The sequence below is a fragment of the Mustela lutreola genome, chromosome 1 (genome assembly GCF_030435805.1).
Source record: "Mustela lutreola isolate mMusLut2 chromosome 1, mMusLut2.pri, whole genome shotgun sequence".
NCBI lineage: Eukaryota > Metazoa > Chordata > Mammalia > Carnivora > Mustelidae > Mustela > Mustela lutreola.
In genome coordinates, this window is record NC_081290.1 from 102,008,170 (window position 1) to 102,080,258 (window position 72,089).

Here is a 72,089-nt window from a genome sequence, read left to right on the forward strand (position 1 = left end):
TGTAGGCTCTCTCTTTGCTTAGAGGACCCCTTTCAATATTTCCTGTAGAGCTGGTTTGGTGTTTGCAAATTCTTTCAGTTGTTGTTTGTCCTGAAAGCTTTTAATCTCTCCTTCTATTTTCAATGATAGCCTAGCTGGATATAGTATTCTTGGCTGCATGTTTTTCTCATTTAGTGCTCTGAAAATATCATGCCAGCTCTTTCTGGCCTGCCAGGTCTCTGTGGATAAGTCAGCTGCCAATCTAATATTTTTACCATTGTATGTTACAGACTTCTTATCCCGGGCTGCTTTCAGGATTTTCTCTTTGTCACTGAGACTTGTAAATTTTACTATTAGGTGACGGGGTGTGGGCCTATATAGCTTTTATGATATTGAGGTATTTTTCCTCTATCCCTATACTATGAAGAGTTTTAATCAAGAAAAGATGCTATGCTTTGTCAAATGCTTATTCTGCATTTATTGGGAGGATCATATGGTTCTCGTCCTTTCTTTTATTTATGTAGTGTATCATATTGATTGATTTGTGGCTATTGTACCATGCTTGCGGGCCCAGGAATAAATCTCACTTGGTTGTGGTGAATAATCTTTTTAATGTACTCTTGGATCATATTAGCTAGTATTTTGGTGAACATTTTTACATCCATGTTCATCAGGGATATTGATCTGTTATTCTCCTTTTTGGTGGTTCTTTTTCTGGTTTTAGGATCAAGGTAATGCTAGTCTTGCAGAAAGAGTTTGGAAGTTTTCCTTCCATTTCTATTTTTTTTTTAAATAACTTCAGAAGAATAGGTATTAATTCTTCTTTAAATGTTTGGTAGAATTGCTGTAATCATCAAGACAGTATGGTACTGGCACAAAAACAAACATAGATCAATGAAACAGAATAGAGAACCCAGAAATGAACCCTCAACCCTATGGTCAACTAATCTTCAACAAAGCAGGAAAGAGTGTCCAATGGTAAAAAAGACAGTCTCTTCAACAAATGGTGTAGGGAAAATTAAACAGCCACATGCAGAAGAATGAAATTGGACCATTTTCTTACATCATACACAAAAATAGACTCAAAATGGATGAAAGACCTGAATGTGAGACAGGAATCCATCAAAATCCTAGAGAAGAACACAATCAGCAGCTTCTGTGACCTCAGTCGCAGCAACCTCTTCCTAGAAACATTGCCAAAGGCAAGGGAAGCAATGGCAAAAAGGAACTATTGGGACTGCATCAATATAAAAAGCTTTTGCACAGCAAAGGAAACAGTTGACAAAATCAAAAGACAACCAACAGAATGGGAGAAGATATTTGCAAATGTCTTATCAAGTAAATGGCTTGTATCCAAAATTTATAAAGAACTTATCAAACTCAAGACACAAAGAACAAATACTAGAAATGGGCATGGGACACCTGGGTGGCTCAGTTGGTTAAATATATGCCTTTTGCTTGGGTCATGATCCCACATCAGGCTTCATTCTCTGCTGCCACCCTTCCTGCTTGTGCTCTCTTCTCTCTCCTCTGAAAAATAAATAAAATATTTTAAAAAAAGAAGAAATGAACAGACATTTCTCCAAAGAAGACATACAAATAAATGGCCAGCAGACACATTAAAAAATTCTCAGCATCACTCAGCATTAGGGAAATGCAAAATCAAAACTACAGTGAGATACCACCTCACATCAGTCAGAATGACTAAAATTAACAAGTCAGGAAATGACAGCTGTTGGAGAGAATGCAGAGAAAGGGGAACCCTGCTACACCATTGGTGGGAATGCAAACTGGTACAGCCACTCTGGAAAACAGTGTGGAGGTTCCTCAAAAAGTTGAAAATAGAGTTACCCTTTGACCCAGCAACTGCATTATTAGGCATTTATTCCAAAGATACAAATGTAGTGATCTGAAGGGACACCTGCATCCCAATGTTTATAGCATCAATGTCCACAATAGCTAAACTATGGGAAGAACCAGATGTCCATCAACAAATGAATGGATCAAGATGTGGAAATACAGATAATGAATATGTATGTATACAATGAATACTACTCAGCCATGAAAAAATGAAATCCTGCCATTTGCAATGACATGGATGGAACTGGAGGGTATTATGCTAAGTGAAATAAATCAGTCAGAGAAAGATAATTATATGATTTTACTCATTTGTGGAATTTGAGAGACAAGACAGAGGATCATAGGGGAAGAGAGGAATAAATAAAACAAGATGAAACCTGAGAGGGAGAGAAACAATAAGAGACTCTTAATCATAGGAAACAAATTGAAGGTTGCTGGAGGGGTAGGGGGTGGAGGGATGGGATAACTAGATGCTGGGCATTAAGGAGGGCATGAGATGTAATGAGCACTAGGTATTATTATAAGAATGATAAATCGCTAATCTCTATCTCTAAAACTAATAATATACTAGATGTTAATTAATTGAATTTAAATTAAAAAATCATAAAAAAGTAATTTTCAGGATCAGTTACTCCATATTTGCTGTTGATTAAGCCATGCAAAGTATGGTTTGTGATCAAGGCAGCATCATATCTTGATCTAATAATCATGTTCTTTGGCATGTTAATGTCCATGTATATCTGTCCTTACAAACCAAACCCCGTATCTAGTTTACTAACCAGAAAGGATGAATGGATTTTGAAACTGTTAACAGTGGTTAAGCATACAAGATTAAGATCAGTAAGGTCCAGGTTCAAATCCCAACTTGTCATAACACTCACTAGGCTACTTAAATTCTCTCAGCCACCATTTCTTCATTTGTGCAATGGTAATTATAAAAGTAAGTATTTCACAGGATTATTAGAATACTGCCTCTTATAATACATGTTAATTATTATTATATTTTATTTCCCTTCACATTATGTGATAAGCATTTTAAAATGGTATTATCTTTAGGTATTTTCCATGAGAAAGTCTAAGAGACATTCATTTTGATTCAACAGCATTTCTGAAATGCCTTTCACACAAACTATTGAAATATTTCTTTAAGAAAAAGTTTCAAAAGAAAAGAATGCAAAAAAAAAAAAATCTTTCAGGTGTGTAGTACTTGTAACAGACTAGAAAACTTTATTCTATCCCTGCATTTGCCCCCAATCCATTGGTGCAGAGTCTGTGCTTCTTTAGCCTTAAAACTAATTTAACCTTAAAACACACTGAACTTAGTTCTCTCTATGACTCATGCTAAGGAAGGCAAGAGAGTATTTGCATGTCAGTATGGATTGTAAACCTGAAATGAACTGGACCAATCTCAAATCTTTTCTTCAGGCTCTAACATATGGGTAAAGCCTAGAGACAGAAAGAGAGAGAACTCTGGGAGCAAACAGAGAGTCAAGTGTATAGAGCCAGATACTGATAGGGTTCAGGCACTCTTCCAGAGAACAAATCAAAGTTAGCAACTTAGCAATTCACAACTGCAGAGATGTTTGAATGCATTTGTGAGTTTTCTAAGGCTCTCTACTTTTTTGTTTTGTTTTGTTTTTGGCTTTATTACTTTTTCCACCAAAGGATTAGTTTCTCATTCCACGTCACAAACAGTTTTATGTTTGACCTCCTATATCATCTGTTTATAGTACTTTAGTGATAAAACATACTATATCTTATATTAAGTTCATTTTGGTTTTACTAAGCTGTAACTTTTTCTTGAGGATAGTATTATTCCTGATGCGTTTTTATATCTATTACAGAGTTGGCATCAGGCCTTCTAATGTTAAAGCTATTTAACATATTGATAAATATGTTACACAGACCTGAGTGAGAAAAAAATATTGAGGAGTCCCTTGAAGTCAGCAAATACCTAGAGCTCATGACGCAGTGTCTGGCATAGAGGATACATGTGTTCTCGGAGTAGCTTCTGTGATGGGCTTTGCTATATGAGCAAGGTGAATCCAGAAATCCACACATAAGTCTTTATATTGGAATGAGAGTTTGGACCATAAATCCATATTTAATTAGAATGCAAGAATCTTCTCTAACTCTAAGATGATTTATATTATTTAAGAAGATCCTGTGAATCTCATTCCTCTAACATATTTGAGTCGGCAGAGTACTATTAAAAAATTCATGATGACTTAAATCTAAATTATTTCAAATGGTGATAATTTGAAAATAGTAGACATTTCCAAGAAATATTTTAAAAATTGTACCAATAATTCCAAAATCCTGAGAAAGAAGGCATAAAATTGTTAGTGGAGTAGGGACTAGAAAATATCTGTGCACTTATATTTTGGCATTAGCACCAATCATGGTAGAAGAATCAGTATCTTAGATTAAGTGAGAAAAGTAACTGACAGTTGTCTGTGTCATTCTCATTTTAGGGTTCTTCTCATCTAATTGCCTTGCTTTTCACTTTCCTTTGTCATTCCTAAGAGTTGTGGTTTCCCAGAGGGCTCTCTGTTACAGTCTTTGGCCTGACACATAGGCTGAAGCCATGCACAGCACACACTGGAGCTTTTCAGCTCCATTTACCCTGGAGGAATCGCTCAAAACTCCTTTGCCTTGGCTCTGTCACAGAACAATAGTCCTTTGAAAGAGAAGTGCTGGCTGGATCCCTGTTATCACCTAATTTCCTTTCATTTGATGAAATCCTAGATCCTTCTTTCAAGAAGCACTCAACAGACTGATGTTGAAACAGTAAAATGTATTTGTGACTAAAATATATGTGAAATCATACTTACTCTGTGGCATCCTGGAAAGCACTGGTAGTTTTGGTCACCATGTGTCTGAAAATAGTCATCAGAAAGAGCTGCTTGATGAAGAAAATAAAAGCCCTTTGCAGTACAGTATAAACAGATTTCTTTAGTCTTCTATCAATGAGACAAGGTTTTGGGAGTGAAAAGAGGTGGGTTTGAGTCAGGTGGGTTTGCAGAATGCTGGGGGTCCAATCATCATTTTAAGCTTTGAAGAAATAATTTTAAGATTTATGAAACCTGTTGATGCCCTGCCTCACTCTCCTGGGCCCTCTTGAGTTCACCTGGAGGTATGATGGATGGTTTCCAGTAATGTAACTACTTCTCACCTCCTGTTTTCTGCAGCTCTCTTGAGTGTTTTCACTGGAGCCCTGGGAGTTTTCTCTGCTGCTTAGAAGTGCAGAGGAATTAAGGCTCCCAATGACAACCCTCAATCTGTGGGAATGGGAAGTGGTGGAAATATGCGCTATTTCCCATCCTATGGTGGGAATGTTCAGAAGCATGTTCTATGTAGTTTCTCAGATAGTCCCCAACAATCTGAGCCTGGGTTGCCCACAGGGCTAACCCATTCACTAATATGCCTATACTGGGTTTTTCCCTTCCCTGTCACATTTTCCCTGTTCTTGAACTCCTACTTCTGAAGACCACTTTCCAAAGAAACTACCCACACCCAAGTCTTTGTCTTGAAATCTGCTTTGAAAAGAACCCACACTAAGATGTGGTCCTAACTTTGTATTCAACTGGCACTGAGACTCTGAAGAAGTTATTTTATTTTTCTGGGTCTAATTTTTTTGACCTATTCAGTGAGACAGTTGGGCTGAATTGAGAATTTTCCTACTTATTTAGCTGAGAACTCTTTAATTTTTTTTATTTTAACTTTTTTTGTATTTTTTTTAATATTTTGTATTTTTGTATTTTTTAAATATTTTATTTATTTGACAGACAGAGATCACAAGTAGGCAGAGAGGCAGGCGGGGGGGGCAGGTTCCCTGCTGAGCAGAGATCACAATGCGGGACTCAATCCCAGGACTCTGGGATAATGACCTGAGCTGAAGGCAGAGGTTTTTTGTTTTTTTTTTTTTAATTTTTAATTTTTTATAAACATATCTTTTTATCTCCAGGGGTACAGGTCTGTGAATCACCAGGTTTACACACTTCACAGCACTCACCAAGGCAGAGGTTTTAACTCACTAAACCACCCAGGTACCCCTCTTTTTAAATTAAAAAAAATTTTTTTTCATTTTATTTCTTTTCAGTGTTCCAAAATTCATTGTTTATGAACCACATCCAATGATCCATGCAATAGGTGTCCTCCATAATACCCATCATGAGGCTCACCCAATCCCCCAGGCCCTCCCCTCCAAAACCCTCAGTTTGTTTCTCAGAGTCCACAGTCTCCCATGGTCATCTCCCCCTCTGATTTCCCCCAACTTCCTTCTCCTCTCCATTTCCCCATGTCCTCTGTGTTATTCTTTACATTCCACAAGTAAGTGAAACCATACAATAATTGACTTTCTCTGCTTGACTTATTTCACTCAGCATAATCTCTTCCAGTCCCGTCCATGTTGATACAAAAGTTGGGTATTCATCCTTTTTGATGGTGACATAATACTCCATTGTATATATGGACCCTATCTTCTTTATCCATTCATTTGTTGAAGGGCATCTTGGCTCTTTCCACAGTTTGGTGACTGTGGCCATTGCTGCTATGAACATTGGGGTACAGTTAGCCCTTCTTTTCACTACATCTATATCTTTGGGGTAAATACCCAGTAGTGCAATTGCAGGGTCATAGGGTTGATCTATTTTTAATTTTTCGAGCAATCTCCACACTTTTTTCAAAGTGACTGCACCAAATTGCATTCCCACCAACAGTGTAAGAGGGTTCCCCTTTCTCCAAATCCTTCCTAACACATGTTGTTACTGTCTTGTTAATTTTGGCCATTCTAACTGGTGTAAAGTGGAATCTCAATGTGGTTTTGATTTGAATCTCCCTGATGGCTAATGATGATGAACATTTTTCATGTGTCTGTTAGCCATTTGTATGTCTTCTTTGGAGAAGTGTCTGTTCTTGTCTTCTGCCTATTTTTTGACGTGATTATCTGTTTTTGTGCGTGCTGATTTTGAGGAGTTCTTTATACATCTTGGATATCAACCCTTTGTCTGAAGTGTCATTTGTGAATATCTTCTCCCATCCGTGGGTTGCCTCTGTGTTTTATTGACTGCACAGAAGCTTTTGATCTTGATGAAATCCCAAAAGTTCATTTTTGCTTTTCTTTCTTTTGCCTTTGGAGACATATCTTGAAGAAATTGCTGTGGCTGCTATTGAAGAGGTTGCTGCCTATGTTCTCCTCTAGGATTTTGATAGAAGACCACGTTGAGGTCTTCTATCCATTTCAAGTTTATCTTTGCTTATAGTATAAGAGAATGGTCGAGTTTCATTCTTCTACACATAGCTGTCCCATTTTCCCAGCACCATTTATTGAAGAGACTGTCTTTTTTCCACTCTATATTTTTTCCTGCTTTGTCAAAGGTTATTTGGGCATATGTTGAGGCTCACCCAATCCCCCAATCCATATCTGGGCTCTCTACTCTGTTTCAATGGTCTATGTGTCTGTTTTTGTGCCGGTACTATGCTGTCTTGGTGATCACAGCTTTGTAGTAAAGCTTGAAATCAGGCAATGTGATGCCCCCAGTTTTGTTTTTCTTTTTCAACATTTTCTTAGCAATTTAGGGTCTCTTCTGGTTCCACACAAATTTTAGGATTGTGTGTTCAAGCTCTTTGAAAAATGACGGTGGAATTTTGATTGTGATGGCATTGAAAGTATAGATTGCTCTAGGCAATATAGACATTTTAATAATGTTTATTCTTCTGATCTGTGAGCATGGAATGCTCTTCCATCTTTTTGTGTCTTCTTCAATTTCTTTCATGAGTGTTCTGTAGTACAGAACTTTTTTTTTTAAAATCAAATTAAATCATAAATAGAACTTGAAAAATGTAACAATAGTTAGAACAAATGAACATGTTTCTTAGGTAATTTAGAGATTTTTTTCTGTATGTCAGACATTTATTTATAGATCACTGAGGCATAATCTTGGACTCCTATGATTCTTTGCAGCACAATTTTAGAGTGAGTGGACTAGATAATCTTTAAGGTTCATGGAAAACTTCAAATTCTGGGATTCTAACTGTGGTTAGAAGTTCCTGAGGAGCTCTTTAACTCTATCTTAACCTCTGGATTATTTCCCAAATTCCAAATCCACAGAGATCTAGTTTGGAATCTTTTTTCCCCATACCATTTATCTTTCCATCACCTAATGGTTATGTGAACACACATGTGTATGTGTATATTTACATATAAAAAAACAAAATCAGAAATATAATTGTGTCATGCCATAGTTTCACCAGAATTTTAGTACAAAGTCTATAAATTTTGATTATATGCTGACTGCATCTGAAAGCCAAAGGTAATCCTCATCAAAAAACTTTTTTAGTTCATCATAGGACTTTCAAGATTTTTCCCTGCTATTTCATTTATAAGAACACATTCAGTAACATTTTCATCTTTAACACAGATATGACATATCTGTGAAACTTATAAATATTTCAGTGAGCTTATGTGCTATAAATATAATGCATATATATACATATAATACATGCATACATATATATTACATATATACATATTATATATGTATATATGCATTATATTATATGTATGTCATATATATAGATAATATATATTATCTATATATATATATTATATAGATCTCCCAAATCTTAACTCCTGGTCATTTATTTAACTCTTAAAGGTTGTTTCCCTTTCCACACAAAGGTATTTTGACTAGAGTTTTAAGATAAGATGATTTTTTTCCCTAGAAGTATCCACATGCCTCTTTATTTCCTCCTTTCCCACACTTTCTGCCTAAGCTGAGATTTGGACTTTCATCAGCCTGTCTTCCCCTATTATTTTCCTTATAATACTTTAGTACACCCTATTGTCCTTCCAGGTAAACCGCTAAAACTGCAACCACTTGTTTTTCCTGGGCCTGCTTCCAGCACTTCTTTCACCTAGCCAATCTTTCTAGGGATGCTTTCTACTCATCTCTCAAGCCCTGCCCTTGTGCTTAATTTGTAGTGATACACAGAGAAAAAAGTCCTTTCTTGCATTTTTATTTTCTGGAGGAAAAGCTGTTCTTTTATTTCCATTCAAATTTTTGCCTTTGTAATATACAGTCTCCTTCCTTCCTACCTTCCTACCTTCCTTCCTTCCTTCTTCTTCTTGAAGGTGAATTGGACAGAGGGTCCAATTTGAAGGACTAAATTTAGAGAAGAGACAGAATAACATCTGCTCAGTTTTCTGGCAAATATGCATATCCATTAACATGTATATGAGTTCTGATAGGAAGGATTATTTTCCTCAAATATGGTTAGTAGTTATGTTAGTTTAGCATTTCTTGGTGAAGCTGAAAGACAGTAAGAAAGAGAGTAACTTATATATTCATCTTAATCCAGCCAGGGTATCCCATATTTCTGGGAGGCTTGATGGTTGTAAGTTCCTTTTACAAGTTCTTTATTTACTCAACAATTTTCTATAGTGTTCAAAGCTTTGAAACGCAGTACAATGATATGTCAGACTTAACATTTTAGAGATCACATCTCTCCCTTTCCTTAGCAAGGCTTTTCCTGAGCCTTGCGGCTATGTGTGTTGCCCTTAAATTTTGTTTGCTGGTTTCTTTCTTGAGTTCTATCTTTTCCTTCATAAGAGGTGTACACTACTGTATGACTTCATCCAGATGCATTCCTTATCAAAACCACCCAGGCTGTGGAATGTGGGCTCCTTGTCTCCCACACCTGACCCATAAGTTCCTGCAAGGCTGGAGCTCATCTTCCAGAATTAGGCAATATATTGGGTGCATAATAGTCCTTAATATATGCTGGCTGAATAAATCATCCAACTTATGGAACATATGTTTTAGGAATTGCTTTTGGATGAGGCTTTATTAAGAACTTTTCTGAATGGCTCAAGATTTCATGATTTGGCTGTCTTTCAGAAGCTCTGATCAGCTTTTTTTTGTTATTTCCAGTTCCATGTATGAATTATGTATCTGAAATTTCTTTCCTACTGTGCTTGGCTTTGATGGCATCCCAAGGTTTGAGTTTGCCATCTTTCTTTGTCAGACTATACTTGATCTCATTCTTGGTCTGGCTTCTTCACCTCAGGCACTGATGTGAAAAACAAAATTCCTTTCATTTACATTTATTCTGTCATGTACATCCCCATGTTTAGCTGTGCTCATATCAAGTGTCAGCCCACACCCTGTTGAGGTGACCAGAGGCTCTGTGATAGATGCCAGGGTGGTGGTATACTTACCGCAGACTCATTTGGGGACATTCCAATGAGGGAAATAACTATTTTCTTTCCTGTTTTAGTTCCAAGATCCTTCAGCAAATTAAGCCAGTTTGTCTCTACATTGTGTTTCATATTATTTCTGGGCAGGAGTCACCACTGATGTGTTATTCCCTTTTGTACCAATGCTCCTAACAGTTGGCCAACTTGTAGCCATAGGTATAGCACGTTGACAAGTTTCATGTGTTTCCTCATTTTGCTTCTTTATATTTTTCTGTTTTGTGCAACTTCTCTTGGAACATTTTAATCTAAATTATCTAGTTTCTTCTTGTTCTTTTTTTTTTCATGAAACCTACCAAAATATTTTGCCATATCAGGATCTCAGTCTAGTGGGCAGTCCCCAGGGCCATCAGAGAGTTGAATATTGTCATCATCCCTTTGGGGCACTGGGAATAGAGAGGGAGTCCTGGATATTTTTACATTTGTTCTCTTCCTGTTTCGCTCATCAGCTCAGTTTGCCTGTGTAGATGACCACAAGGTTTGACAGGACCTTTCCCTTCTTATTAGTTCTATTTTTAGATAGGGACAGGCGACAACAATAAAAACTATTTGCCTCATGCAGACTTGATACCAGGCAATGTTCTATGGGCTTTACATCTGTTGTTTCTTTAATCCCACAGCAAACATATGCAATAAGTATTATTCACCCAACCTCTCCAGAAGTTTCTGGGTGTTCTTCTTGTCAGCTTGCTGCAAACATGCCCTAGGATTTCCTGCCCATTCCTGCCATATGTTAGTATAACATGTGATGTCATGTAGTATGTCATACACATGACATGTTGTTATGTAACTTTCTATGCCTTAATGCTGAGCCTCACTTCTAAAACATCATATGTATTACATGCCCTATTGATTGACAATGATCAAGAGGGGGAATCAGAACTATTCATATAATTTCATTTTCCTATTCAGTGGTTTTGATGCTGCCTATAAATCTAAAATGGCAAAGGGAAGAAGAGGGGAAATGGCCCATAGAACTGTTTCTCTCCATTCTAAGGATCCCATCCTCCTCCTTTGTACTCCTCTCAGCCTAGCCGCAACCCCCAAATTAGCGACCCTGTCACCCCCTTCCACCTATGCCATGCTTGGGAGGCAGGCTTTTCTCAACATGCATTTTAAACACACAACTTACTATGAATTCTCTAGGCTAGTCAGTGAGGAATCTGAGGAACAGAGTGGTGATACGACTTGCCAGTTCACTGAAATATGCTAGAGAAACACGTGAGCTGTGGGGCATATCCTCCTTGAGGTCTCGCTCAAATATTACTCCCTGTCTGGAATCTTCTGTGAGGCTCCCTCTGCTTTCTCGGAAGGCAGAGTTATTTCCTCTGCCTGTTATCTCATGTCACTTTATATATCCCTCAGCACGGCATTTATCTCAGGATATTGTGACATGGGGTTTATTTCTCTTCCCTGTTATATTGTGAGATCCTTTATGGGAAACACTATGCCATTTATTGATGCATCCCCTGGGCCCAGAACAGCACTTGGCATATTGTAGGTGCCGGACAAGCGTTTGTTCTGGGAATGACTGCAAACATGCCGTGCAGTTGGCTGCTATTTTTATTCTTGTTCCCTGATTACTGCTTCCTCTGGATCCTGTTGTTTAGTGGGTATTGATATAGGAGGGCTGTCTTATTGAGGACCTGTGGATTCTGGCTACAGAAATTTAATCACCAGGATTTCATTTTCAAGTTAAGAACCTTGAGTTAAAAACAGCCTTAATGCACTCATGTTATGGAATCTGCTTTGTAAAAACTATGAAGTAATTTTAAACATGAAGGTCAAATTTCAAATTAAAAGTCCAACTTTCTGGTCAGTATTTTCTCAAGGCAACAAGAATTCTGTGTATTTGCACATAAAAACACATAGATTCATGCTCACATCTACTGTTTGAGGTTGTTTTATGTGGTTATATCAGCTTTCAAGTTACATATGAAACATGGCCAAATTGTTTACATCGATGGATTTCTGACATGATTTCAGCTTGACCTGTGCCACATTTCCCCATGTAGGCACAGAAAAAGACACACCTCCATCCCAGATTTCAATGCACAAGCAGAAGTAAGTTATTAGAGTCTGAAGAGAAGCAAAAGAGAAATAGCTATGCTTCTAATAGAAGAAAGAGGGCAAACGTTGATTTAATCAATTGACTTACTTTTAAGTCAGAGAACAGATGTTTTCTGTTAGGTCCCTGGTGAAAATTCAGTAGGCGCCAGTGATACTTTAGGACCAGTGGCTTCTGATAAAATCTGAAACGAAGGTCTGGGCTGTTCTTGCTAAATGGGCTTTTGCACAGCAGGCCTGTCACTGTGGTGAGATTTTTCTCTTGAGCAGAAGTTTGTTTGCTCTCTCTTCTTTATGCTTTTGTTCCTTGTCTTTTCACTGCCCACTCACTTTTCTTCTTTATCTCTTAGCGTAGGAAAATCACATTCCATTTTTTTTTTTTTTTTTACTGTTACATTGTTTGAAAATAATAAGTATGAAGAATTTTGTTCTCTACCTTGAAAGAGGTCTTTGAATCCTGTATTTTCTGGTCCGGTAGAATCACCTGTGCTGTGTTTTAATCTCACCTTGTTCACAGCCTCCTCTTTGAGCCATGGAGTTCAAAGAGTGCTTGAGGTACTAGTTACCCTGATGTTGTCTTCAGAACCTGTCCCCCAGCCTCATCATGGAAACGGTAAGCAGAACTCCCCTCACTAAAACTTCAAAGGGGTCCTCTAAATGTTTCTAAGATTCTGCATTCCCAAAATGCCAGCTTTTCTTTTTCAGCTACTTGGAAATTGCTTGTAGTGAAATGAGCTTATTCCTTCTCGTAAACACTCCAGTGATATTAATATTCTTGGAAGTTCTTTACCATATACAATTTGTTACTATGTTTTCAAGCAGTAGGGCATGTTCTTTGCCATTCTTTTTGCCCACATAGCCCCCATCTCACCCACCATTTGATGAACAGCGCTGCAGGACTATGAACTGCTTATGATCAGGGAATGTCTTCTACCACCTTAGATCCCCTGCATAGCATAGCTCCTAGCACACAGTGAGAGTGTAGTAAATGCTTGCTGAATGAAGCCAGATAGCTCCCTTATACTCACTTACTGGAACCCATGTGTAGCTAGGCTATCTCAGACTATCATAAACTCCCCACTGAGGAAATCAAGATGGCTGAATAACCAAAGAAATATGTCCCTTGCTCATATTTTTCATAATGAATTTCATAATGAATTCTCCCATCTCACCTATGCGTTTTGTATTATCCAATGATCTTGGTCTATATATCCATTTGCTAACAAGCAATGTTAATAAACATTAACACGCAAAAATGATAAGATCTAGAACTAGGCAGTGACTCTTTTTTTAGAGTAAACTGGTCTTGAAAATGGATATAATTAGAAGGCTAAAAAATATTTCACAATCTAGTAATTTCCATTTTATGAGAGATAGGATGAGTGACCAATCTCTGATAACTGCCCAGCAGAAACTGGCACCTACTTGGAACGGCATCTCATTGTTTGACTCACTGAAGTGGAGGGGATGTTAAACTGGATAGCATTAAGACACATGGAAGCTCTTCCATGATTCCTTTCTCCATGCAGCTGTCTCAGGTCTGTGCTGATTTTCACCTCTCAGTGTCATCCTTTATCCTATCCCTTAGACTAAAACATCTGTGGTAGGAGCAGGAGAGTATTTCTGAGGCAGGAGCCTGAGGAATGCTTATTTGAATGGGGCTGACTTCTTACCCTCCCCAAGGGGCAGAGGTGTTGATAGTTTCCATCAGTAATGACCTCATAGGAAAGTCGTGTACATCTCAAAAGCCACCACCACAGCTGGCACTGATTCAGGGGGAAGCTGGAGCCTGAGTCTAGGTGATCACTGAGACAGAGCTATAGGCTAAAACATAGAAGAAGACTCTTTTTTTTTTTTAAGATTTTATTTATTTGACAGAGAGAGAGAAATCACAAGTAGGCAGAGAGGCAGGCAGAGAGAGGGGAGAAAGCAGGTTCCCCGCGGAGCAGAGAGCCCGACGTGGGGCTTGATCCCAGGACCCTGGGATCATGACCTGAGCCGAAGGCAGAGGCTTTAACCCACTGAGCCACCCAGGTGCCCCAGAAGAAGACTCTTTTTAAACCATCTCTGCCCTCTGGAAACAACACCTGATTTCCCAGCCTTAAAATATTTAATGTGGATAATTTAGAAGTATTTAAAACAACTTTCCTCCTTCTTAAAAACCCACACATCATTTACTCTTAACTTGGGCATTCACTCAAGGCAGACATGGCAAACACTACTATGAGGGAAAAGCTTGTGAGGTAATAGGAATGCAATGGAGAGCAATGCCAGAGTCGCTCTGCCCTTGGGAAGCTTTTAGTTTGTGAAAGACAGGTCTCAATAAAATCATCACACAGCTGTACAGAGATCAGTGCTGTGAAGGGTGAACAAATTTCCTTTTTTATTTTTAAATTTTTACTTAAATTCCAGTTAATTAACCTATAGTGTAATATTAGTTTTAGGTGTACAATATAGTGATTCAGCACTTCCACACAACACCTGGTGCTCATCACAAGTACACTCCTTAATCCCCACCACTCATCCCCCAACCCACATCCCCTCTGGTAGTCATCTGTTTGTTCTTTATAGTTAAGATTCTGTTTCTTGGTTTGCCTCTCTTTTTTTCCCCTTTGCTCATTTGTTTTGCTTCTTAAATTCTACTATTGAGTAAAATAATGTGGTATTTGTCTTTCTCTGACTTATTTTGCTTAGCAAAATACTCTTTAGCCCCATCCATACCATTGCAAATGGCAAGATTTCATTCTTTTTTATGGCTGAGTAATATTCCATTGTATAAATATTTTTATAGTTTAGAGCCAGGAAAGGATTGTCGGAGCTACAACCTTTCAAAGCAAAATAGAAGTAAACCAGATGAAGAGTGTGGACAGACCTTTCCAGGCAACTGAGACCTATGGCAGGAAGCAGCATGGAATATTCAAGAAATATGCAAACATGATTTCCATGAATCTTGGTGGGCAGGCAGATGCAGACAATGCAGATACTTGCTCTCTGTCCCTCTTTTATAACCCGGCTGTGGTTTCAACTCCCTTCCAGTTTTACACCGAAATACCCAACCCCCAGTGGAGTACAGGGCTGCTGGATAAGCATGTGACCAGCTAAACCTTTGCTTCTTCCTAGCACAGTGTAAGGAACAGTTGTTGAACATAATAATCACCAAAATTGATGATAAAACTTTTCACAGAATTAAAGGATACTTTTCATAGAATTTAATTTTCCCAGATGAGATCTCCCTGGATCAACCAGTTCTCAGTGGCCTGCCAGTTGGCTACAGATGCATGTGTGAACCAAGACCACTCAGCTGAGTCCAGCATAAATTGTTAACAGCAGAGCTGTGAGCTAAATAAATGGTTCTTTTAAGCCACTAAATTATAGAATAATGTTATACAGAAAAATGTTTCCCAGTAGTAATCTATTTTACCTTATTTAATAATTTTTAATCCACAAAGTATGAGAACAGTAAATTATTCAATAAGATAAAAATAGGTTGAACATCTTGTATATTGTGTATTATTGTATACCTTCTACATGCAAACAGATGTTTTAATGGGATTTAATGGGATACATGGGTAAATAAGATATAGTGTTTCTCTACAAAGGAGTGTGTTAAAACCCCTAAGAAGAAATAAACAAATGCCTACACCAGGTCAAAAAGTACTAAATTAAGCACAAAATTCCAAATTGGTGTGATAGTTAAATGCCACTTTAAGATCCCCCTTTTCTAATTGGTTGATGGTAGATTATCTTCCAACACAAGGAAATAGTATGGAGAGATCCCAAAGCAACTCTGAAGTCAGTTCTAGGTGGGATGGTCTGTGGGTCTTTCCTGAAAGCAGTAGGTGACCTCAGCTTCTCAGTATCCTGTACTGCTTAGGCCAGGAGTAGGACCTAATAATAAAATGCTATCTTTTCTCATATTATGGAATTGAAAATGATTTCACACACAAGTCATAATGCATACTAAAATTTTAAGACATTGAAGAAGCTTTTGTGAAGGCTCCACCACTGTAAATTTTGTTTCAGATTCATCCAAATTCCAGTTCTAAGGTTTTTTTTTGTCTGAGGACAAACTGATTGATAAGAAAAATGACTCTACATTTCCAACAAATGCTAAATAGCTTAGCATTTCCCCACACCATGGTGTTCTGAGGATGATTTCAGTGACCCGTATTTGTTCCCAAAGCAATGTGGAGCACATAGTAGGGATTCAAAATAATTCAAAATTTGAATTAACTTTAAAACTTTTCTTCTTGTTAGAAGTAAAAGAATGAATATTTGACTGATTTTTGTTGGTTTTATAGTTCAGTAATCTCTTACGTATCCAAATGGTTAGAGAATGGATTATCCTGACTTAATTATGATGACTAACAAAGGATGAATATTTACTACATATTTATAGTTTACCTAACATGAACCATAATACTTCAATAGAAATGCTAACACTAAATTAATAGTTAAGTTTGATTTTTGTTCGAGTCATTAAACTTCCTTGTATAACACTATAAGCAATATATTTTTGGGATTTCTGGATGTTTGTATTCCATATAATCATAAGTTTCCCACACAAAATGCTGGCACCTATAATATTATACCCATATAACCAGACATCCTATAATTATATAATTATAAAAATCCTGAATTCTTCACTTTTGTTTTACATGGCAGCACATGCTGTTTAATTGTCAAAACAGGGAGTTAACATATAACATAGAATATTTCTTCTTGTATTGAAAAGAATTTATCTTCTCCAGATGTATAACAAATCTTTTATATGCTTTTTCTATTTTGTCTGTAATGATGTAGTCATGCATATCACAAATGTAAGGTTGTTGTTTAAAGATTCATTTTGAATTAAAATTGTCTAACAGAAGAAGAGTTCAGATATAATTCAAGTGAAAGTCAGAAAGTTAAATCAAATTATACATAGCCAGCTTACAATTCAGGCCAAAATGAAGAGATTTCTACCATTACAGAATGGTTTTTAGTGAGATAGGTCTCTATTCTTTGTGAAGCCAAGAAACTAAGAAAAACTTAAAGATATTTTATGCAAAACATTTATGATTTAAAAATGTGAGTGCTGTATTGAAGTTAGTTGATAGAGTAAGCCTCCAGGAGGCACCAGGTAAAAAATGGAAACTTCATTCAACCTACCAATTAACCAAGCAACTGCTCAGTGAACGATGTTCCAAAGATGTTGAACACCATGCCCATGTTTCTAGCTTGCTCCCAGATCACAGCAGGTTAGTACAAAGCCAAAGGCTTTCAAGCACTCAATTCATGGCAATTGAGTTTAGCTGAATTAAATGGTATGTATGACTTAGCCACTAAGTAGCTGTGTGTTTTCAGGTAATTCGTTTAGCCTCTCTGCAGCTCTAAAATGTGACAACATTTTGAATTATAAATTTGTAAATCTTCTTGGGACCCACAAATCATCTAAGTTAAGACGTGTTCTTTATTTTCTTTGGGACCACGTATCCTTTTGAGGCAACAGAGGAATTATCCTGTACATTTGCCAGGCTGTACAGTTGTTCCATTTATTAGCGTATCACCTAGCATTACCTTGAGGACAGGTATGTCCCCTGGAAACAAGTTTTGATTATTTGGCACCTTGTTACTTATTTCTCTTAGCAGTTAAAAGTACTATCATACATGGTCTGAACTCTATGCTTCTCTGGCTTTTTCTTCTCTTTAAAGGTCACATAAAGCCGATATCATGTTTATTGCTTATGGATATGGCCTCTAGTGCTTTTAATTTGGATTACTTAATAGGTATACTAATTAGTATGTATAAGGTGAGATTCCTTTTTTAAAAATGTCCTGGGAGGCTCTTGGGATATGATATGGCAAAAATTGTCCAAGACTCCCACATGCTATAGCAGGTCAATGGAGGATTGAAAAGAGTTACAATGTTTAAGATACAAGTTTTTCTCATATATTATCTAATTTAATCCTTACAAGAGGCCTATATGGTAAATGTGATTATCTCTATTTTACAGGAAAGGAAAAATTCAGATACATTATTGCTCATTCATTTATTTATTCAATGTGTATTTATTAAACGCCTACTCTAGGCTAGACACTGCTCTTGGTATTGGGGCAAACACGGTGGCGTTAAGGGAAGGAATAAGAACCTTTCATCTATAGAATCTCATTCTTAGGAGTGGTGGTAGCAGGAGATACTAGCATTAAACCAATAATAAATGCCTAAGCAAATACTTTCAGATACTGTTAAGTTTATGAGGATCATACAAGGTAATGTGGTAGATTGGGGGAAGGGTGGGGGTGAACCTAAGAGGGAAGGTAAGGGGCGGATCACATCAACTCTGACATCTGAGTTGGGATCTAACTTGCCTAAGTGGAGTAACTAGGATTTATACTTAGGACTCTCCTGGTGTTAGATACTCTAAGAACATTTGCTATGGACATTAAAATGCTAAAATGTTTATATTAATAACAAACATCCAAGAAGTCTGTAAGTGTCTATATTGCCTGCTCTTGAAATCATTAGGGTCAAACAAAAAGTGAAAGGAATGGAAGAACTATAAAGAACTATGCACATTAAAGCTTTCTTATGTGTGCCCTTGCAGTCTGGCTTTGAATGCCTGGGGAAACAGGGAATGAAACAAAGCAAAGGGAATGAAATGTGCGTGCGATTTCAGTGAAGAAATGAGCAGTGTAGTGATTAGTCATAGATAAATTGTAATAGCATTTAATCTCTTTCTCTCCCATATGTCTTGAAGAAACAACCTTCCAATGATGAAAGTTTATTTTGTTCTTTTTTCAAGGGTGAAAGTTTAAATCATCGGTAATCCATCACCGAAGAAAAATGGTGGTTAATATTTCAGTATATTTCTTTCTAGGACTTTTTAAAAATTAACATCTTATCATGAGTTTTTCTCTCATGTTATTTCAACCTCATGAAGCATAATTTTAAATGGTGCCAGAATAGTCCATCATATGTCCCTATATTATTGTATTTGACCATTCCCCTATACTGAACATATAGTTTTGTCTATTTTTTTGCATTTTACATAATGCTGAAATGATGATCCTCATACATATTTCTATGCTTGCCTTATCATGTTCCTTGGATAGATTACTAGAGTAAAACGGTTGTCAAGAATAGTAAATTCTTGGGGCACCTGAGTGGCTCAGTCAGTTAAGCATCCAACTCTTGGTTTTGGCTCAGGTCATGGTCTTGAGGTTGTGAGATTGAGCCCCGCATTCGAGCTCCATGCTCAGTAGGGAGTCTGCTTGAGATTCTCTCCTTCCTCTCCCTCTGCTCCTCCCCTCACTTTCTCTTTCTCTCTCTTTCAAATAAAAAAAATCTTAAAAATAGTAATTTTTTTGTCAAAACTATAAAATTTCATTCATAAATTGCTGGGGTGACTTCAGGGTCTCTTACAAAGTCAAGTTTGACATTCTATTTTATCCTATGTTATTTTGAGTTATAGTCTAACAAGTGAAAGTTTTGACTTATAATTGAAAGTCCCAGTGGGAGCTAATGGTCTAAATGTATCAAGTCTGATTTATTCAGTATTCTGTTAGTGAAATTTATTTTAGCCCAACTTTGAGCCCATGTCCAGTAATAATGAAATTCACAGACTAATACTGGGACACAGAAAAATCATAACAAGTCATTAAAAGTGAGTAACTTACATTCAGTAGAGTTTCGTATTATGTACTTATAATATTATACATTATTTATATAGAATCAATGTAATTTTCTCTTACAAAGTAACAGTTTCTTTATGTGTATATGGTTCCTTTTGACTACTTAAAATAGTCAGTTGGTCACAAAAGCCATGTCCCTAAAGTAAGGTTTAACTACAGAGTTTATTACATAGCATAATGCATTTTGTTCCTACTTAATTAAACAGATTTCTTTTTTATTTTTTTTTTATTTTTTTTTTTTATTTTTTATAAACATATATTTTTTATATACATATATTTTTATCCCCAGGTCTGTGAATCACCAGGTTTACACACTTCACAGCACTCACCAAATCACATACCCTCCCCAATGTCCATAATCCCACCCCCTTCTCCCCAACCCCCTCCCCCCGGCAACCCTCAGTTTGTTTTGTGAGATTAAGAGTCACTTATGGTTTGTCTCCCTCCCAATCCCATCTTGTTTCATTTATTCTTCTACCCACTTAAGCCTCCATGTTGCATCACCACTTCCTCATATCAGGGAGATCATATGATAGTTGTCTTTCTCTGCTTGACTTATTTCGCTAAGCATGATATGCTCTAGTTCCATCCATGTTGTTGCAAATGGCAAGATTTCATTTCTTTTGATGGCTGCATAGTATTCCATTGTGTATATATACCACATCTTCTTGATCCATTCATCTGTTGATGGACATCTAGGTTCTTTCCATAGTTTGGCTATTGTGGACATTGCTGCTATAAACATTCGGGTGCATGTGTCCCTTTGGATCACTACATTTGTATCTTTAGGGTAAATACCCAATAGTGCAATTGCTGGGTCATAGGGCAGTTCTATTTTCAACATTTTGAGGAACCTCCATGCTGTTTTCCAGAGTGGCTGCACCAGCTTGCATTCCCACCAACAGTGTAGGAGGGTTCCCCTTTCTCCGCATCCTCGCCAGCATCTGTCATTTCCTGACTTGTTGATTTTAGCCATTCTGACTGGTGTGAGGTGATATCTCATTGTGGTTTTGATTTGTATTTCCCTGATGCCAAGTGATATGGAGCACTTTTTCATGTGTCTGTTGGCCATCTGGATGTCTTCTTTGCAGAAATGTCTGTTCATGTCTTCTGCCCATTTCTTGATTGGATTATTTGTTCTTTGGGTGTTGAGTTTGCTAAGTTCTTTATAGATTCTGGACACTAGTCCTTTATCTGATATGTCGTTTGCAAATATCTTCTCCCATTCTGTCAGTTGTCTTTTGATTTTGTTAACTGTTTCCTTTGCTGTGCAAAAGCTTTTGATCTTGATGAAATCCCAGTAGTTCATTTTTTCCCTTGCTTCCCTTGCCTTTTGCGTTGTTCCTAGGAAGATGTTGCTGCGGCAGAGGTCGAAGAGGTTGCTGCCCGTGTTCTCCTCAAGGATTTTGATGGATTCCTTTCGTACATTGAGGTCCTTCATCCATTTTGAGTCTATTTTCGTGTGTGGTGTAAGGAAATGGTCCAATTTCATTTTTCTGCATGTGGCTGTCCAATTTTCCCAGCACCATTTATTGAAAAGGCTGTCTTTTTTCCATTGGACATTCTTTCCTGCTTTGTCGAAGATTAGTTGACCATAGAGTTGAGGGTCTATTTCTGGGCTCTCTATTCTGTTCCATTGATCTATGTGTCTGTTTTTGTGCCAGTACCATGCTGTCTTGATGATGACAGCTTTGTAATAGAGCTTGAAGTCCGGAATTGTGATGCCACCAACGTTGGCTTTCTTTTTCAATATCCCTTTGGCTATTCGAGGTCTTTTCTGGTTCCATATAAATTTTAGAATTACAAAATACTAGCCAATCGGATTCAACAGTACATTAAAAAGATTATTCACCACGACCAAGTGGGATTTATTCCAGGGCTGCAAGGTTGGTTCAACATCCGCAAATCAGTCAATGTGATACAACACATCAATAAAAGTAAGAACAAGAACCATATGATACTCTCAATAGATGCTGAAAAAGCATTTGACAAAGTACAACATCCCTTCCTGATCAAAACTCTTCAAAGTGTAGGGATAGAGGGCACATACCTCAATATCATCAAAGCCATCTATGAAAAACCCACCGCAAATATCATTCTCAATGGAGAAAAACTGAAAGCTTTTCCGCTAAGGTCAGGAACACGGCAGGGATGTCCATTATCACCACTGCTATTCAACATCGTACTAGAGGTCCTAGCCTCAGCAATCAGACAACAAAAGGAAATTAAAGGCATCCAAATCGGCAAAGAAGAAGTCAAATTATCACTCTTCGCAGATGATATGATACTATATGTGGAAAACCCAAAAGACTCCACTCCAAAACTGCTAGAACTTATACAGGAATTCAGTAAAGTGTCAGGATATAAAATCAATGCACAGAAATCAGTTGCATTTCTCTACACCAACAGCAAGACAGAAGAAAGAGATATTAAGGAGTCAATCCCATTTACAATTGCATCCAAAACCATAAGATACCTAGGAATAAACCTAACCAAAGAGACACAGAATCTATACTCAGAAAACTATAAAGTACTCATGAAAGAAATTGAGGAAGACACAAAGAAATGGAAAAATGTTCCATGCTCCTGGATTGGAAGAATAAATATTGTGAAAATGTCTATGCTACCTAAAGCAATCTACACATTTAATGCAATTCCTATCAAAGTACCATCCATCTTTTTCAAAGAAATTAAACAGATTTCTTATTCTGTTATTAGGTGAGTCATGCCCTCCTCTGCCCTTTTACTTTCCCAAAATAAACTTTTTTCAATTTTGTTTAAAATATTCTTTATTTATATTGAAGCCTGCCAGATGGCCTTAAGGGATTAGCAAATTATAATTTAGCTGAAAAATGACAATTTTAGCAGATCAGTGTTCTCCTCTAGAGGCTAACAAATATGCATCAACTACAGTAAGAAAAGGGATGTTTATTTGAAACTCATCCAAACAATCTGAAAGCCCTAGATGAAAATCTTGAAGAAAAAAGATTTTCCACAAATTTCTTCTTTCCTCTTTCTCACTTCTGGATACTCTAGGAACATAGAATTAATAACCCATCTGGCTTTGGAACTGCCTAGGTTGGGAGCAGAGCAGCAAACGGTGTTAGTGAGGGAAACGGGGAGAGAGAGAAGATGCAATTAGAAATAATTTGAATTTAACTGATACTTACATTCAAGAGAGAAAGGCAGAAAGCATATTGTATCTTATTTTTTTTTTAAGATTTTATTTATTTATTTGACACACAGAGATCACAAGTAGGCAGAGAAGCAGGCAGAGAGAGAGAGGGAAGCAGGCTCCCTGCTGAGCAGAGAGCCTGATTGGGGGCTCGATCCCAGGACCCTGGGATCATGACCTGAGCTGAAGGCAGAGGCTTTAACCCACTGAGCCACCCAGGCACCCCAAGCATATTGTACCTTAAATGAGACATATTTGGAAAGATTAGCAGTGTATAAGGAAATTTAGATGCATGAAATTTAGCATTACATAGAAGATGAAATAAAAGCAAGCATAAATTACCCAGTATCACCTCCATTATTTGTTCCTTTGCATTACGTAAGTGTGTAATATTTCACTCAATGAGGTTAAGTGAGGCCATAAAAGAAATTATTTCCTTATTTTTAAAAATATTTATTTATTTATTTGACACAGAGAGTGAGAGAGAGATCACAAGTGGGCAGAGAGACAGGCAGAGAGAAGGGGAAGCAGGCTCCCCACCAAGCAGAGAGCCCAATGCAGGGCTTGATCCCAGGACTCTGAGATCATGACCTGAGCTGAAGGCAGAGGCTTAACCCAGTGAGCCACCCAGAGGCCCCAAATGATTTCCTTTAAAATAGCCCATTTTACATTTAAGATTTCTTTCGAAGTCCAAATTAAACGAAGTTCAGTTTTTTGAAGATATGACATACCATGTGATGGCATAAATACCAACTGGAATTGTGAATAGTGATTTTCCATTTACTGATATGGGACTGTATGAAAATCATATCACATTTCTGGACCCATTATATCCCTCTCTTTAAATTGATAGTATTGGAATAGATAATTTATTTTTATGGTCACTTTCATTACCTACCCCTTAAAAAATTGAAACCCTAAAATTTATAGTTACTCAAGGCATCTTTTTCTCCATTTCATTGTTCTGCTTATTCTCTCCTTCCTCATATTTTTTTATTTAAAACTGTTACATGTTTGGTTCCTCTATTAGAGGTAAAAAAAATAAATTTATGAATCCTCTCACCCCAATTAATTTACAATGTACTTGAGTAGAGGTGATCTTTTGTTTCTTTTGTGCCTTCACATAATGTGTAATTGTATTTCTGCATAGAGGAGTTCCCAGACCTGTTTTTAACTCACTGACCAGTGTCTTTACAAGCTCCCGGTAGAACAGAGTAAATAGAATAAACAGATGCATATGTAAGGTAATTAAATCTCTGTTGTTTTATTTGCATGTGTGGTGAGTTTCTGAGGTCCAAATATCCAGACTCTAAATCTTAGAGAGATCAGGGTCATTGTCTTCTGCTTCTTAGAGTTTCTCTATCAAGCTCAAAAAACTACCCTTTTTAGATTTCACTGTGGGCTGGGAGAAGTGCTCCAGATTAAAACAAACAAACAAAAAAACAGAAAAGTTGTTACTATGACCTCTTTGGGCACTAAGGACTGACAGCATCAAGTGTTTTCCTTATGATAAATCCTCCTCTGGCCTGGGTGCTCACCCTGGGGTCACTGAAGGACAGGGCTGTGATTAACCACAATTGCCACTAGAGGTCAGTGCTGACCATTCACAGAGACAACGAAGCCAAAGCAATTGGCCGTGGAGTCCCCCAAGTTAGGAAGAACATTCGAAGTTCCTTTGTGTCATTGGTTGAGATCAAATTGACGCTGGATCCATTGTGAATTGTGTATTATGTGCAGGCCTTAAGAGAAATAATTTTAATTTCATTGATGATTATAGTCAAGAACATTATTTGGATTACTTCTTATTACTGGATGTAAACCAACTGTTTTAGGAACTAACAAAATCCTGCTTTTTGGGATATCTCAGCAGGCTCTAGGTTTCCTTACTTTGCCCTCTTTTAAAATGTTGTAATGAACATCAACATATAAGTAAATGTAGGGTAAATGTAGAGGACAGGGTGGTGATACTTGAGATTCTTCGATAAGGTTCTTGTACTCCCACACAATCTAAAAAGACTTCCATTTTTCTGATATGGAAGTTTGTCATTCTTTCACTAGGCTTTAGTCCTTTTGAGCCAAACCGCTTTCTTACAGTTCTTCCTACTACAAATATTTGTTATTTTCATGTCATATGATAGTAACTGTGCCTTGATCTTGAGCTTCAAGTATTCACTTACTTAAACATTTCCCTGGGGACATAATGTTGGCTCATGGTTTCCAGTTTAAATTTACTTGACAAAGTTTTTTTTTTTTTTTTTTTTTTTTCAATTGTAGCTCATTGAGCTATTGTTCTAGATCAGCCTTGGCTGTAAAAGCAGGAAGAACTAACTAATCTAATTTTCATGAAGTATTTCTTACACAGATTTTCTCATTTAACACTCACAACTCTTGAGAAAGGGGATTGCTTGTTATCTTCACTTTACAGGTGAAGGAGATTGAGGTTTAGGGTTTAACTTGTTCAAGACCACACAGTTTAAAAGAGAAAGGGTCAGGATTTGAATCCAGGTCTGTTTTACTCCAAAGCCTATGTTTTTTCCTAAGTGTATAATAGCCTACTACAGTATACATAATAAAATTATTGCCTATCTCCTATCATCCTCTCCCATTTCTCCACAACTTGCTGGACACCTTTGCATCAAATATTCTCAAGAGTTGATGACTTCAAATATTAGCTATTCTAGCATGCTATTCTGATGAGAAAGTGTCCTGACCCCAATCCATTTGTTAGCATAGTTTAATGTCAATTACAGAATTCTGGCATTAAGTCAAGGTGTTTGATCATTTTAATGTACCTCCAAGTGTCCTTATAGTTAACTGAAACCCTAAAAGCTGAAGGCCCATATTAGTCAGCTTGGGCTACCATCCTAAAATACCATAGATCAGGTGGCTTTAACAATAGGAATTTATTTCTTACAATTCTGGAGGCGGGGAACAACCAGTTTGGTTCCTCTGTGAGAGCTCTCTGCCTGGCTTCCAGATGACCACCTCCTTACTGTGTCCTTATATAGTAGAGAGAGCACTTCTTGTACGTGCACAAATACCATCATAAAGGACCCGCTCTCATGACCTCATCTAACCCTAATTACTTCCCAAAGCCCCATTTCCACATGGCATCACATTGGGGGTTAAAACTTTAACACATGACTCTTGAGGGATTCTAGTCAGACCATAGCAACCCTGAATATTAAATACTAGCTCTTTTATTTTATTCAAAATATGAGGAGGGAAACTTTGGAAGGGGAAATATTGGATAAGGATTTTGCTTTTGTTCTCATCCTTTATAATTTGGTGGAAATAGTAGACTACTACGATTTGCTAGAAATGGTAGTGACATAGTAATTTTACTCCGTAAGTAACTGAGCTTCTTGAGAACAGTGCCTGTTTCATTCACTTATACAAGACCAACAACTACATAACTAATATGTTAACTGGCATATACATGCTGAATAAGTCAGTGATCTGCTAAGGAACAGAATTGCCAAACCTGTCTTTCTGGAGTGGCAAGTTGTAAGGATTATATCTAAGCTTCCTGTAGTTCTCAATTTTTTATGTTCTTTTTTAAAATAAAATTAGACCAAGTTTTTTGATGTATGATTTATGTTCAGTAAAATTCATATTGTTATGTGTATAGCTTTATTTTTTAAAATATTTTATTTATTTTAGAAAAAGAGTGTGTGCATGTGTGTGTGTGTGTGTGTGTGTGTGTGTGTCAGAACAAAGGGAAGGGTAGGGGGAAAGGAAGAGAAACTCAAGCAGATTCCACACTCAGCATGGAGCCTAACGCAGGGCTAGATCTCATAGTTCTGAGATCATAACCTGAGCAGAAACCAAGAGTTGGACACTTAACTGACTGAGCCACCCAGGTGCCCCTAGTTTGATGGGTTTTGAAACATGTATATAATTCTGTATATTCCATCACTACCATAATTAATAAAATAGAATATTTTTCTCCCCCAAAATTTCCCTTGTGCTCTTTTAAAGTCAATCCTTTTGGGGAATTAAGATCAAATTATATGTAGGCTTTTGGATCTGGCTTCTTGAGATTCCTCCATGTTTTTGCATGTATTAGTAATTTACTTCTTTTTATTGCCAAGTAATATTCCATTATACAGATATATCACAATGTGTTTATCGATTTACCAGCTAATGATACTTCAGTTGTTTCCAGCTTTTGACTATTTTAAATAAAGTTTATATGTGTGTGTAGTAAATGAACTGTTTGTGCCCCATTCATCTGTTGAAGTTCTAACCTCCAATCCAATGTTACTGTTTTTAGATATAGGGCCTGTGAGAAGGTGATAGAAGGTTAAATGAGGTCATACCAGTGGTATTCTTATGAGAAGAAGGGGTACCAGAACTCCATCTCTCTTTCCCTGAGCATGTACAAAAAAGAGGTCACTTGAGCACACAGCAAGATGGAGAATGCCTACAAGCAAGGAGAAGAGGATTCAAAATAAAATCTACTTTGCCCGCACCTTGATCTTGGATTTAGCCTCAAGAACTATGAGAAATAAATCCCTGTTGTTTAAGCCACCCAATCTATTGTACTTTGTTATGGTGGCCTGAACAGACTAATACAGTATCTATGCACAGGTTTTTGCATGGACATGTTTTTATTTCTTTTGGGTAAATACCTAGGAATCAGATTCCTGGGCCATATGCTAAATCAAGTATATTTAACTCCATAAGAAACTGCCAAACAGCTTTCCAAAGTAGTTCTAACATTTTGTGCTTCTGTCAGCAGTGTATGAGAATTCTTCTTGCTCCAAATCTGAGCCAGTACTTGGTATGGTCAAGTCTTTTGAAGTATCAGTTATCCTAGAGACGAGTGATATCCAGCTGTGGTTATAATTATATTCACCTAAGAAATATTGATGATGAACCTCTTTGTATGGCTTATTTACTATAATTGGTGAAATGTCTCTTAAAATATTTTGCTCATTTTAAGAAGTTGCATTGTCTTCTTATTGAGCTGTAGTAGTTCTACATCGTCTACATGTACGTCCTTTGTCACATATACATTTTGCAAATATTCTCTCCCAGCTTGAGTCTTGTCCTTTTTGAAAATACGTTTTGAAACACAGAAGTTTTAAATTTTAATGGATTCCAAAATCAGTTCTTTCTTCTGTCTTTCCTCCTTTTTTTATCTGAAGAAATCTTTAACTAACTGAAGTTCACAAACATTTTTATCTTATGTTTAGCTTAGAAATTTTATACTTTTAGGTTACATTTAGGTGTATGATACATTTGAGGTCAATTTTTTTGTAAGAGTCAACATCACTTTTGAAAAATATGAATATATATTCTCAATTTTTAAGGAGTAAAATGTAGAACTAGGACTGTCCCTTTCTTACTACATGGTGAGTTAAGATTATTTTGATCATAGATTTGATGGAATTTAAAGGAATACTGACAGAAAATATTGTCTCATTGATTTTTCTCTTTCTGTATTTATAATTGAACCTATATGTACATTTATGTCTTTTCTAAAACCTGGATAATCTTCACACTTCATTATTTAGGAAAAAAAAAAAAAGAATGAAACCAAACGAACAAAAAAGAAAAGCCAGCTGTAAGAAGAAGGTTGAAAAGGAATTTCATTCCAATATACTCTAACTCATTCCAGAATCACTGAGATTCAGAACACACTGTGTTATGGGTGAAAAAGCTTTCTAATAATCAACTGTAAGGTGCCAATGAAAATCTCTCAGTTGGAGTCCCTTGGATTTAAATGGTTTCAGTAGGAGAGTGTAAAGAATGACATTTAATAGGATGCGTGACAAGTTGTTAGAATCTGTAATACATGGGCAAATTACTTCAGGACACACTGTAAAAATAAACTATTAGATAAAAGGACAAAATGAGAAAGGAAATTTTCTTCAGTAGTTAGCATGACATTAGGGAAAATGTTTTTATTGTGGCTAAGTACTTAGAGACAGGAAACAAAGGGCAAGAATAAATAAGCACTTTCCTAATTGGATGATGATAATGGAAAGATCCTCTAGAGATTATGTTTTTTTGTTTTGTTTTGTTTTATTTTATTAACATTTTAGTAAATAGGCTGAATAGTAAAATCTCCAACTGAAATTAATATCAAGCTACTTTGACTAAAGGATGTCAGGCCCATGGAAATACATTTAAAGATAAATTCTCAGTTATGTGAATCTAAAAAACACTGACAGATGAGCTTAATGCACATTATATAGGTAAGAGATCTATTTTAAGAAAAAACAAAGTGTAGAACTGATGGCTTCAAGGTGTTAGTTATAACCCAGGAAAGCGACCTAGGAGTGATTGCAGTCTGCTCACCAAGGCACCAACCCAATGGCCTGCCAGTTTTCATGTAGAAAACTGGAAACAAATCAGAAAGCATCATCCTACAGTTGTGTAAGAACTAGGATACTACATATTCTCCAGGTCACCACTTCTCAGACAAAATAGAGCTGGAAGAGGCCCAGAGAATAATAAGTAAAATGATCAAGGGGTTTTTATATGAATATTGATTTAAGAAATTAGGACGCTTTAGGCTTCAAAACATGAAAGCTAACAGGAAATATGATCAAAGCCTTAAAGTTGTCAAGTCCATGGGTAGGTGGAGCACAGACTTGCTCACAAACTCACAAATTATAAGAATTAAAGTCTCTGGTGGTTGACATATTGAATGTAATATAGCTTTTTGAAGTTTCACTTTATAGCTAAGACAGTACATTCAGTGCATTTTTTAAATGATGAATTAGGCTGAATGAATGAATGGTTTCTGGGAATTTGATTATTGATGGTTGGTAGAACCACAGAACAGAGAATATATTGGTGATATCTCTGACCTTTAAGAAATTAAGTGTATTACTTGTTTTCAGTAAAACCGTAACATGTGTTAATTATAGAACATTTTAAAATGTAGATTAAAAAATAATTACCCATGCTGTCATTAAGGGCATACAAAGAAAATGTGACACTTTAATCCACTTTCTCTGGTGTTTTTCTCCATGTGTAGTTTTTTTTTTTTTTTTTATAGCCCTGTGTTCATTCTATATATATAATTTTTTATGGAGCATTATAAAAATGTTCTTTTATTATAAAAATTTAATATGATTTTTGTGTCCATAAGATTAATTATATGGGCATATCATAACTCATGTAATCATTCTTCTATTCCTGAGCACTTAGACCATTGCCAAACCAAGTTGAACTCTTCTGAGTGACATTTAAACAGTGATGATTCTTTAAAAATAACTGGGCACCTGGGTGGCTTAGTCAGTTAAGTGTCTGCCTCTTGATTTAGGCTCAGGTCATGATCTCAGGGTCATGAGATTGAGCCCCAAGATTGTGCTCAGCATGGAGTCTGCTTGTCCCTTTTCTTCTGCTCCTCTCCCTGCTGATTCCCCCCCACACACACACACAAATAAATAAACAGAATCTTAAAAAAAAATCTCTTATGGGGATGTCAGAAGCAGAATAAGAGAGAGGAAAATTTGGGGACATGAGCTTATTGAGGGTGTCTTAGAAATTATATTTAACTCAATAATTAACTATAAATAAATAAATAGCACATACTGCAGAGATTTGTAATACAATTTCTAGGGTTTTTTTTTTTTTACATGCTGCTGTGATTAATAAAATAGAAATTCATTTGAAAGTAATGGAATGCAGAGTAGCTTTTTGTTATGTATTTCTCAAATGTATAGTCACTAGCATGAGAGGAGTTCACAATATTTTTAATTAAAAGGAGATTTTCATACTTATAAAGATTAGGTAAAATTGCTCCATAGTCATCTCTTGAGTGTGAATACCAGAGCTAACGATAGTTTTACTAAAAATTTCATTAAAAGCTGTCAGTATGATTGCTTCAGCGTGGTTTAGGACAATTTTTTTTTTTCTTATAGTACTTTATTTGAAACCATAAAAAGGGAAAAATAAAACTACCAATGTACCAACTACTTTCCTTTGGAGAAATATGCAGATGAATAACACCAGTATCTTTTCTTAGTATAATTGTAATCTAATTAGGGAACCAAAATATACACAGAAACATCAGTGATATTTCTATAATAAGTGTAACAGTAAGTCAGAGAAGACTCTGGAAAATTTTAAGGAGAAAGTAACTTTTAATTTGGACATTGAAAGATGGGTACAATTTATGTAGATATACAGAGGTTTGAAGTCTGGTGGACGGCAGGGTAAGCAAACCCATGGGGCATAGCTAGAAACATCATGATTGCTTTGGCTGGATTGGGGGAGTTGACTCTAGAAAGTAGCAGGGAATGGAGGTGGAAGTAGAGATGGAAGATGGATGAGAGATTTTTAACTTTATCCCCATGTACAATGGGGCCCTTTCAAGAGTTATTTAAAGGTCAGATGACATAATAAGTATAATATTCTTAGATGATTTAATCTAGTAATGATATGTATAATGGATTGAAGAGAGACTGAAAGCAAGAATATCAGGAACGGTACAAAAATGAGGAAATAGGGAGACAAGGTCTTTATCCATGCAGGTGAATGAAATATTACAATTTTCATTTCCCAACAAAAATAGGTCCACCTAGGAGCCCTTCCATTATGGTCAAGGTTTGCTTTATCTGCCTTCTTTGGGCACCAGCGAAGTCACTGGGATTTCTCACAGCGCTGTAATCTCAGGGTAGTCTCAGGTCCTTCATACATGGTATCTGTCATCTCCCACTGTGACTTTTCCAGGAGAAAGGTAGAATTTGTGAGCTTCTTATAACCTACCCTCAAAGTCATGGAGCCTCACTTCTGCCATACTCAGTTAGTCAAAAGTGAGTCACAGAACTAGCCAAGATTCAAGGTGGTAGTACTATACCAGGACATGGATACTGAAATTCATCCAGAGACTCATTAGCCATTCTTTGATTAGGGTATAGACTCTGTTCCCTGGGCATGATTCTCTATCTGTCAGCCATCAATAAGGGAATGGAACCACCATGAGTATATGGAATAAGGGGCTTATTATATGGAGTAGACATGCGGTCTGGTGAAGAAATTTCTGTGAGGCTATCCATGCCTGCTGATGGTCTGAAGTTGCCATAGGTAAGCTGTTGGAAAGAAAGGATGGACATGAAACAGGAGAATAAAGACAAACTAGAACATGAGAGGACACTGCACCCATGAGGACAAACTTCTGTCTCTCACTTCCTCTGACCTTGACAGTATAGGTCTTCAGTAGAAGAAGCAATGGAAGACTGAGATAAACAGGAGATGATGGGAGACAGGGGGGCTCTGGGCCCAGCTTCTGCTCCTTCTCAGCAAGAGAAGCTAGCAAATTAGTCACAGTGTTCACAAGCTCCAGGGATGCCTGGTGCCCACAGTGACCTTCAGAGCTTCACATTCCCAGCTTCATTTCACTTTCCAAATTTCAAACAAACTTTCCTTTTGGTTGTCTCTATACCAGAAAAATACAGGAAGGGGGTTCTGAGAAACTTAGTTCCAGCTTAGTTATGTTGATATTAGGACAAACCATCATAAACTTCTCTCCTCCAATAATACAATACACTTTCTGCAGCTGCTGTATCTGTGTATTGCACAGTTGAAGTGAATTTTAGAGATATAATTGTTTTTTGGCAAGGAAAAAAAAAAGCCTTCTTTGAAGATACTTAAGAGAAACTCTCTTCATTGCTTAGATATACTAACCTTCAATTATTTTCTTTTTCTCACAGCATTACATATTTGACATGAATTCTTTCACCGGGTAACTTATCTACTTCTACTTTTATGTAGGTTCAGATGGAAAATATTTTTAAAGAATATTGCTGTGGTTAAAGCTACACTGAATGTATTTTGGTTTAGAAAGTTCTGTAGCAAAGAAACAATTTTAGTACTGTTTTACTGGTCAACAAGACCTCACTGCATGAATGTTTTATTTCCTATTATATTATAACAAATCTAAGCAAGAAAAAGCAGATGAATCAATGATTATACTCTCACTCCTATAAGCAAATATAAAGAGGAAATGAGCCACTGAGAGCTAAACATTTTGATGGGACAGGAGGAGATGAAGTAGTGAGGAGCAAGCCGATAGGAGTGCCAAGAAATGCCTTGGTTACAAGGCAGAGAGGCTGTACTGCGTAAACAACTTCTCTTCCATTTGTACGTGGTGATCTAGAAATTCAGCCTAATGCATAGGACCAGAGCCTTAGCATCAGGACTATCTAGTTGTGGTCCCTAAGGGATCTTTTCTTATGGCATCTACTGTAGGAAGAGATAACTGGGGCAAAGGTTGAGAAATTGGGGACGAAGGGAATAAACTCTTACTCCCTTTTTATTTTGTTCACAGTATGATTTCACTTTTTAAAAGTACCTGATACTGAGTGCTCATTTTGATCTGCCCTTATGATGGGGTAAGGAGGACTCAGATAAGCGCTTCCTCTGTCCTTAATTCCTCTAGCTAACTCAGAGGTTTTTGGAGCAAGATTGCAATGAGAGGCTTTATTATTGAGATCTTCCTTCCTTCCTTCCTTCCTTCCTTCCTTCCTTCCTTCCTTCCTTTTTCTTTCCTTTTCTTTCTCTCTCTTTCTTTCTTTCTTTCTCTCCTTCTTTCCTTCCATCCTTTCTTCTTAATATTTTATTTACTTATTTGAAAGAGAGAGACAGAGATAGTCGGAGAGATAACAAGCTTCGAAGAGAAGGAGAAGCAGACTCCCTGCTGAGCAGGGAGTTGGATGGGAGGCTTGGTCCCAGGACTCTGGGATCATGACCCGAACCCAAGGCAGAGGCTTAACTGATTAAGCCACCTAGGCACCCCAAGTTTTCATCTGTTGCTCTAAGAGAACATTATGGACTTATTACTTTGAGAGACTGTTCTAGATTCAATTGTTACTCCAAGAGTAAATTCCAGATTTGGACACTGGAAACTCTTCAAAACTGTTGACTTTCACTGAGAAAAACATGGAATAGTGAGAAACTATGGCATAGTAGAAAAAGCACAGGACATTGAGTCTTGGCTCTGTTAACATTGTGACTTTTTTTTTTTTAATTCTGGAGCTTGGATTTCTTTTTTGTAAAGCTAGTTGCACTGAATTTCTCTGTGGAGGTAGAATCAGTGAGAAGATGAAAATTAGCTAGAGGAAATATAGTCCAAAAGTGTGATTTATTCCTTTCAAGCATACTCAGGTTTTGTTTCTACCAACTGCTCTGTTAGTTAAGATCAGCATGGCCTGGAAAAGGATTGCTGTGCTCTTTGACACTCCACAGCTTCTAACCTTAAATCATTTCTTAAACCAAACACTATTGGTCTGTCTACCACTGTCCCATGTCTCCACTTTCTGAGTAAAGTTGCAAGGAAGAAGAAAAGACGAATGAATGACAAAAATAAAATTATAAAATCATGTGGAGAATTGTAATGATGGTGATATTCTAAAATTCCAGAAAGAATTATGTACTAATTTAATCCCTTCTTTCAAACATTTCCAAACTTAATTCAATATATACAAAATATATATTCAATGTTTACATTCCAATATACACAATAATCAGAAAATACAGTTCAGGTGGATATAAATGACTTAAAGATTTCCATAGGTGAAAATCATCCTTTCTAAATGTAATTTAACTTTCCTTTCTAAAGGCAAATATAGTTATTTTTTCTTTTGTTTGATTTCAAGAGAATATTAAAATTATTATTTATATATCAGGAACTTTTTGTTTTGGCCTGAAATCTTTAAAAGGTTAAAATTAGGAACATTATTTTAATCAGCATATAGCCACTGTTATTATTTCATGAAGTGTCTTTACATTGTGATTGAACCCAATTCAGGAAGACATTTTTGGGTTTTGTGGGCAGAGAACTGTTGGTTGAAGTTTGGCAAGGGTTCATGTGGGGGAAGCAAAATGAGGTAACTTAATTCATTATTATTCCCTGTCCCTTCACCTTTGCATTTTTAATGATTACAAAGAGAACTTGGGGTTCCTGGGTGGCCCAGTCAGTTAAGTGCCTGCCTTCAGCTCAGGTCATGATGCCAAAGTCCTGTGACTCAGGCCAGTAGGGATTCTGCTTCTCCTTCTCCCTCTGCTGCTATACTTGCTTGTGTGCTCTCTCTGTCAAATAAATAAATAAAATCTTTAAAAAATAAAATGAAACAAAGACAACTCGGTCCTAAAAAGAAAAAAAAAATCAATCTTCACCAATATGAACATTACTATTGATTTTTGATGTGAAACAGTGGTCTGTAGAAATTATTTAGAAAATAGAAAGATAATTAGGTCCTTTAGGTAGGATCCTTCACAACCAAACCACCTAATTTTTACTCACTTAAGTGGATCCCTCCTTAACTATAAAGGTCTCTTTCAGATTGAAAAATAAAATGGAAAGTACCAGAGGATGACCAAATTAACTTCTATTTGGCCCATACAACTGATCTCCTCTAGGCCTTACTTAATCTTTTCTTTCCATTTCACATTTTATTTTTATTTATTTTATTTTATTATGTTCAGTTAGCTACTGTATAGTACATAATTAGTCCTTGATGCAGTGTGCAATGATTCATTAAGTATAACATCCAGGGCTCATCACAGCACGTGCCCATTTCACATTATAGTCTTTGGCATCTCAATACTCTACTCTCTAAAAACAAGGTCAATTCCTTTCTCTCCCAGAGTAGTAGAGTGCTTTGCTCCAGAAATAAGAACTAAGTAAGTACTTCCAAATGCTTAGATCCTCTTTCCTGGACTTGTTATAACTCTCAGCAGAGATGCCAGTCTGACTCCAGGCTGCAGGAGTTATCTGGGCCATGCACGGGAAGTACGTCAGCACCAGTGTGCGTGGTTGGGAAGAACAGGTGTGGCCCAACACTGTTCACACTGACCCAGGTGGGCTGCTTCCTCATCATTGGGGCTGTATGTCAACTGTTCCCACCCAATGTCAGCACAGTTGGGACCTTGGGCCAATTCCGTGTATCTGTGAAAATTCATTATTGACTTTGAATCTATGTAGGATCTCTCGGGGTTGAAAAATGTTTTCTCTACTGGTTAAGGACTTTTTTATTTCAATGTTGGACACAATTCTTGCATCCAATTCTCAAATAATCAGAGGATAGTTTTATAAAATAGGGTTTTGTTTTGGAAAAACTGAAGCTCCAGTATTGAAGTGTGGCTGGTTTTGCTCTGTATGAACTAGTTTAACTTAGTGGAAGTTCCTGAACTAGAATAAGTGTGGATCAGCAGAAGGACCTGTAGCAGCAGAATATACTGTCTCTTGTGATACTGGCTGAGTTAATGAGTAATTTTGTATAGGAAATGATTTAAGCAGCCTTGATGATCATGAAATATTCATATACATGTTTCTCACAGGGAAAGTAGGAGTTATAGTGATTTCTAACCATCTCAAAGGAATTGGGGTGGTGTTTATAAGGGATTTTGAGATCCAATAGTAAAAAATGATGATTGTGTATTAATCAGGGAAGACTATCACCTTAAGAAAAAAGTAAGAGGAATGGGATAGTAATCTAAGGAGGTCACAGTGAAGTAACCCTGTCTCTATGGCTAAAGGAAGGCAGATAGGATGCTAACAAATGGTGGTAAAAGGCATAGCTATATTCCACGCTCACCTCTGGTCCTTATTGGACCTCTGATACCAGTGCTGGTGTCACCTTTATGTGAGTGCCTGTGTGTGCGTGTGCATATTTGTGTGGTATGGGTAGTCCTGAGGAGAAAACCAAAGCAAGAATACATTTGACATTATTTAATCACTAATTCAGATCAAAAGATAATTTTTCTCTCTTGCAATCTTTTGGCTTTGGTGTTTCAAAGATTGCATGTGTATGTCAGTAAAGGAGTTGGTAATTGGAAATGGACATAAACGTAGACAAAAAGAAAAGTGGTCCATAAAAGCTACTAGGAGGAAGTGATTCTTGAGTTGAAACTTGAAATTATAAGGAATAAATTTGGCTAAAATGGGGAGAAAGAGTATTTTAGGTTGAGAAAATGATATATAAACAAATAAACACATAAGACACATAGAAAAGTGAATGAGAGTCATCATCTGGGCAATAGCAAATAGGCAGGGAAAGGGTGCGGGTCATGACAGGAAGTAAGAAAGGATGTGGGATGAAGTCAGATGATTAAAATTTCTGAGTTGTGCACTCTAGCAACATGAATTTTATTCTGCAAAGAATGGGGAAACGTTGAAGCAGAAGGACATAGTTATACCCTAATGGTGGAAATGTAGAAGATTGATTAGAGAGGGTCAAGTTGGAATTAGATATATGGAATTAGATATATTATCATAATATATGATATTTAGCTATGAAATTATGAGGCAACAATATTATCTTAAACAAATGCAAATAAATTCTCATGAAAATTTTCTCCAACTAAGTAGTGGAATAGTTAATTTTCTGTACATATTGTCACAGCAATATGTTGGTTTCTAATAATGGTAGTTTAAATATCATATACACATATATATCTAAGTCATTTTTATGTGTGCATGTGTGTGTATGTTAGAAATGATTAGTAAATATGCCAAATATTTATGGAGTTCATATTTCAAATGATCTTGTGATTCTTAGATGTTAAGTATTACATTATTTTTTATTGATGTTCCAGAAATAGTTTTAATGTCATTCAAATTCACTGACGATTCTTAAATATTCTGATCTCTTTTATTCTAATTCCTCTTAGTTTCAAGTCTTTCACTTAAATTGAAAAAGGTAAAATTTTTTTAGAATTTCAAAGGAGAACAACAATTAAATGAACGTAACATTTTGATGAAGTCCCAAAAGTTTATTTTCGCTTTTGTTTCCTTTGCCTTTGGAGACATATCTTGAAAGAAGTTGCCGTGGCTGATATCGAAGAGATTACTGCCTATGTTCTCCTCTAGGATTCTGATGGATTCCTGTCTCACATTGAGGTCTTTTATCCATTTTGAGTTAATCTTTGTGTATGGTGTAAGAGAATGGTTGAGTTTCATTCTTCTACATATAGCTGTCCAGTTTTCCCAGCACCATTTATTGAAGAGACTGTCTTTTTTCCACTGTATATTTTTTCCTGTTTTGTCAAAGATTATTTGACCATAGAGTTGAGGGTCCATATCTTGGCTCTCTATTCTGTTCCACTGTTTTATGTGTCTGTTTTTATGCCAGTACCATGCTGTCTTGGTGATCACAGCTTTGTAATAAAGCTTGAAATCAGGTAATGTGATGCCCCCAGTTTTATTTTTGTTTTTCAACATTTCCTTAGCAATTTGGGGCAAAGGAAACAAAAGTGAAAATAAACTTTTGGGACTTCATCAAAATCAAAAGCTTCTGCACAGCAAAGGAAACAGTCAAGAAAACAAAGAGGCAACCCATGGAATGGGAGAAGATATTTGCAAATGACAGTACAGACAAGGATCTATAAAGAACTCCTCAAACTCAACACACACAAAACAGATAATCATATCAGAAAATGGGCAGAAGATATGAACAGACACTTCTCCAATGAAGACATACAAATGGCTATCAGACACATGAAAAAATGTTCATCATCACTAGCCATCAGGGAGATTCAAATTAAAACTGTTGGTGGGAATGCAAGTTGGTGCAGCCACTTTGGAGAACAGTGCGGAGATTCCTCAAGAAATTAAAAATAGAGCTTCCCTATGACCCTGCAATTGCACTACTGGGTATTTACCCCAAAGATACAGATGTCATGAAAAGAAGGGCCATCTGTACCCCAATGTTTATAGCAGCAATGGCCACGGTCGCCAAACTATGGGAAGAACCAAGATGCTCTTCAACGGATGAATGATAAGGAAGATGTGGTCCATATACACTATGGAGTATTATGCCTCCATCAGAAAGGTTGAATACCCAACTTTTGTATCAACATGGATGGGACTGGAAGAGATTATGCTGAATGAAATAAGTCAAGCAGAGAGAGTCAATTATCATATGGTTTCACTTATTTGTGGAGCATAACAAATAACACAGAGGACATGGGGAGATGGAGAGGAGAAGGAAGTTGGGGGAAATTGGAAGGGGAGGTCAACCATGAGAGATTATGGACTCTGAAAAACAATCTGAGGGGTTTGAAGCAGCAAGGGGTGGGAGGTTGAGGAAACCAGGTGGTGGGTATTAGAGAGGGCACAGATTGCATGGAGCGCTGGGTGTGGTGAAAAACAATGAATACTGTTATGCTGAAAATAAATAAGTAAATTAATTAATTAATTAAAAAAATAAATGTAACAGGGACGCCTGGGTGGCTCAGTTGGTTGGACGACTGCCTTCGGCTCAGGTCACGATCCTGGATTCCTGGGATCGAGTCCCGCATCAGGCTCCCAGCTCCATGGGGAGTCTGCTTCTCTCTCTGACCTTCTCCTCGCTCATGCTCTCTCTCACTGTCTCTCTCTCAAATAAATAAATAAAATATTTAAAAAAAAAATAAATGTAACATAAGCTTATCTTCCTGTTTCCTTCAAGTGTAAGAAGGTTGATGTGACCATTTAAAAACAAATTAAATATTTCAGTACCACTCAATACTATTAAATAAAGCTTACATATACAATGGAATATTGCTTAGCCATAAAAAAAAAAATGAAACGTTGCCATTTGCAATAACGTGGATGGAAGTAGAATGTGTAATGCTAAGTGAAATAACTCAGTCAGAGAAAGATGAATACCATATAATATCACTCATTTGTGGAAATCAAGAAACAAAACAAACAAGCAAAGGGAGGAAAAAGAATGCCAACCCAAGAAACACTTTTAATTATAGAGAATAAATTGATCACTACCAGAGGGGAGGTGGTGGGGGAATGGGTGAATTAGGTCATGGGGATTAAGGAGCCCATTTGTTGTGATGAGCACAATGGGTGGTGTATGGAAGTCTTGAATGAGTGTATTGTACACCTGAAACTAATATTACATTATAGGTTAACTAACTGGAACTTAAAAACTTAAATGACACAGGTTAGCAAAAAAAAAAAAAAAAAAAAGAAGAGGAAGAAAGAAGAGAAATAAAGAGAACATGCCCTATTACAAAGTAGTTTTTTTAGTTTTTGGAAGGTATAATTAAATAAGACTATGTTTATACTATAAAAGATACTGGGTTTCTAACCACAATATGCTTTATTTCTTTGAAACCAATTTACAATTGAAAGAATTTATTTTGTTTGTTTTATGAAACGATGAATCCTAAAAACAATTAATGTTATTCTTTTTTTTAATTTTTAAGATTTTATTTATTTATTTGAGAGAGAGAGAGTGAGAGAGAGCACGAGAGGGGAGAATGTCAGAGGGAGAAGCAGACTCCCCGTGGAGCTGGGAGCCTGATGCGGGACTTGATCCCCAGACTCCAGAGTCATACCCAAGCTGAAGGCAGTTGCCCAACCAGTGAACCACCCAGGCACTCAAAGTTTTTATTTATATTTAAGAAAACCTCACACAAAAAGTGAAACTATACATTTTTGTCTACATTTTATAGGAGGAATCCTTTTTTAATAAGAATGTTTTTGAACTAATGTCTAAATGTTAATGTATTTCTAAATCAAACTTGGACGTACATGAACATTTTGACTACCAATAGATGTAACAAGGGGCAAAATCAATAAAGTGACTGGTCATGGTGTCACTTTATCTGCTTAGTTCACACAGTTACTACTGCTCATTTTATGAAACCACCATTACATATAACACCAACATATACTTACCATAATACTTTTCTTATCCTTTTGTTTGTTGCCTGGGTAGTATGTACAGTTCCTAACACAGAATGTGTATAAAGTATGGTACATGGGCCAACATCATACTAAATACATGCAAATTCTGCTAAATGGAAACACACTAAGAGATTAAGACATTAAGAGATACAGAAGAAGAAAGCTTCTTTCACCAAATTAAAACCCCACTTCCCTCCTATGTTTGGTATTTTCCATTGAGACACATTGTTCTCTAAAACAGGAGATTTCAGTTGAACATTTTCCTGAAGATTTAAAAAAGATGATAAAGGAGTCCAAATAGGAAATGTATCATATATACTCTGTACTTTCTTCTGACTCGGGCATATCAGGCAAAAGTCAAACTAAGAAACTCAACAGAGACATAATATTATAGAAGGCAGTGTTGAATCAAATAACATAAATAGGTTTGAAGCATATCTCTGTGGGCCTCATTCTTTTTTTTTTTTTCATGAAACCAAATGTTAAATGAGGTTATATCAAAATCACGTGGATACAATCACCATGGAAATATTTTTGTAATTGCTTCCTGGAGAAGCTGCAGAAACATTGGAATTTATATGCATAAATGTCAAGGTTTTCCAAATTTGGCCTCTTTTAGAACACACCAAAGGCCAAATCCAATCATCATAGGTATAACAGAAATTTCTATATAGAAAAAGATCTCTGAGATCAGCCAGTGGCTTCCCACGTTTAAACTATAGCAAAATTCAATCTTGTCCAAAACTTAACTTTTAGGCAAACAGTTTTTATCTAAAGGTTATAAAAAGTCTACCAAACCTCATTGGCATTATGTTCAGTCTTATAGACTGAAAGACTTGGTGGAGGAAAAGAATGAAGTGAGAAAAAGAAAGAATTGAAGATAAGAGCAGCTGGAGAGTAAATGAAAAGAAAGATGTAGGACTTCTTACTAACAAAGGTCTTGAGTGTCAAACTAGAGTTTATCTGTTGTCCAAGGGTCCAGCCACAGAGAAGTACCAATGGGTAGAAGGAAGCCATGGAAATGTTTTGACAGGTCAATCTGATATTTTCAATGAAAACATTGCCCTTTAGACTTTTCCTCTGTTTCTTTTTTTTTTAAAATTAATTTTTTATTTTTTATAAACATATATTTTTATCCCCAGGGGTACATGTCTGTGAATCACCAGGTTTACACACTTCACAGCACTCACCAAAGTACATACCCTCCCCAATGTCCATAATCCCACCCCCTTCTCCCAAACCCCCTCCCCCCAGCAACCCTCAGTTTGTTTTGTGAGATTAAGAGTCACTTATGGTTTGTCTCCTTCCCAATCCCATCTTCTTTCATTTATTCTTTTGTTATTTGGTAAAATTTTCTCCACCTGCATCTCTGCACTGAAACACAGGTAGCTGGGACATACAATGGCATCTTGCTTAAATATATTGTGAAAATTACTTGCTCTTTATTTTATTGTTGAACTCATTTTTATGGTGTAGGGTTTTTAAGAAAATGTTAATATGGTCCATGCTCACAATTTGTTTTAAAACTGGGTTTTCTGGAACCAGAAAAGACCTCGAAAAGCCAAAGGAATATTGGAAAAAAAAAAAAAAAAGCCAGAGTTGGTGGCATCTCACAATTCCGGACTTCAAGCTCTATTACGAAGCTGTCATCATCAAGACAGTATGATACTGGCACAAAAACAGACACAGAGATTAATGGAACAGAACAGAGAGCCCAGAAATAGACCCTCAACTCTATGGTCAACTAATCTTTGACAAAGCAGGAAAGAATGTCCAATGGAAAAAGACAGCCTCTTCAAAAAATGTTGTTGGGAAAATTGGACAGCCACAAGCAGAAAAATGAAATTGGACCATTTCTTCATACACACATGAAAATAGACGCAAAAGGGATGAAGGACCTCAATGTGAGAAAGGATTCCATCAAAATCCTTGAGGAGAACACAGGCAGCCACCTCTTCGACCTCAGCCGCAACAACTTCTTCCTGGGAACATCACCAAAGGCAAGGGAAGCAAGGGCAAAAATGAACTATTGGGACTTCATCAAGATCAAAAGCTTTTTCACAGCAAAGGAAACAGTTAACAAAATCAAAAGACAACTGACAGAATGGGAGAAGATAATTGCAAAGGACATATCAGATAAAGGGATAGTATCCAAAAATCTATAAAGAGCTTATCAAACTCAACACCCAAAGAACAAATAATCCAATCAAGAAATGGGCAGAGGACATGAACAGACATTTCTGCAAAGAAGACATCCAAATGGCCAACAGACACATGGAAAAGTGCTCCACATCACTCGGCATTAGGGAAATACAAAACAAAACCACAATGAGATACCACCTCACACCCCTCAGAATGGCTAAAATTAACAAGTCCGGAAATGACAGATGCTGGCTAGGATGTGGGAGAAAGGGGAACCTTTCTACACTTTTGGTGGGAATGCAAGCTATTTATACACAATGGAATATGATGTAGCTGTTAAAAGAAAAGAAATCTTGCCATATTCGATGATGTGGATGGAACTAGAGGGTATTGATGCTTAGCGAAATAAGTCAATCAGAGAAAGACAACTATCATATGATCTCCCTGATATGAGGAAGTAGAGATGCAACGTGGGGGGGTTGGGGGTTAGGAAAAGAATAAATGGAACAAGATGGGATTGGGAGGGAGACAAACCATAAGAGACACTTAATCTCACAAAACAAACTGAGGGTTGCTGGGGGGAGGGGGTTAGGGAGAGGGTGGTGGGGTTATGGACATTGGGGAGGGTACGTGCTATGGTGAGTGCTGTGAAGTGTGTAAACCTGGTGATTCACAGACCTGTACCCCTGGGGCTAATAATACATTATATATTTATTAAAAAATTTAAAAAATTAAAAAAAATCTGAGTTTCTGTCATTGTATCTCCAACTATTTTGCTTCTATATGAGTTCAGTATCTTAAAAATGGCATGTCCTTATCTTAGCAGGTGGCTAGAGATTTGGGCTCAGTGTTTTCCTCTAGAGTTATTATTATTTTTTTTTCTTCCAGGACTTTTTCTTCCTTTCTTTCTTCTTTCTTTCCTTCCTTTTTTCTTTCTTTCCCCCTCCCTTCCTCCCTCCCTCTCTTCATCCCTCTCCCCCTCCCTCTTTCCTTCTTTTTTTTCTTTTTCTTTCTTTCAATAAAATTTAAATCTCTTTCTCTAAATAAAATTCAAATTTATTAAAGAGCTTTTCTTATGCTTTTTTTTTTTTTCTTCCAGGGCTTTTCTTGATTTGAAAGCTTTTGGAAGCTTTATTGTATTTAAATATCCATAGAAGACAAGGTTTCAATAGACTTTTTTATACCCTAAAAAATTTTGTAGTCAAGACAGTAAATTAACTAATTTATGGAAGCAAGGTAACTAAAGTGGTTTGCTGCTTCTGCGCATCACTACACTGATGGCAGTCGTTATTCTAATACCTTTTACTCTGCTTCAAAGAACTTTCATATATGCTATCTCATTAGGTTAGTAAGGCAAATAAATCAATGTTCAAGCAATCGTTTTGGTAAATAAAGACTCAAAGATCCTGTCAAAGACATAATCCACCCAGACCATGAGGAGCCCACTGAAATTTCCTTCCCACTCTGGGTGATTATTCTATCCAGTAAATTGAATTTGAGATCAGTACATCTCTTTCCTTCAGATCTCTTCTTGACCTTACCTCTCTCCCTCAAACTCCTTTGAGATATATGTGAACACCCATAATATTTTGCCATCTGAGATAACTCAGACTGGTGTAGTGATTTCCTACCTCCTACAGATAGGTGGTAAGGCTGGGCTTAGAACTGCAACCAAGTAGAATTTTTCTTGTTGAAATTATCAACAATCTGTCTACCTTTCCTTTAGCTTTGAATGTCTGTTCTGTCGACGACCAGAATTCAAACCTGCAAGATTTAAAAAAAGAAGGCTGCCATGCTCTTGGTATTTCTTTTCTATTCATATCATTTGATAGGGGGTGAGGAACATTTCTTTACAGGCTTACCACTTTTTTTTTTTTTTTTTCAGGCCATTCATAAAAATGACTATGTAGGAAAATGGTTGAGACCTGGGGCATAATTGTGTCTATTTATAGTATATCTATTGTGTAAAAAACTGCATTGTTTGTTTCAAATATACGGTAGTTTCAGGGGCCCTGTTCTGGTGCCCTTCTCTCTGGGAGAAATATTCTTCTCCACCCAAATTTATCAGTGTTGGCTGCATGACTTGCGTTAAGAAGGGGAATGGGAGCAGAATGAACACATCACATTATCAGAGCACGAGTTTCAGACCAAGTACATACACTGCCATTGTTCGTCACCTCTTCCTGCAGAAGAACATTTCCCAGATTGGAGCCACTTCTTCTGCTTGTTTGTGGGAATAAAGCAAAGCATGTGGCAGGGCCACAGCTAACTAACAACTGAAGTCACATGAGTGAGAAATAAAACCTTCGTCGTAAGTTACTGGGTTTGGAGGTCGGTTGGTATTACAACACAATATAGCACACGTTGATTTACAACACATACTGCATTTCTCTGGGGCCACTGGTTGCACATATAATGGCTTCTGATACATTTTTCCATGGATAATTTTGACACAAATAAATTTCTCAATCAGGTAATTACATCTGGTACCCAGACCAGATATTGTGCCAACAGCTAAAGCTATACATCTATATTGCTATTCACTGATCTTACAGAAAGAAAAGAACATGAGCTTCTATTTTAATAATGCTATATATTTACTATCATATTATAGCTGATAAAACACTTTCATATACAGTATCTTATATTCACAGGAGTTCTGTGTAATAGGTATTCTCATCTCCATTTTATAGAGGGAACACTGGTGAAATTTAGGGATGGAATACATTTTCCCAAAATTCTGCATTAGTAAAGGTGGACAAGGCATTAAAAAAATAGGCCTCCCTATTAATATTAATAGGTTCAGCACTTCTCTCCCTGTCCACTATTTCACAATAGTTACCATTATGGGTGAATTTATTTTATGACTATTTTTTAAAAAGATTTTATTTATTTACTTGACAGAGATCACAAGTAGGCAGAGAGAGAGAGGGGAAGCAGGCACCCCACTGAGCAGAGAGCCTGATGCGGGGCTCGATCCCAGGACCCTGAGATCATGACTTGAGCCGAAGGCAGAGACTTAACCCCCTGAGCCACCCAGGTCCCCCTAGTTTTGTTTTTAATAAATTTAAACAAATACTTAAATTTGCAGATGGCATTTGTAAGCACCATATTGAAAACCACTTAGTTTGACATATATGGGAAATTTTAAGGATTCAGTTCTTTTCCTGCATGAAATTCAACAGTAATGGGATGATTAAGGTTAAATGAAGCTTGTCTATTATACAGTGATCGGGATACCACAGACATTCAGAAATTAGGAAATATTAATGTTTTGTCCTGCTATTATGCTCCACCCAACACTTCTTAGTGACGGTGACCAAGTCACAGCAGTGAAATTGGACTAAAACATGCATGCATCCTGCCTGATTTCACTAGAGTTGGTATGTGTTGCTGCAGCAAATAGCAAGAAGAGGACAATGCTGGTCATAAATCTTATGTGATATTAAGACAGCTACTGGTAAATCAGAGTGAGTCCTACTCTACATTTCTATAACCAGTGTATTTTTGCTACATAGGCTATAGTATAACAAAGTTCAATGAATATTTTAGTTCTCTGTTTCGTTCTCTTTCCTTTGTCTTTGTGTGTGTATGATTGTTGGTAGATGAAGAAGGTATAGGGAAACTCTGCCATGGAAGTGATAGAATTGTTCTTTTTTAGAAGTAAGTTGTGTGACTTACAAGTTGACTTGCATGGTAAATGAGCATGCTTTTAAAAACATGCCTCTTGTTTCCCACTACATACATAAAGACCTGTGCACACATGTATGTGTACATGTTATGTTTCTAAAATTGGCCCTGGGGCACCTGGGTGGCTCAGTGCATTAAGCCTCTGCCTTTGGCTCAGGTCATGATCTCAGGGTCCTGGGATTGAGCCCCGAATCGGGCTCTCTGCTCAGCAGGGAGCCTGCTTTCTCCTCTCTCTGCCTGCCTTTCTGCATACTTGTGATCTCTCTCTCTCCGTTTCAAATAAATAAAAATAAAATCTTAAAAAAAAATAAAATTGGCCCTGTTACTGCTTTAAATTTGTCTTGACTGTTGTTGCTATGTGTAGTTTTTATATATCATTGTTATATATAACTGTAAATTTTGATAATTTCAAACAAACATTATGATATTGCCAAAACTGTTTTAAATGTGGTAAAAGTTTCTTAACCAGGCTAAAAATTAACTAAATGTATTTTCACCAATTTATTTACTTGTTATCATAGAACTTCTTCCAACTGAATATTCATAATAGGGCAGAAAGATCACAGTGACAACATAAAGTAAATAATGGCAATTTTTATTTGTTAAACAATGTCACTCAAATCTATATTTGATCATATGTTATGTACTAAGTTGAAAGGACTATAATTAATATGATGAAAAATGAGAGGCTGTAAACAATTTTCATATATTATTGTGTTATATCCAAATATCCTTTTATTAAGGGTTTCTTTTGAATGAGTAAAAGCCCACCCTAATAAATACTTACAGTATCAAACTAGTAGTTTATAAGGAGAGTACAAGGTTAAGAGTTTTGATCTGTTACTCTAGCAGAGAATGGGAAATCATTTGTTTAGGTGGACCCCACTATATATACATATATATGTGTATATATACACACATATATGTGTGTGTGTACATGTGTGTATATATTAGGCAATATTATACACACTTTATTTTTTTGTCTTTTATTTTATTTTTTGTCTTTTATTTTTTCATTATTATTATTATGTTCAGTTAGCCAATGTATACTACATCATTAGTTTTTGATGTTGTGTTCAACATTTCATTAGCTGCATATGACACTCAGTGCTCATCAAAACACGTGTGTTCTTTAATGCCCATCGCTCTGTTACTATATTTTATGTTGAGATAGTAAAATCCTATCAGATAGAAGCCTTCTGAAAGACTGTTCCGTTGTGAATGAAAGCATCAGTAGACTGTAGCTTTAGGCTTCAGAACTGTTCATTCTAGTTCTAGGATCATGTTTCATCTACCTGGAAGTGCTTACATCTTTCATTTAAGGAAAATATCACATGAGCAGTGATGGCACAGCATGGCCAGTAGAAAGAATTATATATGACACATAGATGCTTGAGGCTTGTGCAGTGTAGGGATGAAGAGTGTACATAAAACTGGGGGGTTGGAGCTAAACAAAATCAAATGCTTTTTTTTTTTTTTTTTAAGGATTTTATTTATTTACTTGAGTGAGAGAGAGAGAGAGCGCGCACACATGAGCAGGTGGGGCAGAGGGAGAAGCAGGATTCCTGGACCCTCAGATCATGACCTGAGCCGAAGGCAGACGTTTAACCAACTGAACCACCCAGGCCCCCAAAATCAAATGTTAAAATGAGTTTTCCTTTTGCTAATTCCAAGATTTTTGTTCTTATAGAAATGATGCAATCCAGATCATTATAGCCCTCCATTAGTTGTACTTTTAGATTCCTAATAATGGGTATGATCTTATTACATAAGATGTTGTCTTTTTTAACTTCAAATCATGCAAATCAAGTTTTCTTGTATAAAATATTATAGAATATGATTTCAAGTTAATTTGCCTTATCTTGCTGCTTGATTGATTTTAATCATATAACTCATATTTCTAAATGTTCGGAGATTTTTATTGTGGTTCATGATTATCATTATGTGCAGCTAGACTATAACCAAAATTTTGTCTATCCTATGTACTAGGCTGTAAGAATAGAGGTATTGGTCTAGCTGTTGTGATATTGACAATAGAAAGGTAAGAAAGGGTTTCAACTATGGACTAGTATGACACTCTGTCTCTAGCATTCTCTTTTCCATGTTGATTCAGCAAAGAGAAAGGAGCAACAGCAAACTTGGCCAACCTGGTCTCTATAAACATGCATCACAGGTAACTGAGAGAATCATGAGTGAGGCTGTTTTCCCCCATTTTATAATATTATTATAATTCTGAAAGCTAAGAAGATATTTTGCAAGGAAAGACACTCCTTGTTTACTGGGACCCCTTTCTCTTATCACCATCTAAAAAATAAAAATAATAACAGAATGAAATTTTATGATGTAGTTCATGATTTGTATTTTGATTGGATTTGCAATGAACCCAAATGAGAGTAAATTCAGCACAATATATTTAAAAAATTCAGATAAAGATTTACTAAAAATTTATTAGAGTTTATATTTTTAAAGTTTTAGATGTATAGAAAATTTTAAAAAGAATTTGTAGAGTTCCCGTGTAACCCCTTCACCCAGTTTCTCCTATTATTGGTATCTTAATATTTGTATGTTATATTTGTTGAAATTAATGAGAAAATATTTATATATTATTATTATCTAAAGTACATGTTATTTAGATTTCCTTAATTTTTACCTGATTATTTTTTTCCATATCAAGATCCAATCCAGTATTCCATATTATATTTACTTGTTATGTTATATGTTGGCTATAACAGTTTCTTAGGTTTTGGTTGTTTTGATGTTCTTGACAGTCTTGAAAAGTACTGGTAAAATATTTAATAAGATGACCCTGAATTGGAATTTGATGTTTTTCTCAAGATTAGACTGAGGTTGTTAATTTGGAAGAAAAAGAGGACAGAGGGAAAGTACTCTTTTTATCATGTCACATCAAGGGTATATATTATCAGCATGACTTATTACTGATGCTATTAACCTTGAGCACCTGGCTGTGATAGTATTCACCAGATTTTTCCATTGTTATATTACTCTGTTTTCCACTCCTCTTCATACTATAAACTTGGGAAGGAAATTACTATGTGCAGTCCATACTTAAGGAATAAAAAAGCTCCATAAATTATTTGGAGTTCTTCAACATACAGATTTACTTCTTCCTCCATATTTAAATATTTATTTGATTATTTATACCACTATGCACTCAAAGATATTCTTTATACTTTGGGTTATAGTCCAACTACTTCATTTTCTTTGTTGTTCAAATGTTCCAGTTTTGGACATTGAGATTGCTTTTATTTGGCTTCTGTTCCTTTGACATATACTCACCAATGTAATTCTCTTTTTCTGGAGCATTTAATTAATTTCTGACACCACAAAACAGTCTAGGATTATCTTGTAGATTTTGTGCCCAGTCTAAGAATCAGCGATTTTTTCCAACAAAACCTAGTTTGGTTTTTTTTTGTTGTTGTTGTTTTTACAGGAGAATGGTATTAAAAACCAAGATCTAGGTATAGTGCTTTTGTTTCTATTGAGATGTCATTACTTTAAAGACTTCTCAGCTGACAAAACAAGGAGGTGTGTGTGTTTATACTTATCCATATGCCTATATCTATAAATATTTGTGTGTGATCATCTGTAGCTATATTAAGCTAAACTTAAGTTCAGACTATGTCTCCAAATCTAATCTAATACATGGATCATTCTAGCCTCCTCCTCATGCTTATCTGAATTCCCAGTCCAGTAGTGAGGAACCTGGGTCCTACCATCTAACATCCAGTAACTAAATTATTTTATTGTGTTCATGCTTTATGGCTCAGCACATGGTCTACCATGGTGCATGTTCTATGGGAGTTAGAAAAAAAATGTGGATTTTTCCGTTGTTGGATAAAAATAGTCTATAAATGCCGGTTAGATCCACTTATTTAACAATTTAACATTTGGTAAGTAAAATTGCTGAATTTTCCATTTCCAGGAATCTTATTTTTCTTATGGAAAATAATCCTCACTGATGATAGCTGAGAGAGAAAAATTTTGAAGTCCATGAGAAAACTAACTACCATGAAAGAAAAACCACACATATAAGAAAAGGAAGTACTTGAGGAACTAGAGTAACCAGAATCTATTCCGAAAAAGACTTTAAAGCAAGTATATTTAAAAGGTTAGAGAATAAAAGAAATAAAATCCATAAGAAAAGTACAGGACTATATAATAAAATGAATACATAAATTTACACATCCAACATAATTTTCATAATTAAAAATATAAATTTGGAATAATGTAAACAGTAGATGAATTAAAGCATTGACTGAATATAGGTAAAGAAAGAAATAGAACATATCTGAAGAAACCACTTAGAATACAGCTCAGAGATTAAAAGAGAAAAGTCAAATGACAACTGAAGGACGATACAATGAGAATCTCTAATATGTGTCTGGAAGGAGTCTCAGAAGGAGAAATTGGAAGGGGAGAGGAGAAAAATTTTTAATGTTATGATTCCAAATTTTTAAGATTCACAAGGGAATACGAGTCTTCTGATAGAAAAAGCACAAGTTCCTAATGAGTTAAATAAATACAAACCCATTCATTCATTAAAAACATCATAGAAAAACTGCAAAACATTAGAGGAGAGGATAAAAGGAAAATTTTAAAGGCTACTAGAGGGTCAAAAAAGATTACCTATAAATAAATACAATCATAATGACAGTGCTCGCTTCGGCAGCACATATACTAAAATCATAATGACAGAAGATTTCTTAGAAGCATCAATAGATCTCAGAAGATAAAGGACAAATATATTTCAAGTACCAAGGGTAATACCTGTTTATTTAGATTTAGATACCTTCCCCACGTAACTATCAATAAAATGAGAAGGTAACCTATGGAATGGGAGAAAATATTTGCAAATCATATATCTAATAGTCATATATAATATAGTATAATAAATATTCAGAATATCTAAAGAACTCATAAAACTCAAGAAAAAAAATCCATTCAATAATTGATCAGAAGAAATGAACAGACAGTTTTCCAAAAAAGACATCCAAATAGCCAACAGAAACATCATGAATCAGGGAAATGCAAATCAAAAACACAATGAGACATCCCCTCACACCTGTCAGAATGGCAAGTGTTGGCAAGAATGTGGAGAAAAGAAACTCTTGTGCACTATTGGTGGGAATGTAAATTGTGCATCCACTATGGAAAACAGTATGGAGGTTCCTCAAAAAATTAAAAACAGAACTATCATATGAGCTAATTCTATATCTAGATTTTTATCAAAAGGAAATGAAATCACTATCTTGCAAATATATACCCCCATGTTCATTGCAACATCTTTTTTTTTTTTTTTTTAACAATAGCCAAGACATGGAAACAATCTAGATGTTCATCAATGGATGATGGATAAAGAAAACATGATATGTATAAACGCACCCACACACACAATGGAATATTATTCCACCATAAAAGAGAAGGAAATCCTGTCATTTGTGACAACATGGATACAACTTGAGGGCATATTATGCTAAGTGAAACAATTCAGATACAGAAAGGCAAATGCTGTATAATCTAATTTATTTTGAGAATTAAAAAAAAACCTGAACTCATAGATAGATTTAGAGAACAGATTAGTTGCTGTCAGAGGCAGGTAAGGGGGTGCAATAGGTGAAGGTGATCAAAAGATCACCAGTTATTCCAGTTATAAATAAATCCTGGGGATGTAATGTTCAGCGTGGTGATCTAGTTGACAGTACTGTGTGATATATTTGAAAGTTACTCACAGAACAAATCTTAAAAGTTCTCAGCAAGAGAAAAAATATACTGTAACTATGTGTGATGATAAATGTTAACTAAACTTATTGGGGCAATCATTTTGCGATATATACATTTATCAAATAATTATGTTGTACACAAAACTAAAAAATATGTAAATTATATCTCAATGTAAAAAAAATTACACATTTAAGTGAGATCATTACAAAAAAAGAGAAAAACTTTTCATATATTTCACAATTTTTTGTACCCTTTTTATATCTAATAGGAAGATATGTAATAACTTAAAAGTGACTGTGTATACTGTAAAACTTAAAACAGAGTTTGTATTGTATTCAACACAACTGTACCTACATACATTTGAAAGATGATATAAATCTTTCTCTTTAATATGTGTTATGTGTAATATGCAACATTTAATATATGTTTAACATATACGAAGACTATATTTTGTAGTTAGTTCATGGCCAAAGCTTAGTGCATGTATATAATCATGGACCATTTGCTGCAATTACCCACAGTATTTTTAAATACCACATCTCCAAAGTCATGGCTCTATTTTGAAATTTGTTTCTTACAGTCCTAGATGTATACGATTTAATATTGAGTTTCAGCCATAATGGTCAACATACCTTCAAAATATATTATGTTCTAGCCTTTGCACATTAGAACAGATACGCCTGGACCCCAGCTGCTGTGATTTGCTCTGATGGAGATTTGGGCTGCTGTTAGATTCGGTGTAGTACTTCTGGAATGCAAGACACACTTTGGATCTCAGAGCAGTGTGCATACAATTGGCCAAGGATCAGAGTTCTGGCTCCAATGGATAGATCAGGGCCCTCTGAGAGCAATTTTAATTTCAGGTATCTTAGATGTTGGAGGATATTGCCAAAATATTTTTTATTCTTTCAAAACATTCAGATTTTTTCCCTCCCCTTACTTTTTCAATCTAGAAAATCCCAAAGGAACTTTAGAAATAAAATATATTTTCAAAACAAAATATTTTCTCCCCATCATAGGAGAAACAGCTATTTATCACTGGGTTATTCAATCAGAATATACTATATATATGTGTGTATGTGTATATATATATATATATATATATATATATATACACACATGCATACACATATATGATATATAATTTACATACATTTTGTTTTAGTGTTAAGTGCATGCATATATATATATATATATATATATATATATATATATATATTTTTTTTTTTTTTTTTTACAATTTGGAAGGGTGCAAGTAAATGATGTGATATACTTTCAGCCAGGACTTTGCTCTGAGATTTCATTTCCCTCATCATTTACTAGCTCAGGAAAAGCCCTCATGATTACAAACTCTTGCCCAACTATCAGTTTCTTCTCAGACATTGGGAATGCAGTTCCCCAAGGAATAACTTACAGGAAAATGTTCTATTCTTTTAAGTCTTGGTTTCTTGTCTTTGAATCTCCAAACAGTTTTTTTTGGAAATCCAAGGCACGTCTTATTTTTTCAGCTAACGAATTCAACAAATTTGGTTGATCTCCACTCTAGGCATTGTGCTAATCTGTGGGGACTACCTGACTGGCGGAAGAGGAACAGCCTCAATGCCTTAATACCAGATTCTTGTTTTCAATGATAACACTCATTTTCCTTTAAAAGTATCAGAGGTCCCTCTGTCTTACGTATCATGCATGATTCCTCACACAGAACAGTGGTTATCCCCCTATCATAGCTCAGCCCAGATCTTTCTGAATGACTTCTTGTTGCTGTTTGCCAGTGGCAGAACAGTTCTATAGAATGGGTCCAAGGGTATCATTTTCTGAAAAGAATTGAGTCAGTGATACACACTTAGTACACTTAGTACACACACAGTATTATGAGCAATGGAAAAGCAGACATACTGCTTGTTCTGTTTTAAATAAAATGTAAATAGGCCTTTTTGCAGCAGAGCTTAGTAGAAAGAACTTGGACATACAGCTTCCTTCTAATTCTGTCATAGAGATATATGACCTTGAGCAAAATCCTCTTTTGCCCTCAGTATCTACATGTACTAAATTGGAATAATATGACCTGACTTATATGGTTAAATATTCAGAAACAGTACAGTGCAGCAATAGTAGATGTAACTATTATATATAAATATGCACATTTTATATTCCAATATAATTTATGGAGTCAGTATGGATTAACCTGGACACAACTTTACGCGCTAGGTGCTCCTATTTCTTTATCAAATAGCAATTTATTCCGTAATCTCTCTAAAGTGTGGGGTGTGTGTATGTGTGTGTGTGTTACATTTGCATATAACTTGTTCTAAACCAAAAAATGTTGGGGAAATAAGGAAATCTAACTTCAGAATATAGCATTTCAGAGGCTTGAAAGAACATATAATTTATTGCCCAGAAGGGGAAAAGAAGATAGTTTAGCAAAAGAGAAGCTTTATTGTTATATTTGATTTTCATGCACCCTTTTTCCTTTTACATAAAGTTGGGGTTATTTTGTACCTTTTGACCTCTAATTGCATGCTCCAATAGTAAACACAGCACTAGTTCCATGCTCTGTCATGCAAATGAATATAGTAATACAGTATTTAGCATAAGCTGGTTGCCTAACACTTACTAGGAAAATCATTGTACTTAGAATTACCAAAATTTAGCTTTCCTTTTTCTTAAACATGGAGAATATTTTTAAACTCATTTCAGACCTGAGAGACACCTAGGTTTTTATATCTATGACTGGATTTTGTCCAAATGTCATGTAAGGAATTTATTAATATTACTATAATACTTCAGAGGACTGCGGAATGTACATTCTAGGCAGATTTTTTAGGCTCTGTGGGGGGAAAAGGAAAGAGCAAAGATGATGGTGTGGTGGAATTCTCTTCTCTGCAGGAGGGAGGAAGAGAATTTTCTTTATGCCATTCTTTCCAGCTGAGACTCCACAGCACTGCCAGGGGCATCCTAATATAATACTAAATTATTCGTTTTTACATGAGGTACTCGTATCTTTTCAATGACTCAGAAGGAATTTAATAAGAATTTTAAAAATGTATTTGTGACAATGAAAGAGTAGAAACTAATATATTTTGTAAACATATTTCTTGGGCAAGCCAGTACTATTTTAATAAAATAATAAAAATATTTCATACTACATTGTGAATACTTTGAAGGACACATCATTTTTGTTTTGTTTTGTTTCAGATATTTGGAAATATTATTTACTATCTCCTATAAATATAAAGAAAGTTTTATTTAATATTTGTAAAGTTCTTAAAGTAATGGGAAAATTGACATAGGTTAATCAAAGACATTGAGAGTACTTGGTGTATTTTAAGAGAATTTGCTCCAACATTCACCCATTTAAAAACATTTCATTTACCTTAATCACCAAATTCAAAGGTCTTTGCCTGGTCTGTTTTCCTTGACCTATTTCCAGCATTTGTTGGGAGTTTTCCTCTCCTTTCTTATTGAAACCCCATTCTTCCTTTGGCCCTTAGAATGTGTTCCTCCGTAGATGTGCTGATTATTTACCAATTGTCTCTCAGCTCCAATAGACTCTTTTTGACTCTGCTACATGAGGCTCAGCATGGAGCTCCACAAATTAACTTTGCCCAGAGTTGTTTTTTTTTTTTTTTTTTTTAAGATTTTATTTATTTATTTGACAGAGATCACAAGTAGATGGAGAGGCAGGCAGACAGAGAGAGAGAGGAGGAGGAGGCAAGCTCCCCTGCTGAGCAGAGAACCTGATATGGGGCTCGATTCCTAGAACCCTGGGATCATGACCTGAGCTGAAGGCAGAGGCTTTAACCCACTGAGCCACCCAGGCACCCCTTCCCAGAGTTCTTTATTAGCTGACTTCCTCTTAGGCTCTGCCAGTAGGGGGCCACAGAGAGAGGGGTTGGAAAGTGAGCACAGAGCGGGGTTTTGTTTGTCTATTTTTAAAATTTTGAGTATCTGTGACATGCAATGTTACATTAATTTTGGGTATACAACATAGTGGATTTTTTTCTGTTTTTCCAATCCATAGAAGCATTGTTCCTGCAAAAGCAGTAGGCTCCACTCCAACTTTCAGCTTCTTTTGCCAATTTTAGCTCCTATGGGTAACCAGAACGTGCTTCCTTCAAACGCTGGAGTATGAGATGCTCCGGTTTTCTCCCACACACTGGGACACCCTCTTCCAGGCATCTGTTGAGCTGTGTCCCCTCTACAGAGTTCTTGGCACTTGCCAGACTAGAGGTCTGAGAACCAGCTTCAAGGAGCTTTCCCCAAAGGACCAAACACCAGCTCTCTTGGGCTCCTCTTCCAAATTCTAGGTTCTAGCACTAACAACTCTTCTCCTTTGTTTTTCCAGCCCCAGTGACAGTAGCCCCTTCTTGCACTTATTGATTTCTCTGCAGGCTTAGCATCTTTTTTTCTGATCCTGAAGCCATCTAATGCCTGTTAACAAATTCCCTGTATTAAAGTTCATATCAGAAATACCTAGGACACCCTCTGTTTTTCTTAGGTGATCACAGTTCTCTCTTTGCTCTGCCTCCTTTATGGACCCTTCTGCTGCTGCTGCCCGAGGTTTCTCTTCTTGGCCTATTTTCATCCTGCATGTACATCTGAACATTAAAATCTGTATGTCAAGGTTCTGTCAATTTCATAGACATTCTGTATATCAAAGGTCTGATCCACTCCCTCAGCTTCAAACATCACATCTCTACCAGTTCACATTATCAACTGCTTACTGAACATTTTTGCTGGGATTTCCTATCAACTGAACACATTTAATATACTCCAGGTCAAATACTCTTGTTTCATATGCCATTTCTATGCTTTGGCATGTAACTCCTCCTCAGATTTGCTTGTTTTAATCAGTGGTACCTCAATGGTTCCAGTCAGGGGACTCATACTTTGCAATTTTAAAATTATTTTCTTTTATTAGACTGTCATATATGGTGAGTAATAATATCATCTAGATTATTTTTTACACTATATTTTTTATTTATCCTTAACTTACCCACTACCACCAGACTACCCTAATTTAGATCCTCATTACTTTCACTCCTTGATAACTTAAATTTACTTGTTTCCACAATTGTTCTCTTCTGTACATTGCTACCAGCCTAATCCGCAGAAACCCTGAAATTCTCTTCCACAAACCTTCAGTGGTTTTCTCAGCCCACATTAAAGTCAAAACCTTCCTGCTGGAAATCTCACCTCAATAAATGTTTGGCCTTGTCTCTCCCCATTAATCGCAATGAAATCTCTACTTTAGGAAAATTGGTTTTCTCGGTGACTCCCACTTTTCTCTCCTTACGTCTCTATAGAATTCTCTTCTTTGTGAAGCCTTCCAGAAACATGTCAGACAGAACTGATCTTTCCCCATGAGGGACTTTGCCTGGGAATCACTTTTCTGTATCACCTATTTGGCACTAGTTGTGAGTTGGATGCAATATTATAATGAGAAAAGAGGGAAGTATATATTTAACAAATAACACAGTCATGCATGGCTGGCCATGTTGTGTATGTCAGGACACTTAGGGACATATCTATCCAATTTTATGTCAATAAATTAAGAGGCAAAAAAAGTCTCTGAACTTACAATTCATTTTACTTCTTGATAATAATAAAAATGTTTTTTTTTTTATTTTGAAGTCACTGAATTGATCAGTTATATTGCTTTAATATTTTTCAGATGTGGAGTTTATTAATAAACTTTGGTATTTCTTATTTTACAAAAGTATCAGCTCCATCATTAATAATTCTACAATTCTTGTCGGTTTTTTAAAAAAGATTTCTTTTATTTATTTGTTTTAGAGAGAGAGAACGTGAGCAGGGGGAGGAACAAAGGCAGAGGGAGAAGCAGATTCCACACTGAGTATGGAGCTCCATACAGGACTTGATCCCACAACCCTGAGATCATGATCCGAGCTGAAATCAAGAGTCAGATGCTTAACTGACTGAGCCAACCAGGTGCCCCTAAAATTCTTGTTTGTATCAAGAGATCTGAATGAAATAAGAAAATGTAACAAAAGCTGATATTAATTCCAGTACTTCTTTAAGACATATAAAATATTTTGGGGAAGGGGCGCCTGGGTGGCTCAGTGGGTTATGTCGCTGCCTTCGGCTTGGGTCATGATCTCAGGGTCCTGGGATCAAGTCCCACATTGGGCTCTCAGCTCAGCGGGGAGCCTGCTTCCCTCTCCCTCTCTCTCTGCCTGCCTCTCTAACTACTTGTGATATCTGTCAAATAAATAAATAAAACCTTAAAAAATATTTTGGGGAAGTTTTGTTTGAGAAAATTTTCCTGCCATAGCATATGTCCTTCATTTCATCCAAATATGCTATAGTGACTCTTGCTCCTGAAAGCCAAGATTCTGATAGCATCAGATTTTGTGATCACATCCGATAATGTCAAATTTTATCATTAATTTGATGTGCCAGATAATATCAGGTTTTGTAGCATATAGAGATTCTGAAGGCTTCAAAGGAAAAAGGTATAAGGGAATAGTGTCTGAGATTATATTGTGAGAAGAATACCACCAACAAAACAATGTGGACCTACTCTGCCTCTACTTTCCTGAATAGCTTTCTGTAATCCAACTTTTAGCTGTGTACGGACAAGCTGAGGGAAGAGTTATATAGAGAGGGCCTCAAAATAACTGGAAAGATATCCTGAACTTGTAGATTTGGAAGGAATCTAGAAAGAGCAATATAATCTTTTGCTTTCAGAGACCTATGTTATAACCATGTAATTTTAAAACACACGGAAGCTAATCAAGCTCCTATTATATTGTAGGCCAGTTAATTATAAGCAGGGGCAGTGAGTCCCCATGGATGGAAACTCTATACCTCCCACAGGATCTATTTTTGCAATTAATATTTTAAGAGTCAAGATGATGTTGTTATGTCTAATAACTGGATAATAAAATTTTAATTCATATAAACATATGTGCAATGATTAAATAATGAGCCCAGTGATTACATAATCCTCAATAAATATGTACATAAACAATAACTAAAGTCTATACTGCTTTTATTCTTATCTGGTCTTCTATGGGTAGGTAAGCAAATAATAAATATTTTTCATTTATCATTTGAAATTCTTCATACACTTAAGGTTAGCAGATGGTCTTTGATTAATATAGTGAGCATGCTGCTGGTTTGCCCAACGGTCCCAGCATAGGTCAGTTGTCTTGGCAGAGTCTGTAACAGCCACCATCTCCCTTTCCTCTGAAAAGTTTTCCAGACTTAAAATCTGGGAATTGTGTGGTCAATCTACCCATTAATCTTCTCTCATTCTGGCCAAATAACCCAGCATATAAGCCCTTTTTAAAATGATCTTCATTGTTTTTCTCTAAATCATCTCAGTGATGGTGAAGCAGGTTGCAATTTTTTCCCCTTAACAGTGTGGAGATATTTCAGGGCTCAAGGTAGCTTTTTTTTGGAAAAAGGGGGCCCAAGTACAGTTACTGAAAGAGGACGATGAAAGAGCAAATGGCAGGGGAGGAGGGTTTGTGAGTGACGGTACTCGGAGTGAGGGAGAGAGGGTGCCACTGAAGAGTTTATGATAAGCAGATGAATTCTAGTTCAAGAAATCAAACACCACCTATTTCAATTCCCATCAGAGGTTCAATTAGAAATAGAATCCTTCTTTGCTTCCTGCCCCACACTGGCGTGTTGTCACGGGCCACGCACTGTTTAAACAGCTGCAGAGTCTCACCTCAGGGGTGACTGAATTGCAGTGGTGATGTTGATCCCTGTATGGAGCTAAAACTGAGAGGAAACTTGATCATTTGTGGAATGACTTAGGAACTGAGGGTGACTTATGTGCTCTGTGTGAGGATAATGAATTAAAGTCTAGAGAATGTGTAGTTGTAGTACCAGTTTTGCTGAGGAATCCCGAGTGTCAGACTTCGTCTTTTCAGTGCAAACTGAGAATGAAGAACAGCATAGACACTAATGTGCAAAAAGTAAATTTTAAAAATTAAACCTATGAACACTGAAATCTATATTTGAGTCCCTGGTATAAGCAAATGGAAAGGTATCAATTGCTTATATTCTTTTTTTAAATTTATTTTTTATTTATTTTCCGCGTAACAGTATTCATTATTTTTGCACCACACCCAGTGCTCCATGCAATCCGTGCCCTCTATAATACCCACCACCTGGTACCTCGACCTCCCACCCCCCGCCCCTTCAAAACCCTCAGATTGTTTTTCAGAGTCCATAGTCTCTCATGGTTCACCTCCCCTTCCAATTTCCCCCAACTTCCTTTTCTGCACTTTTCCATCCTCTTTTTCACACTCTGCCTCTATTCCTAGAATTATCACCTCCCATTTAATGCCCTTATGAATGAGCAGTCACCTGCTCCTCATATTGATATGTTCTTCTAGCCCACTTGCTCTCATGCTACATCATGTGTTATGAACACTACTGATTATAAGGGCCCCACTCCCTGAATTCTTGATTCTGTAGGTCTGGAACAGAGCTCCAGAACTGCCCTGTGTCCCATGTTCCAAGATGGCACTGTTGCTGGACTCTCGGGACCACACTTGACAAACACTGCTCTAGAAATTCAGTATCTTACTGAAAGGTTTGACAAAGGTAAACTACTGAAAGGGAAAAGGGAAATGCAAATGCAAATGCATTCTTTGGGAAGAGGTTGGAGGGGGAAGCCCTGGCTACCTCAGTCAGTCTCAGGAAAGGCCCAGTGCCATCACTCCTGCCATGATGCTCTCCATCCACCAACCTTGCCTCCTTCCTTGGAATTTGTTGCTGGGGGTCACTTCTCGAGTCATTCTGAAACAAATGCTTGCCCTGTTCACTGAATTTGAATTTATTATGAAAGTGAATTCATGGATATGAGAATATTAAGAGTAACTGAATTAATAACTGGATTTGAAAAGTTTGGTGATATATTCTCAACTGTTGTGAACATAACATACATTAAAATCAACCTCTGTACATGATGGGATGAAAGACGGCGACCTGACCTGGACTTGGTCTCTCCCAGAAAGCTTGTGACATTGCACAGGAGCTGTATGCATTGTTTAAGGGCCACAGTACTTGAGTGGTTTTCCTGCTGTGTGTGTTCAAAGTATTCAATTTATTTTCAGACCTGTAGACATCTGTCTTTTGACTTATATTTCTTTTCATTTGTGACATTCTACTCTGTATTTTTTTTCATCTTTTTGTCAGAGTCTCCTTGAATCTTACTATGTATTATCCTCAAATTCTTTACTTTTAATTTCACTCATTATTACCTTTATTTTACTCACCTTTAGTGCTCTAATGATTTTTCCATCACCACTTTATCTCACCTTTTCTACCCCACTCATACTTTTTTCAGTATCTTTGACAACACTGTGGTATATTTGCTTATTTTTCTTTCTTTTTAGCTAGAATCCATCATGTGTAACAAAATGTTTTGAGATATCTTTCAGTGATATACAGAAAATCCAGAAACTCAGGCATTAATTAAAAAGTCAAGACAACTAAAATATAGAAGAGAAAATCAATTCATAGAAAATTTAGAATTAAGAAATATATACTATAAAGACTTAATAGTTTCATACCTTTAATGAATAAATTTAACTCTGAGATTCTTGGCAGCTGAAACAAAAGGAGCTACAATCAGTTTACAGGAATTATATTCTTACTTAAGGAGAAGACACACTAGCTCTTTGTAAGGTCAAGACAATGTCTTGACTGGGTCTTTGTATGCAGGATTCTGGGTTATGTAGTGGATGACATTTTAATAGTGTTATTTAGTAACTATAGTAGTCTACTTCATAAAGCATTTTTTAGAGTCTCCATTAATGTAAGACAAAGACATAATGTCAAAATACAACAAAGAAAATATTTTGATAGAGGCTAAGAAAATGTAGTTCCAAATGTGCAGCTTTATGATAGCACAGCATGATTCAGAAGTTAAAAACAAGAATTATAGAGACAGGCATTTAATTTTTTCAAAACAATCTCCACAAATGAAATCACTTTCACAAATAGCTTCTGTTAGAAGTTGGCTAGCAAACGGTTTGAAAGTATGTTCTCTGTTAATGAACAAATCCTTGTTACTGATTAAGGGCAGACTTTGTATTTTAAAAATCAACTAACTAAACAGGAGAGTTGATGACCTCTTGTGAAAATGAGACCAAAATTCAACACTATTTTTTGAATAGATGGCCACCTAATTTCTACATAGAGGTGGGTGGGCCAGTAGAGTAGGGAGATACAAGAATTTACTTAAGAAACAAGTTTCTGAGGTATTTTTTTTTCAGCATATGAATGAGTGAATTATTAAGTCTCCAAATTCTTCACCATACAATGTGATCAAGATGATTTAGATTGGAACATTCTCAAAGTATAAGTTACCAGCCACCCACCATGGCTATAGAAAAAAAATTATATATATTATATATATATATATTAGCAAATGCATTGATGGAACATCTGGTTTTAAGAAACTGATTTCCTTGGTGAATCTACCTGGATGAATTAATTACAAATGTATGCTTAAGTAACTAAATTATCTTGTTACATGGTATTGATATGATAAAGTACATTTTGAAAGATAATTGACACAAATAATTTTTGTTTTAAAGTGAGTGATCTTAAGCAATCTTTTCTGATAACAGCTAGCAAGCAGAACCAATTTCTCCCTGCAAGTCCTGATAGTTTCTGACATAGTCATGTCATTAACATGTAAAAGGAATATTCGAGTTTCGATACCAGACATAGTTGGACTGACCAAACAAATCAATGAAATATATAAAAAGAAAACAGGTGGAATTAGAACATGGGAGCTTTTATGCTCTTTAAAATTATTAGTTTTCTACACCATTTTTATTATTTTATTAGTTTCTAGGCCATTTTACCCAATCCTTATTCTCCTGTAAGAGTTACGCAGATCTACTGCATAGAGCACCAGGACCAATACCAGGAAAACACTTAGCCAATATTAAACATTAGTTTCTGCCTGGAATAAAAGGCTAAATAAAAGCTAACAAAAGTATGTTATTATGAATAGACTTTATCATAAAGTGGCTTAGACTAAGACAAGATTCAATAAAATTTGTAACATTGTAGAATAATCTTGCCTTCAATCTATTATTTCTTGTATAAAATACTGAGCCAGGAAATATCTATCTGTAGTTTGTGAGGGAGAAAATTGGCATGAAGTTTGAAACATAATGTATAATTAATGATAGCTCGTTTTAGAAATACTGTGGCTTTATGACTCTTTTTTTTACAGATTTATATATATATTTTTCAAGCCTAAGAATGTTATTGTTCTGTTAATGGAACAAAGAATTCTTGGTTCTCAAAGAGAGATGTGAGTGACTATGCATAAGAACTGGAATGTTTCTCTCTTATATTCACTCTAGTCATTTAATGATAACCAAATGTCACTGAAGCTTGGGATACATGTGAAATGTACCAAACTAATTTTGCTAGAATGAAATCAATTTTAACACTTTTAAGGAACATGACACAGGAAAAACCCCATAAATAACTGTGTCCCATCCAAAGGTAGGTGAACATATCTTCAAAGCAACCACTAAGATGGAAAAGCAGAAAAACAATTTCATGTTTGTACTGCTCAATAGAAAAATGATAAAAGATACAAAATATATTATGCCTTTCGACTCTGAATTCATTCTCTTTTGTTTCTTATACATATTTTAAATATATCACTTCTTTAGTATAATAACTTATGTAAAACATGCTTTTTCTTTTGAGCAATTATAAATGTCCCCTTTCCCCCATGAGATTGCTTGAGTAGTTAATTTATCTTAAGGATAAGTGATATGTGCTTAGTAATAATGAACATTTTTTTACTAATACAAATCCATCTCAAATGAGCCAAGAGAATATTAAAGGTATGTGCATGAGTAGAACTCTAAAAAAATATATATTGTATCAGTGTTTACTTCAAAGGTAAAGGAAAATAAACATATAGAAGACATATTCTAACTTTCTGTGTTTATTATATCTGAATGGGCTACATATGTTCTGGTGACCCCAGTAGATTTACAAAGTTAGCAGATTTACTAAGCAGACCAAGAATTCCTCCCCAAGCCCCTCATTCCCTCCTCCCAGTCTTCAGTGAACTTTTTATATATATAGAAAAGTTTGTGTGACAGTATTCTGGAAACTTGGAAAGACTGAGAAATCACCCCTTTCTCTGAAGTTGTCTCTTGAGATATATTTCTTTTCCTATTGTGTCTCTGAGAAATAAAGTTCCTGCTCAATCTAAAACATACCATTTTATCCTTCCTTCCTTGAATTGAAAGGAGGCATGTTCCAGGAAAGTAAAAATTTCATTTGGCATGTAGCCATATGTTGGTGTTCCAAATGACATTTCTTCTACAACTTCTTGGCTTCCATGATTAGCCAACCATTCATTGCATTTCAGACTCACAGTGCATCATATGTATCTAAGGAATTTCTTTTGTTTACATTTGAATGTAAATAGTCCAGTCACCTGTATATCCTACAACAACAGTACTTTGTATGCTTTCTTACAGAAGTGAGCTGGAATGTTTTGGATTCAAATATAGTTATTTTATTAGTATGTTGATAAATAAAGTTCAGCATTAAGGCAAGAGATTCTTAATAGCCTATAGAGTTTAAAAAGGTCAAATTTTCTAGCAACTGTCCCAAATGCATCTCAAAGGAAGTTCACATTATTTTGGACTACATTCTACATGCAATATTTGTATATGGTCCAGCATTACTTTAGATAGAATTTCCATGGGACGGTCATTTGGAATCAACTAATTTTACAGAATTATTTGTTGTAGTCATCACTGAAAACTTGTTTCAAAGAGTAACTCAGGTATAATGTCACAAACACTCTCAAGGCATAGAATGACCCATTCTTCTCTCATGGGATAAATAAAATTTAGTGGTCTGGCCAAGATTCATTTAGAAATTCAGAATTGTTTTATTTGTAGCTTTGGGGTGTTGGAAACATTTCAGTGCTTCCGAGCAATTATAGTAAAGGTGAATCCTGCCTAGTCTCTAAAGTCATCAGTAAGAAGCATATACATATAAGTCATAGCATCCACATTGGTAATTGTATACCAGCATTATTGGTTAGAGAACCTTAATACAAGTACAAAAACTAGGAGAATATTTCATTTGGTACCAATAGAGAATTAAGTTAGAAAGAAGGATGTTAATCTCGGAAGAATATATTTCTTAATGGGCCATATGGAATAATAGTAAGAACCAAGACTTCTATTTGAATCAGGTTGCAACATGGATGTAGAATTGCATTATTGACATCTATTTACCTTCCATTCTCTTCTAATTATAAGAGAATCCAATTTGAGACCGGTCTCCTATTTATACTGTGAATGCTAACACCTTCTAGCATAGAGATGTAAACACACTGACTTCAAACATCTTAATGTCAAAAAAAGGGGGTTCTATAAATATCTGTATCTAATTTATTTCAACTTAACACATGCCCATTGAATTTCCAGGCAACCTTCTAGCGTATAAGTTATAGACATGAATAAGCCATGGTCCTGACATCCAGTAAAAGAGACAAACATATATCCAACCTATTATAGTGCAACAAGAGCTCTATTAACAGTGTAAATAAATTATTGCAGAAACACAGAGGAAGAAATGATCATTTTCTTAGATGGAAGATTCAAGAATTGATTCTCAATAATAAAATGTATGAATTTCATCTTGATATGAGTAAGAATTTTCTTTTAACAGATGAACAAAAGTAAAAACATTTCTAATAGGAGAAACAGAACAAGGAAAGATATGGAGACATAGAAGTCTACCACATTGTGCAAGTCATATTGAGTATTTTAGTATGGTTGGAGTGTAGCAATGAGTATCTTAATATGGTACTGTAGAGTGTATCTTAGTATGGTTAGGGTGTAGGGTAGTAATAGGGAGAGATATTTTTGAATAAATGCATAAATGAATGAGTGAAGAGTGGCATATATTGAAGAATGCCACTCACAGGATCCTTTAATTAATCCACTGCAGACCACATGGATCTCCTATAGATATTGTTTAAGATAATAAAAGCACTAGAGTGTGTTTTAGAAACCCTGGCAGGCAGTCCAGAGCTGGATGAGAGAAGGAAGTTATAGGAGTATAAGAAATTCAGGAAATAACCTCTTTTTGCCCAAATTATCAAATAAAAAAATAACTAATTTTGTCTAAATGAAGCACATAGATACAGTTGGATGCATTCCATTAGATTTATATGTTTTTGTTTTTGTTTTTTTAACTGAAGAGAAGCCTCGGTTAGAGTCACTTCTTTTATCTATTCAGATTTTATGCCCATGAAGTAAGGAGAATGGTATTTTTCCCTGTTATCTGTCTCCTGGTTCATGATATATTATTTTTCAGAGGCTTTGAAGTCTTTGAAGGAGAATTCCATGAAGATCATAGAGTATTATTTTCTCTTTTGAACAGACACTTGCCACATTTGCCTTGTTATACCACCCTTGGATAAGGACCCAGAAGATACCAGCCGTTGACCCATATTTTATACAAGTTTTCTTCTTGAATAAATCAGAGGATGATTTCCCAGGGCCCAATCCAGCAGAAAATACTGCTCAATGACAAAATTTCTTGCATGTCAATAAGAACACCATTTCTTCTAATGACAAATCTACTGGAAATGTCTGGTTCTTAGTGGTATTTTACTATGAATATACAAGTTATTCTCTTCAAGTAGAAAGGGCCTTTCTAGAAAATTGTATTGGTTTTAGCAATTATTTATATTCCTTCATAGAACGCTTATTAACCAAACTTTCTTGAACATCTCTACTGTCCATAGCTTTCAAATAATATGTTTTCCTAAGCATCTCCTTATTTCCTGAAACTGCTGTTAATGGAGCTATGTTTCTGGGCCCCTCCTAAATTTCTGGCTCTTAAATGAAACAGATCTCTGTCAGTTTGATCTCTTAAAGTAAGTAAGGCATCTTTGATTTGCTTGAAGGAAAAACTGGAGAGAATCAAGAGGGCTTGGATCTGTTTTAATGTGACAATGCTTTGGCTAGAGTTTCCTCCCTGTTCATTTTCTGACTCTATAATAAAAATCATTCCTTTCAATATCCAAAATTTGAAGACCTCTTAAGAATGAAATGCTTTAACCAGCAATTTTTGCTCTGTGGCAGCCCCTAAAACTTTTTTTTTTTCACTTTGTTGCAAGTCATGTAAAAGCTGTAGAGATACAAAATTTTAGTTTATTGTTTAGGCACGTATCATTCAGATGTTTCCTCAAACATTGCAAATTCAGTGCTATAAATCAGCACACCTGGTATAAATTAAGAGTTTGGGCTTTAAACTATTTGATTTTATGTTGTAATTAAATACATTTCAACAAATCTTAACTTTTTAGGACTAAATTGGCAAAGAAATCTTTTTACACATGCTCACATGTCTCTGTTAGATGTATATGCCTATGTATGTGGTATTTATGGTAGCTTTCAAAGTATGTAATCAACAATATTGAGATGCATTTTCCACACACTTTAAACTCAAAATAACCTGAAGGATGAAGTCAATGTTAGTACTCTGCTTTAGCTACTATTTATTCACGTTTCCCTTTATTTAGTAAACATTTATGAGCCCCTACTCCCTCCTAAGTACTATCCTGCATTTTAAAGCAATGAGAAGTTAGGTTTACAGTAGAGAATTCCCCTGAAAAATTTCATTAAACCATTCTTCTTGTGCATACAGTTAATAGTAAACCAAAGCACATCAAAATTCAAGTTACTCTGTGTCCGCTGTATTATAAACCAGTAGAAAGTGGGTAACTATCCATGTAAGTATTTATTTTGGAGTAATGACTCAACATTAGGTATTTCATCTGATTTTCTAAGGCAAGGTGATTATAATATGATAAGTTTATTTATAAATAAAAATTATTTCTACCAATAATCTAATATTTTGATTGTATTCGTTGTTGCTATAATCAAGTATCTACTGCATTTGCTACATTTTATTATTAAAAATGTCCAACATGAACTAAAGTAGACAAAATAGTAAAATAAACCCCCTGGACACACAACCCATGCAGCATTGCCTTAAACATTATTTTTTTCTGAAGTGCGTGTGTGTATGTATGTGTGTGGTGCTGTGGTGGTGGTGGGGGGCGGAATTAATGCATGTGGAGGTCTTTCTTTGTACATCTAATATTCTATTTGAAGCTCTTGGGATGTCATTAAAGATACAGCAGCCTGAGCTTATTGGTTCAAAGTATCTGGAAAAAAAAAAGTTTTAAATTTAGGTTGCAAATGCAACCGCCCAATGAGGATTAATTCCTGTGGTAGATAATGACCTTCAACTCTTCTATCACCACCAACACTTGAACAGTCAAAGCAAAGCAGGAAGAGGAGTATGCTTAGTCCAGGATTAGTGTGATTAGAAGAAACCTGTTCTGTTTGTTTTCTTCATCTGGGTATTTGGACAAGGAAGGCAAAAAATAGCTCCTATCTCAAACAATTAAAGTACATTTATCCACCCCTCACCCTCTTCCAGATTCGCATGTAAGTGTCCCAATTGTTGATATTCTTTGTATATGAAATAATAATTATATGAAATAAAAAATGAAGGGAATTCCAAGTTTCTACACTGGGCTTTATTCTCAGGACAGAGGGGGAGGAGTTGCTCTTTTCTCACCCACGTCACCAAACACATGACTGTAAATGACAACAAGGCATAGCTGACGGCACAGCCTACTATAAAAATAAAAAACTACCTACCTTCCATCTGAACCTGGTCTACTAATCTGGTGTGTGGCCCAAACAAAGTCCTCATACCCTTTTAAGTCCACATTAAAAATATGGAGATGGCACATAAAAACCTTTTAGTTCCAACTTCTCTTGAAAAACTAGAAAGTCTGGTGTCACTGCACTCACAATGGCCAAGTGATCTCTGGCCCTTTGGACAGGCACATTCTCATAATAGACCATAGTCTCCATTTGGCCATGGTCATTCACCCATGCTCAGGTCTGAAAGAACTTGAGTTTGTTAACCTTGGTCTGTAACCATGAAAAAGTGCTGCCCTCTCCATGTAAACTGACTGAACCAAATGAGTGGTCTCTCAGGGACAGAAGCGCTATTAGTGACTATAATTAGATTTTTACATCAAGGTATTTTGATCAAGGTATCCAGACACAATAGATGTGAATTTCTAACATGTTAAAATATGAAGAGGAAATTTCCACACAGATGTCCCAGAACCAGTTAGAGTTAAAACCCTTGAGGAATATTTAAAAAGAATAAGAAGGGATGATACTTCTCAGAGTGCTATTGCTGGTTATTGGCCGTATTTATCCTAAAGAAGGAAGGCTTGGAGTGTTACCTTCTTCAGCTCAAGATGGGGGCTTCCATGAGATCATTCAAAAGCTTGAAATATGCTCACCATGGTTAAAGGGCATCATCAGAAAATGCCTAATTCATGCCAGAGATGGAGAAATAAATTCTGTTTGAATCATAGCCCACTTCTATTGACTGTGGGGCAAACCATGCAGTTTCAGTGAACTGGATGTGGGCTATGTATGCAAGAGAGGACCTGTTTTGAATTCCCTTGAGTGGGGAGGATGAGGGACTCTAGGGGTGAGAGCCTGTGAGGGGTGGACAAACTGAGGGAACAGGATGAGGTTCAAGTGGGTGAGGGGGAAGAGGGAAGCAAATAAAAAACTGGCCACCTATTCTATAATGGACTCCATAGGTTCTAGCCAGCTGAAAAGGAGAGAATATTTAATATTACATGAAGTTTAGAATTATATTCCACAAAATTTGGCATTTTCCTTAGGAAATTGATCCTGTCTTTACAATTTCAAGTGACCTTAAGACCATTATTGCCTGAACATGATCATTAAAAGCATGTGATTTTTTTTTTTTTTAAGATTTTATTTATTTATTTGACAGAGAGAAATCACAAGTAGATGGAGAGGCAGGCAGAGAGAGAGGAAGGGAAGCAGGCTCCCCGCTGATCAGAGAGCCCGACGCGGGACTCAATCCCAGGACCCTGAGATCATGACCTGAGCCGAAGGCAGCGGCTTAACCCACTGAGCCACCCAGGCGCCCAAGCATGTGATTTCTTGGTCTCATCAGGGTCAGGAGAAGATTACCACAACTGAATACATTTTAAACGGACAATGGAACAAAAAACCAAAACTGTGTTTTGATTACACTGGGCATTGTACTTGTTTGTTGAATTGGATACAAAACAACACTAACAGCACAGCAAAGTAAGCAACCGGGCTCTGTGGGGTGATTGGCATATTGTCTTCATGCTCTTAGACCTTCCGGTTTTCATGCATAGCTCTATAAATGTGCTGAGAGTCTGATCACCCAGATTACCAGTACATTTACCTAGTACATCTTTCTGTTATTTTCCAAAGGTGTTGAAAATATAATTAACATTAATTTTCCTTATTATTTTCTTTCTTTTTATTTTTTTACTTCCATCTAATCTCCCTTAACATTTTAAATTCTATGAACTTGTGGTGATTTTTGCCAAAATTAACTTTTGTTTTTATACTCTCAATAATTTTTTGTTATTGCATAAAGACACCTACAAAGTATATATAAAGCAGAACATCTTCACCTACAGACAGTCACTTAGAAGCTATGAGAAGCAGTCAGTGCCTTCTTCCCATTGTTGGTTAGTTCCTGTCTGCAGATGGTATGCTCTAGTTTTGGGTTTTTTTGGTTTGTTTTTTGTTTTTTGTTTTCTTTGGAGAGGGGTAATAAGAGGAAATAAGTGTTTTGCTATTTCATAGAGGCTTATCTCGAGTTAGAAAAAGAGAAGTAAGTGAAAATGAAAGGTGTTGCAATCAATAAGGTGACAGTTGAAGCACCATAATTATAAAGAAGCAAGAGGGAACTAGATTTATTAACATGTTATTGACGTGCATGTGAAATATATCCTTAGCAATTTCCTGTAAAAGAAAATTCCAACAAAAAAAAAAAAGTAAGAAAAATGTAGGTTAAGTCACCTAGGTCAGAAGCAATTGATACTTAAGAATCATAAAATTAACTAATTGGACATATTTATTGGAAAGAGAGCAAAAATAAATCAATGTATAATTCCCTTGGCATTTATTTAGACTTAAAAATATGAAGATGGACATTAAAAAAAGAAGACGAGAGGGAAGGGACTCTGGAGGAAGGACCTTTGGGAATCATGAAACATTCCCTGCCCATGTGTAGCCGAGTAGTCTATATGTTTGAGAGAAAGTGAGACAATAAAAAATGAAAAATTAAAGTGATGTTTTAAAAATTAGTTATATATCTCTTCCTTTTCAATCCACAATTATATCAGAGATATATTTGTTTCTCAAATAGTTAGAAATACATATGCTATTTAAGACATGGGTTTTATTTATCAAAACTTCCATTATCAGGTAAGAAGTAGTAGAAAAGCGTTGCTTTAACAATATATGCCTTAGCACCTAAGGAAACAGAGGACACTATAAAAAATATGTGAGTGCTGATTCATTAGATTGTGAGTCCTTTGGGAATATTATAATCTTTATAACCCAGAGCTTAAAGAGACTGGTGCAGAAAAAAAATATATATATGAAGAATGAATGAATGGGTGGATGAAAGAAGGAAAAACTCAGTGCATCACCTCAGAACTTCTCAAAAACACACATACACATCTGATTTTACTTCTCTCTTCAAGGTAGATTCTTCACTCATGGATTTACTGTTTGTTTGTGGAATGTTAACCCTAGATTAAGGAGCTCTCAAGGGTGCCTGTGTGACTCAGTCGGTTAGGCCACCAGTGGGTAACTCTTGATTTTGGCTCCGGTCATGATCTCAGGGTCATGAGACTGAGTGCCCTAGCGGCTCCGTGCTCAGCGGGGAGT